This window comes from Saccostrea cucullata, unplaced genomic scaffold, assembly GCF_032062105.1.
Source record: "Saccostrea cucullata isolate Sc308-1 unplaced genomic scaffold, CSIRO_AGI_Scuc_v1 ctg6435, whole genome shotgun sequence".
NCBI classification, from domain to species: Eukaryota; Metazoa; Mollusca; class Bivalvia; order Ostreida; family Ostreidae; genus Saccostrea; species Saccostrea cuccullata.
In genome coordinates, this window is record NW_026936733.1 from 6,625 (window position 1) to 74,596 (window position 67,972).

Genomic DNA, 67,972 nt, shown 5'->3' on the forward strand with positions numbered 1-67,972 from the left:
GTGAAAAGATCAATACCAACAAATCAAAAAATTACCTAAAACAAACGTTCTATTAAATCTACCCTACATTCACTATATAAAAATCTACAAGGTTGCCAACTCCGTAAAAAGCTTATTGAACGGAAGTAATGAGGAGTGGACTAATTCCTGATGTTCCCCATATACCCAAATATGCGTGAAAAATATCAACAATAGATATATTCTTGTTTTTTTGTACGAATTCTTCATCAAAATTTTATTTTCAAACGTTTTGTAGATTTACACAAATATTTAAGGAAAAGAAGATATTTTTATAAATTGCATTTTTAAAAGGGCATAACTCTCACATGCAAATCAGTATTTGAAAAATGATTAGAGAATTTTCATTTGTATCAGCGGTTTAGAACTCTATTCTCTCAATACATTTGAAAGACATTTTTTAAAGTGTATATCAACCAAATTTCTTCAAAAGTTTACTTCAAAACAGTGTCTCAAACTTTCTGCATAACTGTGTATTTTGGTAAAAAGTCGTCTCCTTGTCACTTCCGTTCACTAAGCAAAAACACTGAATGTAGCCTGACATCCTTTCGAAAACTTGGTCATAACAACTGTTACAGTGCCTTAACCTTCATGAGAGTTAATGGTTAATGAAAAGAATATTCAATCTACAATATGAGTTGTTGATTTTAGGGCTTTGTTTAGATTTATGAGACGATTCAACCAAAATTCTCGGCAGTGCCTCCCGGTTTGCAGACGAAGTTGGCAACCTTGTTAATTCATATATAGAGAGGGTAGATATTTTTTATAAAATGTAAGTTTAAGCAAATTTTCTGAATTGATTGGATAGATTATAGCACAAATGTGTCATCCATATATAATTTATGTGAAAAAAGTCTAACAGGCCCGAGGGTCTATATAGGGGGTGGGGGGGGGTTCCTGTCCTCAAGCACCTGTGGTTTGCGTCGCCCATTATCGTTTTAGATAGCACCACTTGGCACACCTCGGTCTATTCGCACTTCATCTGATGAAGGCGACGGAATTAGCCAAGGTTTGCCGAATGAGATAGCACATGTTGATAGTGCTATATGGAGTGATATCAGTGAAATAATATACAAAAAATGAATCTTCATAACAGTGATATCTCGCCCCTTTTTAAATGCAGATTTTTACCTTTTAAAATAGGGACATTATTACCTTATTGCTAAAGTCTTCAAGTATAGTCTGTATAGATATGCATAAAAGTGTTTTTAGGAAAAAGACTTTCAATATATACAAGATATTGATAAAATAAAGTCGTATACTTCACTGAAAAATCGCGGCTTCGCCATACGGCGATGTAGGTCATGGTATTATTTTAATGAGAAGGCGGAGCGTCCATCAAAGCGTGCAATAAGAATGATTGATTGATTGATTGATCGATTGTATGTTGTTTAACGTCCCTCTCGAGAATTTTTCACTCATATGGAGACGCCACCACTTGCCAGTGGACAGCTGCACGGCACTCAGGACCATTGAGCAGGGAGGGATCTTTTTCGTGCCAGCACCTACTGCGACACGGGGCCTCGGTTTATACGGTCTCATCCGAAGGACCGGTCTCCACGTCCCGCAGTGGGATTCGAACCCGCGACGTAAGGATTGACTCCTTACTTCGCGACTCTAGAGCAGACGCTGTAACCACTGCGCCACGCGGGCGGCGATAAGAATGAATACATTAGCGTGTGTTCGAGGTGTACTAAGTTTTATGATTAACTGACACCTTAAAGTCCTCTTTTTTAGTGCCAGAGACCGACTAAATATAAACATACATACAGCAATTATTTCATTTGGCAGGTTTTTTTTCTGTGTAACTTACGATTTATATTTTAAATGACTTATTAGAAATTTAAATTATTTATATATTAAATAGACATAGAATTTGTAAACAGAACTATAACGCATGATACACCTTTTCATATTTTAAAGAAAACTAATTTTCAAAGAGATGGTCAATCCATTAAAGCTTGTATATATACTGACAAGCAAAAGAAACGCAACACCCTACTTTAGGGGGAAATAATCATTTAACAGGTCTGGACGATTTCTAAATATGGAAGTCAAGAACGATAACCGAAAGTTGCTATAAATGTACATCAGGTACACGTAATTTTTTTTCTGTCCAATCAGACAACAGCATTTTTACACACCCCAAAACATATTTTAAAAGAACAAAAAGAGAACACGTGGTTGTGTTTTTTTCCTCAAAAAGATTTTTTTTAACAAAAAATCTGTAGAAGTAAGATGAAAACTTTTGAAGAATAAGGTATTCCCCACATTTTTACCGTGAACAACCTTGACATTTATATCTCGGTAAAAAAAAAATAATGCACGATAGAATGTAAATGTTTACAGAGGTATAGATCGCATAAACAAGTTTTTATCAAGTTCAATTATAACATTTACCAGAATATATTATATGATGGTAAATATAATTTTGCTTAGCCGCCCGATTTTCATCGATAATGCTTAAATTCCATGTGTATAGATCAACTCACAAAAGTGTTTATCGTATGGACTATACACATATAGTTTTAAATTATCACGGGTTTCATGAGCGCCGAATACTTAGCTATGCAGACTTTCAATGGGCATAAGGAAAGGCGTATAACGTGGAGAAAAGAGAATCCTGTAATTATACATGAATGCGTTTTATCCCAATATCTTACCTCGCATATCAGAAACTGCATGGACTATTCTGTAATAAACATTCAAAAATGATAAAGACTGATATCTTTTCGATAAGATTTTTATGTCAGGCTCTAAAAACTGAAAATTTACCATATTTATATCAAATTTTTAACGTAAGTTAAACTTTTGGGATTGCTACCTCTTAGAGACATATTTTTTATCCCACTTAAAACGTTTTCTAAGCTTTCAAGTCGTGTTTGTTCACGGTAGAATTGTCATTATTATTATATTATTCCCAAATGCGCATAAAGTTTACTAAAATTTTGTTCTAAAAAAAACTTTTGAGCAAAAAACTTAAAAACCACGTGTTTTATTTATTTTCTCATGGGTTTGTCTAAATGCTGTAATCTGATTGGTCAGAAGGATTAGTGCCTTGTTTATTCCGTGTATTAATAGCAATTCACAGTTATCGTTCTTGACTTCCATATTTAGAAATCGTCCAGACCTGTTTGAAGTAAAAAAAAATTATCTTAAAATTATGAATATCTTCAATTTGCTAAACATCGGTAAATTTACGGTTGAACAATTTCCATACCATAACCGGAAGTCAATTTTGAGTCTGCTTAACAAAAATCAAAAAATTGCATGTTTAACAAAACATTTGGCAAAATTATGGAGTTTTAAGGGTCTTTTACAGGTGGGAAAGTAGAACGTTTTCAGGGACTTCATGGTTTCTCAAATTTGCAATGTGGACCTTTCTGAAAATTCTTTAAAACAATAGATATGTTGAATATCATTTGAACCCTGCAAAAACACTTCTAGAAATCTTCCACTGATTAGGTACTCCATTTTTCATGCATTTAATGTTTTTTTAAGAACTCATTTATTATTTTTCAGGAATATCTTATGAAATGAGTACCACTTCAGCATCATTAAGGTATTAATATTCTCCCTTTTTTTCTTTTTTCAAAATTGAGCATAAGTGAATAACATTAATAATTTTGTGAACATGCAGTGCATAGTGAAATCTAATCTTTTCCTTCGTATAATAAAATTATGCGAAATGGAAAGTATCCGTACAAAACACATGCATGGAAAATTTTTGTACGGCTGGTTTGTAAAGAATTCAACGATAGTTCTGACTGTGCAAGTCTGAAATTTAAAACGTTACTATATAGACACTTTATTTGTTCCAAAGGCACAGGATAAAGTTTTTTTGTTTGAAAACCTCACTTTAACAATAAAATAAAATGCTTATTTTTTTCAGATGTTGGACTTTTTGGAATGGAATAAAACGTATAAAAAGTATCCTTGTAATTTTTGCTGTCGGAACAATCTGTGGACTATACATCTTAGCATCCATGAACAATTCTCTTCATCCATTTGAAAAAACTGACAAATTTAAGTATGAAGGGCGTAGTTTATTGACAATGTTTTCAACTTGGCCAACGCCCGAATATCCAGAAAAATATGATGTTCGAAATAACACCGTGGCTAACTGGAATAAATTTAAGGAATATTTTACTCCAATGACGTTGCGCACGGTGTTGGTACACATTGACGTTACGTCAAAATAACGTTAAAAAGTCATATCATTGTTTTGAAGTTTTGAACCTTATACATGCATATTTTAGATTTTTAAATGAATTTTATTTTTCAAAAGTATTAATAAAAGAAAATAAATAAAAGGGCACATAATGTTCAATGTTTGAACCTTATTTTTTTAAATATTTAGATGTTTATTAATAAATCTTAATAAAATTTTGAATGCCAAAGGCATTCAGTGAATATTCCTCTTTCTATTTTTCTCACTTGTCTGACTTATAACGAGAAAATATATAAGTAGGATTCCCTTTCAATCTCCTTCAATATTTTTTTTTCAGTTAGGTCATTAAAAGTCTTTTATTTCTATATAGCGTCCGCGTGCGCTTTAGGTGTACAGATAAAAAAAAATTTTATACTTCGTACATTTCAATGGAACTGGTGTCATTTTGAAATTAAAAAAAAAGTATCAATTTAGTAAATTGAGGGGATGAAAAAAAGGAGGGATGGAGACGTTTCACCATTATTGAAAATCTGGTTTATCACGAAAACTCTAAAATCTTTTTACCATTTTTGGTGAAAGAAGGGGGGGGGGGGCTCTTATAATGCATACGTCATTTAGTAGGGTATTTTTTGTTGAAGGATATCATTTTGGGGTTTTCATAATTTTTTCCTTTGGTACATGTACACATGACAATTAAGTGTAATAAATATAATTTGTGCAAAAATCTCCAACAAGCTCCTTGGTTGAATATCGGGGACGGGTTGGGGGTGGTTCCTGCATGTCCACAAGTACCTGTAAGCTGGTACTATGGACCTGAATTAAAAAAGCCACGGCGATAATAATTTGACGCTCCCGACGTCATATGTACACGCATTGCGTAAAATGACGTTTTTCGTACCTGTGACAAAATGGCTACACTTTAATTGATGCTTGCATTTATTTCATGTAGACCATTACTGTAAAGATTGTGTAATTAGTAAATGCAGCATTAAATGTTCTTTCAAGCTACATACATGATTGCTTTATATCTTACATTAATTTATCTATTTTTGATATGTTACTGAGACATATTTAGTAACAATACAGTGACTCGTGCGTGCATAACAAAATGGCTACACTTAAGAAAGCCTTCCTAATATTTACTTTGGAAGAGTTATAAAAAATGTATCAATCCAATTAATCTAAGAAATATATGTACTAAAAGATTATTCACCAAAATTAATATTTGTCTGGGATTTATGTCTGGTACACATCTCCATTTCTGCTTATGTCAGTGAGAGGAAACGATTTCTAACTGTTAGACATTTTACTTACGCACTGTAGATCCAGTATAAATTCATGAAATTGATAAAATGATGTTAAAAACTCAACAATATCTTAAAGAATGCATATATTTTATTGTATCCCCTAAATTTCATTTAATTCGGTGAATTGTAAGAGCATTTTTTCATACCTTTTAGTTGCGTGAACAATAGTTGATGTAACGTCGGACACGGGAATTTCGCCGTAAATGACCAATATTGAGTAACGCCTCATCAAAGCCAAAATAATTTTAAATTATTTAAAAGAATATTTTAAGAATTATTCATTACTTTAGTTAACATAAATTAATTTATTTCTAATTTTAGGTAAATATGACATCGCGAAACCGCCAATTTCTTTGCGACATAAAGAGTTAGATATGATAGTACCAACACCGTGCGCAACGTCAATTTATTTCACGAATGACGAAAATTTGAAACACGCCGTTGAAAAAGGCGGCTGGAAAACGCTACCGGTGACAAAAGTGGGTAATGGTAATGATTTACCTGTTTTCAAGAACTTGTTCTTAGACGCTATGAAACACTACGACTCGTGGTTCTATGGTTTTGCGAGCGGGGACATAATGTTTACAGAAGAACTCATCGAAACACTCCTTGCTTTGGTGAAAATACCTGAATTTCGAGATCAAATTATCCTTCTTGTTGGTCAAAGAACAAACGTTGATAATGTTACAATGAAGGAAGCCACGAATTTTGAAACTCTTAAAAAGATATCAAAAGATAGGGGGCAGCTGTGGAACCCACTGGCTGAAGACTACTTTATTACCTCCAAAAATTTTCCATGGGGAGAGCTTCTTGATGTAGTTTCCGGAAGATGTGCAATGGATAACTTTATAGTAATGGAGTCGCTTGACCGTGGGGATATAGTTATTGAATCTACGCAAACCATATTATCTGTGCATCACACAAGCATAGGCGGAAATAATGAAAATTTAAGAAAAGCTAATGCACATTATAATCTCGATCTTAATATAAAGAGTTATTATGGACGAAAGCCTTATAAATACAGTAAAGGACGAACAATTTGTGCTAATTATTTTTCGCAGTTTCTAAACAAACATACAATTATCTTTAGTAAAAAAAAGTAAATCTGTCTGTTAGGAACATGTCAATTACGCATCCCTTGTTCAAAGAGTATACTTTGCTATAGTGAATTGAAGCATTAATCTCCATTTAATTTGTGTCTGTAAAGACTGTCTGGCGAATCCTTTCGTAGTTTTGTTGACTTTGGATATGTATTGTATAACGAGTGACAACAAAATTCATTGAATTATTTAAATATCACTTTTTAAGGGGGGACCTATGTCGTTCTACGTCAAAGCAGCGTTATGTGACGTCACAATAGCGACGTTTGTTTTTTCCCGCTGACTTTTGCAACTGTGATTATAGGAATAACATTGTTATTAATCAATAACGTACACAGTTTACAAAAAGAATTTTTTTTTTCAAACAGTTTTATTTGATATATGGAATTTGAAAATATTAGAATTCTTTTCCTCTGGTTGATAATTTATAGCAATTTCAGTTGTAAAGAAAGACCTACATGATATGCTAATATAAAAGTGCAAAAAATGCAAGATAAAATTCAGGAAAGAAAGCGGCTTAAATCAGGGAAATATGTTTGATTTTACGATGACCATTAATTGTATTTTCTGAATAAAACTAAGAAAAAATTAAAAATGTACTTGTACCTAAATTTTCTTATTGATTTATAGTATATGTAGATGTTATTGTATAAAGTCATTCCTAGGTTCTATTAGGTGTTGGTTGTTGACGGGGAAATGGGGGGGGGGGGGAGAATGAATAGAATGAAGAAAAAATTGGTTTATCTGCTTAAATTACTTCCAATCAAAACAAAATTATCGTTTTTTTGCAAAATAGTTGGGTGTTTTATATTCAGATGTTTGTCAGTGCTTACTTCTTTTATAGTGCAGAAAGGTCAATATTTATGACAGAAGAGCACGAAAATAAAAGAAATCGTCATATTTCTCGTTTATTTTATCATAAAGGTATACTATTTTCTTTGTTAAAATAAAGAGAAGGGTCATTTCTTTTACAAAATATGAATTACAACATTTTCACACAAAGTCTTTTCAAGATATTACATGTTATGCATGTCGGAATTGTAAAAAATACGACAAGAAAAACGGGGTGATACGCAGCACAGTTAAGGTTACAAATGGAAATATCGGCGATTTTTTAGATAAAAAATACATACTTTATTAGGATGGGCGATTCTTTTTAGGAATTCACTGATATAAAAAATATGTAATGTGGTTTAAATCTACATGTTGGGGACAGTTAGATTTTTTTTATTTAGACTTGTCATGTGATGTCGACGTCCCATGACTTTGACAATTATACTTGCAGTTTAGAGGTCATCTATAAATTTCAATATTGCAAGGGCATAACCAAGTTAAAAATCTTAGTTTATTTTGTAATCCTTTTCAACACTAAATGTAGTTTGTGAAAAGTGCTGCGAACCTATATAGATTCCCTATTTTAATTGGTAAAATTTAATTTGTTGGACGGCAGGTTGAATATTTTGCTGGTCAACCACATTAAATAAAGCTATAATTAATTTATTTGCAAGATTTCAAGAGGTTCCCAGCACTTTTCAAAAATCTTAATGCTCCTTGAATTTATGCGTAAAATATTAAAAAGAGACATAGAGGGTATGCCCTTGCAATAAATCGATTTATTAGGGCCCTTCCATTACTTTTTCAATGAATCTGCATACAAACACACGACAGTATCGCTTGTCTGGAGAATGTAAGCACAGTTTATAAATAAAATACTAAAATGGACTTCGCATCCAAGTTAAAGGCTTTTTATTTGACTGCAAATAACATTTTATTTGAGAACAAAAGACATTTTTCATTGTACAAAATGTTACTTGATCAGCCTCTCACAGTGTACAAACTGCGTCATTTTTGCGAGATGACGTCACATTGACAAGTGCATTGCGATCGATGCATCGTTTATATACTGTTGTGTGGGATTTAACAAACGACAAAACTGCATGTAATAGTAAGTTTGTATGTAGCATACAGCTATCCAGCTGTTTGAAATAGCCAAAAATTTCATTTTGTGGTACTAGTATTTTGAAGACCTTATATTATGTGTGACGTCATAGTAAACATTTCCCGTACAAATTAGGCCCCGCCTCCTTACAGTTAATTTAAGTGCTGCGTACTTATATTGTGCTCCTTTATAATTTTTCAGGCGTGATGAATTACAATGAATTTGCCTTCATTGTAAAGATACAAGTCATATAAATTAAATACCTGTTGATTTCGAATGTGATTTGACATTTTTTGTTCTTTTTAGCGCATATTTGGAGTAGAACAATAATGTCTGATAATAGTCTATTTTTAGCATTTCACACTGTTTTTGCACGTGCTCCTGTGTTAAAATAAGTATAAAAAGGTATTGTTTTTAATACCTGAAAATTAAGAGCAAATGGTCAGGAAGAAAATGTCAAAGTTTTGAAAACTTCACACAAAGACTTTTTGGACATAGGTTCCCCCTTAAGACAAAGTACAATCAAACATAAGTACCTTAAGATCGGTCCGAAGTATTGAAAAATGTTGTAATTACAAGTACATACAAATCGTATTTTATATGTACATAATGATCAGTCCAAATTATGACACAATTCAGTGAAGCTGGGTAAACATGCATTTTAAATAAAAATACAAACAACTTGACTTTAGTAAAAATACATCTTTTCTCAACATTCTAAGAATGATATTGTTTTAAGCTCCCCTACGCCTGGAATGGCTATGCTTAAGTTAGTACGCTACAAAATAACTTGCAACAATCATGTACTATAACAATGTATAATCCTTGAACATTTAGTACAAAAGAAATATAAACCTTATCTTGGTGTTTTAGTTGTATTTAAGTATAATGCAGTATTCATTCGACAGGTATAACTGCAATTGGTTAGTGGCTTCAACAGACTGCTATAAATAAGGATGGCGTGTATGTTGAAGACAAAAAAGAATAACCGAAATCATGATAGTAATTAACAGAATTTCTAGCAACCAAATGTGCTTGTGATATAGCAGGAATAACAGGTTCAGTTGAATATAAAACTAGGCCCATAATCCGTTGAAGATGATATATGGAACATAAAACAAGTAGCATGGCAATACATGTTTCAAAGTGATACAGCTAATTTAGGCACATTTAAAAATCACAGTCAACTCAAGGGCTCACTGCAAGTGTGACCGATCAACAGCGAGTGTGACAGATCAACAATGAATTCTTACTCCTGCTAGGTATTTGATCCTTGCTCTTGATTTCCCAGGGGTCCGTGGCAATAGATGTTTCAATGTGTTAGAGTTAATTCGCAGAGAACTACTAAAATAAATGCAGTTAACATTGTTAACTCAAGGGCTCACCGCGAGTGTATTAAAAGGGAATTTTATGACACGGTTAAGTTACTATATAATTAATATGGGTTGAAAAAAATTCTCGCTAGAACTTATAAGGAAGTGGAAAGGGAGACAATTCTGTACGAAGTCAGTATTTAAATGATTGAAAATCAAGTCGGAGTTGTTTCTCTGAGGCTGATGGAGAAATTCTAGTATGCTAGTAAGCTTATTTTTTCTGAAAAACTTAAAATTCAACCTCTTTTTTCCTGGAATACCGGCATACTTGAAACTACATGTACATGTATTAGACAATTCCAGATTTCGCGATCTCGAGAATGTACTCGCGCACTGACTCTGACAGTTGTTTTAAAATTTTTAGGGGCCGTGTCAAAATGTATTTATGATTTATTTACAAACAACAAAAACACTGTTTCCTAGATAAGCAACGTTATATATAGATTTTTAAAAGTTATATGTGATGTATTTTTCATAAGTTTAGACTAACTAAAGTTTAAAAATGATCTTTCTCTTTGTTTTATTACTTTATATAAAGATAGGACTTTCCTGTAAATAACACAATTTAAATCAATTGCGTTACATAGAAATCCGAGATTAAAACAATAACCGATTTATTTCCGACTCGGATTAAATTTTCATATCAAACACAGTTTAAAGTCAATTATCCTACATGTATAGAAATATGGGGATGACATTTGGGTTCAAAATTGTTGATTTTATTTGAATTTAGATAGCAAATCTTATCTTAATCTTTGTTTAATCTCGTGTTTTACTTTTTTTAGTTTAGATACACCATACTTAGTATATAGCTTTATAACCTTTTGTAACCTTTTTATAGGCCCCTTATATATCCAAGTACAGAGTACGAGTCCGAGCTCGTGGCGCTCTTAGCTGGAAATGTCTATTATGACGTGTATATATCCATGTGTTATAGCCACGCCTTATCCCCTCTAAAACATTTAAGAATACCTCCATCATTTTTATTATTTTTTGTATCTATCCTTTATATCCGTCAGATTTTGTATTACTCACTAGAAACAGGAATATTCGTTTATTTATGGCATTTTTAGACAGACCCTCTTTAAACAAGATAATAGAATTTTGTGTATCTTACATTTAAAATGAAAACTTTTAAGGGAACCGACTGGGGTTTTATTGTGTGAAAACTACAATAGGGAAACTCTTTATAATCCTGGATCTTTTAGTAAAAAAGAAAATATAAACCTCATCTTGGTGTTTTAGATTTATTTAAGTATAATGCAGTATTCATTCAACAGGTATTACTGAATTAGATAGTGGCTTCAAATGCACAGACTATTGTGTATAATGACGATAAAAGTAACCGAAATCATAACAGTAATTTACAGAGTTTATAGCATCCAATTACCGGGTATGCTTGTGATATGACAGGAATAACATGTTCAATTAAATATAGAACTAGGCCCACGAACCAATGAAGATGATGTATGGAACATAAAACAAGTCGCATGGCAATAAATGTTTCAAAGTGATAAAGCTAATTCACGCTCATTCAAAAATCGCAGTTACATGTAACTCAAGGGCTCATGTCGAGTGTGACCGGTCAACATATAATCCTCACTCCCCCTATGCATCTGATCCTTCCTCTTGATTTGCCAGGGGTCCGTGGCAACAAGTAATTGTAACTATGCTTATTAATATGTTGACGGTGCAACCGTTGATGGCGAGCGTATGCAGACGCTTATTCATTTTTTATTTAGATCGGGTTGGTCAAACATCATGTGCCATTTGTGCGCCTAGATTCTGACGTCACATGACGTTACATTACAAAACGAAGCCTGAACAGTGCTTACTTAAATAAAGAAATTTTTATTTATTATTTATCTGCAATATTGCCATAAAATCAAGGCGAGTGTTTATTTATTTTTAACCTTTGTTGATATTCTCGCGAGAACGCAGCTGTACAAATGAATCTATGCGTTGTGGGTCAAAGTTACTGCAGAAAAAAATTCTAGGCCTATAAAATGAATGTGAAGTAGTCCGAATTTTCTCTTCGCCCAGGCTTTGTCGTTAGACATCGCAGTTTGTCGTTACACCTTTGCGACGCTCGCTATTATGCTATTAAAACGTTATTATGACTCACAAATGTTTACTTCTTCAAACTCCACGGTATAAATTGAATGTGTTGAACACGTCGATCACTTATGATGTCCCTATGAAGTTGAATTGATCGCTTATGACTAAACAATCAATTTATAGTCTCATGACGAACATGTTTTATAAAGGTGTAAAAACGCCTTGTTCAGATATTGTTATATAAGGGCAAACATTTGCAATCTATGTATATATTTATCCATAAATCATTTCTAAGTCTACACATTTTTTCTAATTAAATTGAGGCCGTATTTTCACCGTATATTATGAAGATATGTCAATTCATTAAATCAAGGATTCTTTGAGAAGTTTATTCAAATAAGCACTCATATTGCATGACTTAAAATCGCAGAGAAAATAGGGCATCAGTGTACATCTCATTGAGCTGTATACAATTAAGTTGACTCTTTTGCACTTCAATTTTTTCTCTTTGGTTCATAACTTTAACCTTTATCACATTTCATAATATGTAACCATAGCAATAAATATAATCTTATTGTACTTAACATAGGTTGAATAATATTTATCATTGAACAAATATTACAAATTAATGCATGAAAATTATTGTGTTACTTTTTTGCACTGAAATAGTAACGTATTTGAGGTATTACATTTAAGTAAAGCTCTGTGTCAAAATCATGCAAAGGGTGATATATGAAGGTTCTCAGAATTTGATGATTTTTAACTCATAGTTTTCCCTTGCACTATGATCAATGTATGTAAAATTAAAAATGGTTTTGTTCATGGTAACCATGGAAACGTGTTAAGAAATTTCCATTGCAACCAGATTAAAAAATCTAAATAGGCATTAGAATATTTTCTAGTATCAAACTTTTTACGACTTAAGTGCTGATCAGTCATAAGTATCGAGTAGTTCAAAATAAGTAAAGAAAGGGTTGGGGTCATTCATGTTAATTTTGAAATATTGGTCAAAATATGCGATTTCCAAGCACAAAAAAAAGTGATTATCTTGACTTTTTTAACATATCTTCATTTCAACGCAAATTTAGTTGAGTGTAGTAGTAAAATTTGTTCTAAGAATATGAATTGAGACTTAAATTAAATATACCTAGCATATCATAACGGAAAATACTAGTATTCTTCGAGTAAAAGTATGTAAGTCTAAAGATACAAGATATTACATTTAATAAATGTGCAAATTTGCAGAATTTTCTGCCAAATATCGTTCAACAACAAGAAATAGCCCCCCGAAAATCTTGCTTCTTTGTGGATTTATTTTCATTGAACGTTAACTTACGTTATAGAATTAAAAATTGAAGTAGAATAAATAGTTTTGAAGTAAGAGGTTCTGAGTGAGCTTTTCTAAAAAGCTGACAAAGCTGAAAAGAGTGACATACCTTAAATACAAGAAATAGAAGTTATACATACCTATTAACTGTATTTCATTGATATATAAGAATGGAATGTTTTGATGAACGATCACTCTGTAGTGTTTGCCGTAAAAAAGATATCGTCATACGCTGGCATTTAATATATATTCCAATTGCTGAATTGTTCTGAATGCTTAATGGCCAGAAAATCACCAATATAAATAGACATAGATCAACAATAATGCATTAATTGATACATACACTAACTTCCAACAACTTCCAATCTTATCTTCATTCAGATGTCCTGTTGTGTCTTAGTTTAAGTGCATTTTTTTTTCAAGTACTCAAATAACATGCAGTCAACTGAAGCAAGGCTCATTTTTGGAACGATATTGTTTTTAATGCATTTAAGAATATTTTTTATTTACATGTATTTGAAGTCAATCTAAGGTGTGAAAAAAAGGGATAGGTAAGAGTGTTTGGGAAGATGTAATGAATTTCTGATTCTTACTTTGCTAATGAAATAAATATTCCATCTCTTAATTATATATGCAAACATTTTCTCTTTTTAGTTTTAGTAAATAGAATAAAGACTTGTAAAGATGTATTTGCACAAACAAGCCCTGTGTGCTACCAACCTGAAAAAAAAAGAAATTAGGAATCGAAACTGAACAGTACTTTAAATCCGTAAACACGCAAGCCCTAGAGTGGCATTGAAGTACTTTTTATCATTTATTTGTATTATTATTTGTTTTGACTTACTAGTATTTGTTGTGAAGTTTTGTTGATAGTTATAACATGTATAACTAAGTTAAATAAAGTTATTTAGAATTTGTTGTTTAGTCTACTTTTATAATGAAACATGTTACAGTTATTTAACAGTTATTTTCGGTATCACTAGATATTCTGATGGGCGGTGACGATTAATGCACAGCTATCTTCAAAAGAAAAACACCGCAACCATGATACAAATCGAGATAATAAACAGTATTCAATCTCAAAGTCCATAAAACAATACAAACTAGGAGCAGAGCAAACGCAGACTTCCAACACATCAGAGGTTGGATAAGGTGCCATGCTTGGAGGAGTGAGCATCTCCTGCCGACCGGTTACACCCGGCCCGTGCTCCTTGTCATTATCTGGAAATAAAGGAAAAATCCGTAAATTCAGTGTGGACTGACAATTAGTAATTTTATAAAATCTATGGGTCAGTAAGCATTTGACTCAATGATAAATAATTTATGTATTTCCTGACAATGTTATTGTTTCGACTCTTCTTGCTTTGGTGAAAGTACCTGAATTTCAAGATACACTGTAATGTAATCCTTCTTATTGTGCAAATGACAAACGTTGTTAATGTAACTAGGGTCGAAGCCACACAATTTGAAACTCTAGAGAAGATATCTATAGAGAGGGGTTTGTTTAACCCATATCCCGTAGATTACTATACATAGCATCCAGGAACTTCCATTGGAAAAAGATGCCTGAGTTGTTTTTTAGTAGACGTGGAATGGACACGTTTGTAGTCATGGAATCGCTTTATTGAAATTATATTGTAATTAAAACTACCCAAACGATATTAGCAGTGCATCACACAAGCATAGGCGGAAATTATAAAAAAAAAAAAATCGGGAAAACTAACAAAGATTACAACATACCACTCAAACAAAAGAATTACGGGTGTAAAAGTTATGATTTTCGGAAAGAAAGAACATTATGTAGAAATTATTTTTAGCATACTCTCAACATCAGCACTTTAATTTTTAACAGAAGGTTGAGGTGTGAATATTTCAGCGTTCTTTAAAAACTAAATATGCCTCTTTCGAAAGAACGTTGTTCACGCATTTTTTCGTTGAAAAATTAAATTTATTGTTAATTGAGAATGTTTGCAAATTGCGTACTTGAAATTCATAATTCTACTTGCTGTTGATATTAGAATGTTTCAAGTAAAAAGAGGTCAAAGAGCATTAATTGTTTTGATTTAGCACGTATTCAACTCCAGTAAATCGTACGCGTGGCACAATGGTTATCTAGACTCTAGAGCGTCGGCTCTTGAGTCACGAAGTAAGGAGTTTATCCTTTAGTCAAGGGTTCAAATCCCAGTGTTGGGCATGGAGACCGGTCCTTCGGATGAGAACGTATAAACCGTGGTCCCATGTAGTTCTTGGCACGAAAAATATATCTCACTGCTTAATGGCCCTATGTGACGAGTATAAGGAGTTATGTCCAAGACACGATGTAGTTACGATATCGACACATTACTTTTTAGATCACCTGAGCCGAAGGCTCAAGTGAGCTTTTCTGATCAAAATTTGTCCGTCGTCTGTCGTCGTCGTTGTCGTCGTAAACTTTTCACATTTTCATCTTCTTCTCAAGAACCACTGAGCCGATTTCAACCAAACTTGCCACAAAGTATCCTTGGGTGAAGGGGATTCAAGTTTGTTCAAATGAAGGGCCACGCCCTTTTCAAAGGGGAGATAATAATGAATTAGAGAAAAATTAATGGCATTTTTTAAAATCTTCTTCTCCAGAACCACTGGGCCAGGAAACATGAAACTCATATGGAATCATCCTCAAGTAGTGTAGATTCAAGTTTATTCAAATCATGACCCCCGGGGGTAGGGTGGGGCCAAAATGGCCGATCATAGATTTACATAGGAATATACAGTAAAAATCTTCAAAAATCTTCTTCTCCAGAACCACTTGGCCAGGAAAGATGAAATTCATGTGGAATCAACCTTAGGTAGTGTAGATTCAGGTTTGTTCAATCATGACCCTCGGGGATAGGGTGGGGCAAAAATGGCCGATCAAAGTTTTACATGGGAATATATAGGAAAAATCTTTAAAAATCTTTTTTTTTCCTGAATCCCTGGGCCAGGAAAGATGAAACTCATATGGAATCATCCTCAGGTAGTGTAGATTCAAGTTTGTTCAAATCATGACCCCCGGGGGTAGGGTGGGGCCAAAATGGCTGATCAAAATTTAACATAGGAATATATAGGGCAACCTTTTAAAATTTTCTTTTCAAGTTTTTCAAAGCCATGATTAGTAATATTTATATGGAAACATCCTCAGGTAGTGTAGATTCTAGTTCGTTCAAATTATGATCCCCTGGGGGGTTAAAATTCAAGCCCCCCCCCACCTTAGTCAACTTTCATTTCTGATCTGATATGTGCTTTTTCCTAGCCGATGTGCTCAGGTGAGCGCTGTGGCCCCTGGGCCTCTTGCTTATAGTTTTCTATAATATTTCTCTATTCACTTGTGTTTATTACAAAACTTCCTGTTTAAGACTATTTCCTTACTGTCAATATCCTCGATATCGTGCTGATATCGAATAATGGTTGTTCCAAGAATTGTGGTTTCCATCCTTAATATTGTGTTTCAACAACTGTTACTTAAAACTTTCTTTAAAAACTTTCACTGTAGTGTCGATATCGTCGATATCGACGATATCGCTTCGATATCGAATCATGTTTGCTCAGCCCTTGGTAATTACCTTCCCTGTTACATTGAATGGGTTTATGTTTAATTACTTTATTTTTACCTGCCATCGATATCGTCGATATGGACGATATCGTATCGATATTGAATCATGATTGTTAAAAGCATATTACTTTACCAACCTTCACCCTAATACAAAAACTTTATTTTTACATCACTTCTCTGTTTAATAAGTTTACCTTACTGTCGATATCGTCGATATCGACGATATCGTATCGATATCGAATCATGATTGTTAAAACATTTTCAAGAATTGTCACCCTAACCCAACATCTTACTCTAAATCTAATCTAAAACAATAACAACCCTAATACTTTCTTAATCATAATTTATTTTCATATTCATGCCAATAATGAATCAATTTTGACTTCACTTGTGACTTTGTAAAATTATGTTATACCTCATTGTGAAAATAAATTGTGCAAATAGGATCGATATCGATATCGTCATGATATTGTCGATATCGACGACATCGACATAATATAGAATCTCAAATATCGTACTAGGTATTTTCAATTAATAGTGCTGATCACAATCGATATCGATACGATATCGACATAATATTGTCGATATCGTCGATATCAACATCGAATTCGTTCTTGGACATGTATGAGTATAAGGACAAAATTTGCAGCTCGTCATCGGCAAGTGGTGAAGGGGCGTTTATCAACGAAAAACAAACGCATCAAAAACTCCAGAAAATGAACAAAACCAGTAATTTTCAATGAGATTGAAAAAACTTTTAATTTTCTGCCAGACTTTTGTCAAAATAGAATCCTGTACATGTATATTATTTAAAAATTTGAGTTGAATAGAACATTTTTACATTTTCTTTGCCTTGGTTCGACATTTATATGTAAAAAAAAGACTTGCAAACAGCTTCTTCTCACTAACAGACGAGAGGTAGTAAGAGATGGTATTTAAATCTTTAGTCTGAATTCTGGATCTAAAGAAGACCGAATGGATCACAAACAAAAGACAACGTTAATCATTTAAGTCTATGCTGTCTTTGTTGATATGTTTTAATATTATAGAAGATATTATATATTTATCCAACAGTGAGTGTAGATTCTCTTGTAGCTAGGTGAAAGAACCCCTTTCTTACTACATCCTTGTATGTAGAAAAATAAATATGACGTCACGCTAGGACACTACGAATGTTTCCGGAAGTTAAAAGTTTAATAAATTTGGCGAACTTCTACCAGAATCGAGGCTTGGACTTCAACTTGGCATAAAAATTAGTGTTGGTTTTAAAACAAACACTTTTTAAGCCCTTAACTATTAACTAGAACATTTTTATGTGTGTTCTGTATTTACATCAAACAAGGGGTCGTTATTACATCTTGTCCTCTATCCAGTAAAATTAACCCAAACTCCAAAGTGACATGCTCTCTAAACCTAAGAACAAAATTAAGTGGTAACAATTCAACAGGCATAGTTTATTAAAAGAAGCACTGTTTTTTTTTCCATTTATCTCAATAGATATTATATTTGTCCAATTGGTCTGAATTTCGGACGTTTAAATTTCATATCGTCGGTTGTAATTTAAATTTACATAATGCGTGTCAGCTCACTATCTAGTTTGTCGTACATGTAGTATAACCATGAATCTTACGAATAATCTCCTGACAGACACCTATTTTTTATTTATAGTGTTCATACCCTTGCTTTCGTCTCTGCGGGTCACACTTGTGGCATCTGTAAGATCATCACTTGGGAATTTCTTGTTTGAAGTCAAAGAGACAGGTGTATCATATTATTAGTACCTGTCTTTGTACGCTTCTCCTCCGAATAAAACTTTGTTAGACCTGTACAGAATGGCCATATAAGTAAAAAAAAAAATTTCGAAGATTTATTGAAGTAGTACATTATTATTACATGAACTTAATATAACTTGACTTAGGTTTTGGAATCTCAGCACACAAGACAATAAAAAAGTACTTTTTATATCCATACTAGAATTATAATGATGTATTACAAATACAGCTCAAAAATTCAAATTTAAATTCCCATGGTTTTTTGCACAAATTAACGTAACACTTTTTCTTGCAATAAAACTTCAAATTATCGAGCCTTAGTGTGAGACATAACCCTTGTATTATTAAAATGTCATATTAAAGGTTCAAAATCTTTACAAGCATACTCTTAACTTTTAAAACTCGATAATTTCAAAGGGATCTTGTTTGTACAAATGTATGATGTTACATGTGTTTGAGTCTACCATAGGTATTCACAAATTAATCAATCGAGCTTTCTCTGATACTATTTAGTTGAAATATTTAAGTTGACTTCTTACAGATGAGTATTTTTCTAAGTACTTTGCACTTTGCCGTTCTTGTCTTGGTTTTGTCGAAATGCAAAATGACAAAACTGCATAAAGAAATCTTGTCAAATGATAATTAAGTATTGTATATTTCTTTAAACATAATAAATTGTTACTATTGAAAATATTTTTTTTTTTACATTTATGATCTTAAACTTTGAAATTTTATATTGGAAGGTATCTTTTATGATAATAGATTTCAGAAAGTTAACATGAAATAAATACCATCTTTTAAACATGGAAAGCAGTTGAACAGATGAGAAATACTTACATCATCTTGCGCCTAAGTGTTATTAATGTACTGAAATACAGAAGTTAAATGAACTGTACTGTTTCTGTATTTAAGCAAGGCAAAAATATGCTTTAAAATGAACGGTTACAAAGACGGCTGCATTTGACGAAAAACCGTAAAAAAATCGTCTTGGAACTGTCATAATCTATCATCCAAGAGCATATATTAAAAGTCTACCAATTATTACGTGTGGATTATAATTAAAGTATAGGAATATGACCAAAATAATGTTATAAATCACTTTTAAAATATATTTTGTTGTCACGTTACACAAATTTGCTGTATAACGATGTGACCCAAAGTGCGAAAAACCATTTGTGATTAAAAAGTCCGTTGAGCATTATATGTCCTTCATTTGTTTGGGGTACTGTCTATGAATAAAAATAACCACATTTTGAAAAAGAATGGAACTCTCCATATTCTAGCCAATAATATACTACGTAATGAAAATCCAGTAGATTTTATATCTATAAATTTTAATTCCCTTCCCGCAGAACATCTTTTTTGATATGAGATGATATACCTTATTATCATTCCTTATGTAGAAATAATTTTGTACACATTATTTATTTTATTCATAATCAAAGAATTAAGATGAAAAGTATTTTTTGAAGCACTATTATAAATGAAAAATCTCCTGAGCTGCTGTTTTTGGCAAGTTACCATCCTCCTTCCATACCGATCCATACTTTGCTCTGACAATGTTGACGTGACCAAGATCATTTTCCTTCACAATAAAATTTCTGTTAGATAGATGCGTGTAACTGGCAACAACATTTTCTTTAAAACCTTCCTCTTTATTCCTAGGAAACACGCTAACAGTAACAGGACCGTGTACTGTTGGGATGGTGGAGTAATCTTTGGTGGGGATAACTTGTGTCGTCTCTCTGCCGTCATTATCAAACAACACAATTTTGATGATGTCATCAGTATCGTTAGCAATGGTGGTATTGTGTTGACCACATACTTGGCCCATACTGAAACGATTTGAAGAAAGAGATTACAGTAGGATATCAATGTTTTATTTCATGTTTTACAGTATTTTCTGTTTGTAGATAATCTTTCTTTTCAAACGCCAAATATGACTCATTTGTTTTCATACAAACATTCACATTCATAGATATCTTCATGCAATGATAATTATTTGTTGCAAAACAACATATGCATTAGTAATCGACAAGCGTATTCTATTTAAAAGAAATTATCTTGTTAAAAATTATTGAAGCAAAACGTAGATACTGTAGAAGCACAAATTTCCGTGGGCATTTAATTTCGTTGTTTTAAAAGTAATCCTATTCAATATATAGTCATATAAAATTTCGTGTGGGAATTAATTTCGTTGAGTGTTCTTTTAATTTAATTTAATTTAAAATTTAATCCCCCATGAGTATTTGGGCTTTTACAGTATCTTCTAAATCATCCAATGTAACAAACCGAATTTTAAATAATCTAATTATGATAGTGCAAACATTATAAAAAAAGGCCCGGAAAAGTAAGTCGGATTGACTCATACATGCATAAAATAAAGAAGCAAAATTACAAATGGCTCAATGATAATTACAATACTACGAAAAAATATATCATCTCATCTTGTTTTACAGTATGTGGAATATAAGCCCCTAAAATTAAAAATTACCTTTTGAAAGGATTGTTCGATTTTCCTCAGCTACCTTCTTTATTAGGAAAGTATTAGTTTGTTTGCTAGTTAATATGAAATTATAAGTTTACCTTGTACTTTAACGTTGAAGTATCAGTGCGGAAGTGAACTTTTTTTGGAGACTTCCTCGTTTGAGCTGATTACATAGTTTTAAAAGTGAGCATATCAAACTATAAGATTTGACCCACATTTGGATTCAGTACTGAAATAAGTCTTCATGTTTCCCGAACATTCATGCAATGAATTGTTTATTATACCGAAACAAGCAAAACCTTTGAAATAAACATAAACTTTTCAATTCGGCACCTCTCTCAAATTCATTTTCATTTTTTACATAAAGTTACTAATAAAACCCTTTGCTCAACACATTATCATCAGTTTTGTGACGTAAACCAGGCAATTGCGACGTCTACTTCTCTAGGGAGTTTTCGTTCAACGAACAGGAACTATATTGCGGGAAAATACACTAGGAATTCCGAAGAGGTTGAATATGATGAAAAGCGTACCGACGGCCGGGAAATATGAAATTTTTACCACCCGATCACGTGATAACTTAGAACCAATCAGATAACGCGTTGTTTAGAATATCTATAATGAGGTATAATAATATATAAACTCCGTATTACCATTAACATTTTTTAAAACTAAAATATCGAAATATGTAACAGATATGTCAGACTCTGTCGTACCTTTTATCTCAAGCTCATAAGAATATATCATATCGACATGAACGTCTACATCCCGACTATATTTTAACCGGTTACTATTGATCTTACAAAGTACTCGGTTAACCGAATATAAATTAGCATCTCAAATAATAGTACATATTCTGATATATACGAGGGTTGTCCAGTAAAAACGTGGACAAGTTGTCTAGATTAAAACCTAATCAACTCTGCGTTACGAAATGTTTACTATAATGTAGTATATATTTTTTTCTAAATTTATAGCAAATTTGAAATAGATATGTGGTCAAATAAAAAAAAATATGACATTTAATGTCATAGATGGTATTGCCTTACGGCGCACGGATAATAACGTCCTCGTATTTGTTCGCACGTCACGAACTTTCTACACCTTCTCAAAATAATCTACCCCGTTGTCAATGCATTTCTGTTGCCTGCACATCCATTTGTTAAAAGCATCTTTAAATCACTGACAATTTAAGGTCTTGTTGTATGTTCTTATTTCATTCTTTATTTCATCGCGACTCTCAAAACGATGACCTCCTTAGTAGTCTTTTAACTTTGGGAAGTATGCGAAATCCAATGGGGCCAGATCTGGTGTGTACGGAGGATTCTCTATTCTTTGAAACCTTAACATGTCCAGCTCAAATTCTGTGCGTTCCGACCGATGACTTGGGGCATTATCTTGGTGAAATACATGTTTTCAAGATTCTCTGCAAGATGTGGGCGCTTCTTGCATACAGCTTGCAACAAATCCTGGCGAACTACCTGAAAATTGAAAAAAAATCATTTAAGCATTTTAAAAGAACAAATAATTAATTTGATTTTTAAATTATTAGTGCCAAGATACTATACAATTATTGCTGATTTTTCGGTCAATACAATGATTTAGCCAGCTGAGGAGTACAATACTCACCGAGCCCGAAAGGCGAGGTGAATATTGTACTTCGAAGATGTCTAAATCATTGTATTGACCGAAAAAAACAGTAATAATTGTTTTATTATATGATTCACTGATAAAAGGATAAAGCCCATTGCTTGTTTGCATTTAATAAAGTCTTAGCCGAATACAAAAGAGAAGCAGAATTAAAATGTAAATAAGACTTACAAGTCGTATCAATTTGAAGGTTTTTTTTTTATCATTTGTAGTTATCATGAAAAAATATGTAAGTATTTTTATAGGATATATTTTGAAAGGAAGGAGTATTATCAGGGAAAACTGACAGCCAAAAAGTAAAAATTGTTGTTAAGTAAAAGTGTTGAAGGGGTGTCCCTGCATCCCCTCTTACCGCTCTCACCCAAAAATAAATATTCCGCTATGTTTTGTTCGCACGTAAAAAAGTCATAGTCGTTTAAATAGCTTTCCTAAACAATTTGTATCAAGTTGGAATTTCCCGATCTATTTTTAGATCAATGTAGTGGAAATACATCCTTGTATTCACCTGGAATGTCACGTGCAGGTCAAAACAACGTAATATTTTTCTAACATAGTTGGATCTCAGCCAATAAGAGAGATGGAAATTATTCAATCATATAATAATTAGGTATACATAACGGAATGAGGTAGTTATGATTTATTATAATATATATACAAATGTTTTATTTTAATCATTATGATTAAATAGGCCCTTATGAAATTTTAAATTTTTAATTTTTTTTTACATGTACCAAATATACACATACCTTGCAGTAGTAATTTGTATTCAACGTACAGCCATTTTTCACCATATGAACCAAAATAACACCTGATATATCCATAAAGACCATGCACATCACTTTTCCCATAGTCTTGACAACTTTCGCTTTCGGGGGACTGTCCTGATTCTTCCAGACCATGGATATTCGCTTAGTTTCAGGTTCATAATAATGGACCCATGTATCATCTGTTGTGATTAATCTGCTAAGAAAAGTTGGATCGGTCCTACAAAGGTCCAGGAATTGGACTGATGTTCGAACACGAGTTGCTAACTGATCCTGAGTAAGCAAGCGAGGGACCCATCTCGCACATACGTAGGACATACTCAAGTTCTGTGTTAATATTCTATGGACGGTGCTCTTACACCAACTAAACATCCAACTAAACTTACTCTCCCGAACTGTTCTTTGACGGTCAGTGTTGATGGTATTTTTTACAGCATCCAGTAGTTGTTTGTCTATATGTTTCGGTCTCCAACGGGACTCAGTACCTGAAATTCCACTCAAAAATCGCCCATGCCACTTGTAAACTAAAGATCTTGAGACGTTCATATATTTCTTCAGTCGTCTTAAATTGTTTTAAAGTATGTACAGGCGTCATTCCTAAATCTACACAAAATTGAATAGCATTCCGGTGCGCCGTAGCGTCCACTATTGCATTTCAAATGCTCGGGAAACTGTTTAAAATGACGCAATCAACATGAAACTTTTAAAATGACGTCATAATAGACTAGGAATTGAAATAAGATAATTTTTGTCACAATTAGATTCGATTAATAATTTTTAATTTGAAATATTGCGTTAAACATTCTCGGGGGAAATTCTCAGTTTTTAGTGGTGCGCCGTAGGACCATGCCTTGCGCATATTAAGGCATAATAAAATGCTTATTCTTGTTTATTTTGTACCAAAAAGTACATTATACTCATATATGATAATTAAACATTTGCTGAAATGATATCACATCAATTAAGAGCGAGGTATTATGTAATTTGCTGAAAATTTCAGCCCAGTGCGTCCATTGTTTTCCGAGAAAAACGCTTTGTCCATTATTTTACGAGACAACCCTCGAACATATAGCAAAATAAAAAAAGACAGATTAATTAATTCTCTCTCACAAATTTCATCGGACAAAATTACACTCGGTTCAACTTAAAAATAATTTTCAGACACAATGCTCATATACATGCTTTGGCATCATACGAGTACATGAAGATTAAATAAAAAAAACAATTACTTTTTTTCATTTTCATGAAGTTAAGTACAAAGGAGAGCGTCATTACGCTGTGCACTGCTAGAAATTGGTTCTGTAATACTAGTATTCTGATTTCTTTTGGCTCTGTTATTATTTCATCGAAAATAGAAAATGAAAATATTTTAACATTTAAATACACAATGAATCACTGTATTTTTTGTAAAGAAAAATTAAAGCGGATTATTTATTGTATTGCGTTCAGAAAAAGATATTTTTTTAATAACAAAATAATTTTTTGAAAATGATTAATAATGCAAGTTAAAATAATATTAGAAACACTTGTCTTATTTGCGTAATGAAAAATAAGTTCTATCATATTTTCTAGGTGTCATCTTCAATCCAAATGTATCCATACTTTGCTTTACTAATTGTCACATTACCACCACGGTGGCCCTTTACTATAAAACTTTGATCAGATCTATCCGTACAACTGGCAGCAGCATTTTCGTCGAAGCCCCCCATTTCCGTCTGGACAAAGACACTGAGGGTGACGGAACCATGCACTGTAGGGATAACGATATAGTCTCCACCACGGATTTCTTGTGTTGTCTTTCTGCCCTCGTTATCAGACAAAACAATTCTAATGAAATAATCACAAGCGTTGGCAATATGGGTATTGTGTTGTTGACAACTTGAACATAACTGGCCCATTCTGAAAAGATTTAATAAACAAACCTTATCAATAGAACAGGTAGGGATTTTTTTAAATTTTTTCATTTGCCACTGTAGGTTTTCTTGTTATTATTGAATCTTTATCATCCCTCAAAGCATGAAAACAATATGACTTGAATGTCGACGAATCGAATTTATAATACATACCTTACACTGAATAGTTATCACCAATCTTTGTCCCTCCAGTTGACAAGGTCTAAAAAAATAAAAAGCTCTTTCACCAGTTTATAATTCATCTTTGTAGATAAAAACCCACTATGTTCTGATTCGACTAAAAAAAATCTTATACTTCTGTTGATATGTAATCTTTTCCGGTTAATAAAACAGGAAATGCTTAGCATCTCTTTTCATCTGTACAAAATGAAAAAGGGGATATTTGACTTCTTAAAAGTGAGGATAGAACACATGAATTTTTTTTTTTTTGCAGTTGTTACCAAAAAAAAAAAAGAAAATTAAAAAAAAAATTAAGATTGAAAGTAAAGCTTACTCTAAAAGTACATTAGTACATTACGTACATGTAAGCTCTAGGTACTGGTCAGGTAGACGGGAAAATTCGCAGTCTAATTCATTTTATGTTAAAACTTTACTGGTAGACCAAGGCAACATAGCAGCTCAGTTTGTTTCCAAAATTCATAGCAGAAGACATGTTAAGTGTAAAAATCTTGTCATTTATTTACATGACGAAAAACGAAATCCATTTATAAAAACAATTACCAAAGAATTTGGCTGGGAGACATAACAGAATCATGTAAAGCTTGACCAGAAATGCAATTCAATAAATGATTACAAAACAGTGGTTTCCCAGCCACAATATTGTTACAAAATACAGATGTGATAATGCGGTGAAATACAACATCAAACTTTATTGAAAACAAAAGTGGTGCAACCCAACGGGTTGAAGCACCACTCAAGATGTTGCCTTGGTAAAACCTCACGTATGATATAAAATGTTAAATTGTTTTAAAAAAATCTTTGGTATTTAAAGCTAATGAACATCATGCACAGACGAACATACATGTATTATTTACTCAAAACGCTCGTGGGCAAAATTCGATCTGTAAGAAAAAATGAAGGATTTCAATGTACCTAACATATAAGAGTCTTTTTGCTTGTAAACACTATTAGTTTTACTCATACACTGAACCAAACTTCTAAGTGTTCACCTAACATTTTTGAACATTTAAAGAGCAAATGCAAACAATAAATAATTTCTTTCATTCTTGGTTAATGATGCATATTTGAGTTTGATGTTGCGTAAATTTCATGTAAGTATCTCTTCAGAATGTTAAGCAAAGTGTCAAGGAAATGATGAACCCTCAAAATGAAAATTCACACAAAAAAATCTCGATGGAGTAAGACTCACTACTTGCTCTAATTACTACAAGTCAGTCTTTATTGTTGGATACCATGTACCCCTGAATAGGAGATTGACCCATCTGCTGCCCCATCTACATGTACTGCATAGATCTTTTCAAACAATTGAAATTGTGAGTAAAGGGGGGGGGGTGTTGACATTTCTATTAAAATCCCAAATTTGTTCAAAGAGATTCACTTCCGGGAATTTGAAAGTGGATCGTCACACAAATGCCTTTTGGTCAATATCCTTGGCTGTTAAGCATATACGTGCGCCGCTTTAAGGATAATTCAGAGTGCTTGAGCTGATAAAAGACTGTCACGAGCACTTTCTTATCATTTTCGTACGATTGAAATAGTTTGTTTCAATGTTTCTAAGATTTTTTCAGAACACTTTAACACTCTTTTAACCTGATCCCAGAATCATGAAACTAACTTAGACTTAAGTCAAATTTTCTATCACTTATAAAATACTCATTAATTGAGGAATTTAATTAGAAATTTGCAGATAACAACTCTTTTGAGAAGCAATATTGAAAAATATTTCAATTTTGGTCTTCTTGACCTTAACAACATTTTATAATAAAATAAAGATTTTGACTTAAGCTTAAGAAGTTTCATGATCCCGGGGCCTGATGTGACGCGAAATTTTCTCCTCAGAAGAAGATCAAAGTCACTTCCGATGTGGTTTAATTTTGTCAAAAACTTTCAAATTGTGATAAATTGGTGATGAAAAATGAGCACAGCCTATAGAAAAATGTGTTTAAATGGGTTTTGATACTGTTTCATAATTTTTTTAAAGTAAGAACAAGTACAATTAAGCACGAAAATGAAAGTAGTAAAACGTGGTGCAAAGATAACCCAGATATCAACATTCCGAAGGCTCTCCCTTCTATCTCAATGGTTATTTTGCCAATGTTTTGTGTTTTTTAGTGAAACAATTTGATAATGATGACAAAAGATGCTTATTACACAAAACACGTGCATCAAAGTACAGATTTATTGTTTTTAAGCTTCGTCACGGAACATTGGTTTTCATCGATGATATTGAATTTTCTCTCTACAATTGTTGAGAAGACTCATTTGTTGTAATAGTGTGAAAATATCATATCATTCTATAAAGTAGTTTTTAAATAAATACATTTATTAAAGTGAACACTTAGAAGTTTTGTTAAGTGTATATCATGGCCTTACATAAGAAGGCCAATACAAAATTCTGAACAGGAAGAAACAAGTGATGGCAATCAGCAACTAAATTATAAATGATGGTGAAACTTGCCCTAATGTATATAAAATTAAATAAACAATTCTGAAAGATAACAGGGCATACAAATTGTGAATCATTTAAAACTAACCTTGATACATTTACATAATTGAGAGTCCAAGGAAAGGAGTCCAGCTGAAAATCAAGGGAATCTATAAAATTAGATGGAAACAGGCTGACAACTTCTATGCCTACTAAGATTTAAGATGAAAAATATGTACAAAGAATGCAAAATTTGAATGCATTGCAAATACATCAAATTTTTGGGACATAGACAACCAATTCTGACCCAAATTAGAAATATACAGTGTAACCTTCCCACATTATTTGACAGACTACACCCCAAATAATACAACACTCCTCAAATAATACAACACTGCTGTAAACCAGGCTAGCTTAGTGGGATCAGCTGGCATTTCTTTAATAACAAATTATGTAACCAACAGGCATACATTAATGTGTATGTGATCAATGAAGTGATATAATTTTTGTTAACTATATATGTTATATGCTATGCAATATATCCCTATCAAAGACATTAAAAACCTCCCAGGAAAAAACCATATATATGAGTAACTATGGAAAACCTGTGTCCGTTGCTATGTAAATAATGTCTCAAGGGAGAATGCCGGACGTGCATTCAGTGCAGTGCTTGGTATGAATAACACATAGATGTACATGTACAATAAAACAAAATCAAAAATTACAATATTGTCGTTTATATCATATATTACAATATTATTGTTTATATTACATATGTAAACATATTCATTCAAATATAGATATAAACAAAACACGAGCGTGTTCTGCGGAGCACTGGCTTAGAATGCTCCAACACCTCACAAATTACTCTTTCTCATTGACCTTCCTTTGGCCATGCCTACCATAAACAGGTATTTCCAAAAAATATGTTTCTATCATACAATGTTTTCCCGCTATTCTACCACATGCAGGAAAGTTCTAATATGGAAATGGTAACAGGCAGACAAATTCTGACCCTGTTAGAGAATATACAATACAGAAATGGTAGCAGGCACACAAATTCTGATCCTGTTAGAATATATACAATACAGAAATGGTAACAGGCATACAGATTCTGACCCTGTTAGAGAATATAAAATACAGAAATTGTAACAGGCAGACAAATTCTGACCCTGTAAGAGTAGATACAATACCGAAATGGTAACGGGCAGACAAATTCTGACCCTGTTAGAAAATATACAATACAGAAATAGTAACAGGCATACAGATTCTGACCCTGTTAGAAAATATACAATACAGAAATAGTAACAGACATACAGATTCTGACCCTGTTAGAAAATATACAATACAGAAATGGTAACAGGCAGACAAATTCTGACCCTGTTTAAAATATACGAAACAGAAATGATAACAGGCAGACAAAATTTTGAACCTGATAAAGTGAAGTCATTTAACTCTGGTTAGACAATAAATGTAAAATTTGGGATGGTGAGTCAGCAGCAGCTTTGAGAGTCTGTAAACTGGCATTTTGTAGTCTTGCTGGAACCATAAAGAATTACACAATTTCGGGTAGGGGTTGTTGCCAAGACAAAGGAGCAGACTGATGCAATTTTCAAAATTCTTTGTCACCTCCAAATAAAGTGTTAAGGACTGACGGAATATTTAAGTTGTCTGCAGGATTAGCTGCTGCATGTGTTTGTGAGGCTGAATCGCTGTTTGAATTATGGATGTCGGCAGATAGCTGGACTTGCCTGTGCTGGTGACTTTCTCCATTTAGGCAGCATTTTCTGAAAAGAGAGGAACACAGCCAACTCGCAGTGTGTAGTGGTAAGCAACCATTTTCTTTATAAGCAAAAAGTAAGCACATATTCCCAATATAAGCAGAATGTAGTTATTAAATAACATACTAATGCGAGCACAAACTCGCAAAGATGTAATGGCAAAGCAAGCACAAACGTACATGAATTGAGCACAAACATAACAATAACAATAACATAACAATAACAATAATAAAATCTGCCATACCAATACAAGCACAAATTCCCAAAGATGTAATGGAAAAGCAAGGGCATACTTACATGAATTGAGCACAAACATAACAATAAATTCTGCCATACCAATACAAGCACAAACTCGCAAAGATGTAATGATAAAGCATGCACATACATGAATTGAGCACAAACTCAATAATGGAATCTGCCATACCAATGCGAGCACAAACTCGCAAAGATGAAATGGCAAAGCAAGCACAAACTTGCATAAATTGAGCACAAACTCAAAATAGATTCTGCCATACTAATGCGAGCACAAACTCGCAAAAATGTAATGGCAAAGCCAGCACAAACTTGCATGAATCGAGCACAAACTCAACAATATATTCTGCCATATTAATGCGAGCACAATCTCGCTATGAATATCATGGCAAACTAAGCAAGCACAAACTTGCATGAATTGAGCACAAACTCAACAATAGATTCTGCCATATTAATGCGAGCACAAACTCACTATGAATATCATGGAAAAGCAAGCACAAACTTGCATGAATTGAGCACAAACTCAACAATAGATTCTGCCATACTTATGCGAGCACAAACTCGCTAAGATGTAATAGCAAAGCAAGCACAAACTTGCACGAATTGAGCACAAACTCAACAAAAATTTTATTCAAATGAATTCATATCACACATAGTAGCGACCTGAGATGATCACCGTGTGCAATTAAGAATTGAAACAAAATTCATTTTAGCATCTTAAAACAAAAAAAAATTATATTATTGTGTAAAACAAAATCTTACATTTTTGGAAAGCGGATAAACTAAACTTAACTTTTCATCTTTGTGCATATTCTTATGTTTATTTATTCATACAAGTGTGTTGAAGATTCACGAGATCTAAAATGCGACAGGTTTAAAAAAAATGAATGAACATTTCCAAACAATCAAATCCTAATATCTTTCTACAACATGGGAGTTGTAAATAAACGTGAAAGTTCAATTGATATAAATTTCAACCTTGTGCTTTAACCTTTAGCCAGCCGCACTTTGACCTAACGGTAAAACTCATTGGTAAATTTTCAGGCCTCACCGGGTGTGATCATGTTATTTAACATTTCATAAATGATTGCGCCTGTAAGAAAAGGGTCCTTATGGCATTTTTATCAAAACAGAGAAATAACGTCATAAAGACGTGACGTTGCAGATCGACGGCGAGTGTCAACGCAGATTTTTTAGCTCTACTGGTCAGAGACCAGAAGAGCTTATGCGATAGTAATGCGTCCGGCGTCCGTCCGTCTGTCCGTCTGTCCGTCTGTCTGTCTGTAAACAATTTTTCAAAATGCTACTCCTCCTACAGTTTTGGTCTAATTTCAATATAACTTGGCACACAAGTAGACTACGCTAAGATACATAATTCTGTGTATCGGTTTTTGATTTTGATGAACGGTGTTGCCGTGGTTACTAAAAATAGAAATTTCTGTGAAATTCTTTCAAAATGCTACTCCTCCTACAGTTTTGGTTTGATTTCATTATAACTTGGCACACAAGTAGACTACACTAAGATACATAATTCTGTGTATCGGTTTTTGATTTCAATGAACGGTGTTGCCGTGGTTACTAAAAATAGAAATTTCTGTTAAATTCTTTCAAAATGCTACTCCTCCTACAGTTTTGGTCTGATTTCAGTATTACTTGGCAAACAAGTAGAATACACTAAGATACATAATTCTGTATATCGGTGTTTGATTTTGATGAACGGTGTTGCCGTGGTTATTAAAAATAGAAATTTCTGTGAAATTCTTTCAAAATGCTACCCCTCCTACAGATTTGGTTTGATTTCACTATAACTTGGCACACAAGTAGAATACACTAAGATACATAATTCTGTTTATCGGTTTTTGATTTCGATGAACGGTGTTGCTGTGGTTACTAAAAATAGAAATATCTGTAAAATTGTTTCAAAATGCTACTCCTCCTACAGTTTATGTCTGATTTCAATATAACTTGGCACATAAGTAGAATACACTAAGATACATAATTCTGTGTATCGAATTTTAATTTTGATGAACGGTGTTGCCGTGGTTACTAAAAATGGAAATGTCTGTAAAATTGTTTCAAAATGCTTCTCCTCCTACAGTTTTGGTCTGATTTCAGTATAACTTGGCACACAAGTAGACTACACTAAGAACATAAACTTAAAGAGACTTTATCAACGATCATTATTCTATTTAGTTTCAAATCCCAGCTGCTTAAGTACTTTTCTCTTCCTTTGCTATAAGTTCAAACCAGTAGTGTAACGATAAGTGTTAACTAAATCTACCATGTCTTAATTATGATCGGGTTCGATGTTCAATATAGTATGTTGATGTTTACTGAATAAACGTTACATGGTGTCAGAAGTACACGTGCACCATTGATTTTGGTGAATGCTATCCCTCCTATTCGGCATGAGTAACGGAGATGGTGAAAATCAGGCAGATGGTGTTGCAGCGGCACCGCAGAGAGTGTATGTCCCGACAAATATACCGTTTCCAGCGAAATTGGACATTCGAGGAAACTTGGCTACGAATTGGCGCCATTTTAAACGGGTATGGGAGAACTATGAAATTGCAACCGGACTGAAAGATAAGAATAATGAATTGCGTGTAGCAACTTTATTAACATGCTTAGGTGCAGAGGCATTATCTGTTTACGATGGCCTCAAGTTCAACAACGATGAAGATCGTAAAGATATCATCAAAGTACTACAAGTACTAGAAGACTTCTGCATAGGTCAGACGAATGTGATATACGAACGATACACGTTCAACAAAAGAGAACAAGAGTTAAATGAAACTATTGACAGTTATGTTGCTTCATTACGCACACTTGTGAAAACCTGTAGATTCGGTGCTTTAGAAGAAGAAATGATTCGAGATAGGATCGTGCTCGGGATTAGGGACAATCACACAAGAAAGAAACTGTTACAGGAGAAAGGTTTAGACTTACAACGTTGTGTTGACATTTGTAGAGCTAGTGAGAAGTCAAGTTCACAACTTCGAGCGATAGAAGAAGTGCAGTTTGTGAAGAAAACTAAACCAGTGTCAGATAAACAGAAGAAGGGTCCTAGAGACAAACAAGAAGTAAGCTGTGAGTACTGTGGTTTACGACACCGTAAGGATAAAGCAGATTGTCCGGCTTATGGCAAAGAGTGTTCTTCATGCAGACGCAAGAATCACTTTGCTCGTGTGTGTAAACAAGGGAACACTAAGCAGCAGAAAAAGTTCCGACCTGGCAGAAGGCCACAGTCAAAGAAATCGGTACATGATGTGAATGACTATTCATCATCCAGTGAATGTGAATATGTTCTCACTGTCGAAGAGGTACACAATGTCAACAAGAAAAAGAAGATTACAGCCCAGATGCTTATCAATGACAAAACAGTACATTTTCAGTTGGATTGTGGATCTAGTGTGAATATTCTACCTGACACATTGTACAAGAAGCTGTGTAATGACCACGAGAACCTGACAGAAACTAATATGACATTAGTGATGTACAACAAGAGTGAGACGAAGCCATTGGGGAAAAGAAGGCTGACTGTTCGCAATCCTAGAAACAGAAAAAAGTACAGCGTTGAATTTGTGATAGTGTCAGGAACAGAACTTAACCCTATTCTTGGAGTATCGGCGATACAATCGATGAAACTTATCACTGTGAATGAGCAGAACTTTGTCGCACAGATTGGTGGAAAGTGTAGTGACACTACAGAGCCTCTTACCAAAGAACATTTGAAACAACAGTATCCAACATTATTTGATGGACTTGGAAAACTTGAAGGGGAGTTACACCTCAGGATTGACACTACTGTGCAGCCAACAAAGATACCTACCAGGAAAGTGCCACTATCGCTCAAGTCGGATCTAAAGAAAGAACTTGATCGGCTACAGAATCTAGGAGTTATCTCTCCAGTAACGACTCCAACTGACTGGATATCATCCATGGTTGTAGCGAGGAAGTCAAATGGGGCAATTAGACTTTGTATTGATCCGAAACCCCTAAATGTAGCACTTCAGAGGAATCATTACCCCACTCCAACAATAGAAGACATCCTACCAGATTTGACAAAGGCCAGGATTTTCTCAGTGGTGGACGCGAAGGACGGATTTTGGCATGTCCTGCTCGACAAAACCAGTAGTTTCCTAACAACATTTGGAACACCCTGGGGACGTTACCGTTGGTTGAGGATGCCTTTTGGCATAGCACCAGCACCTGAAGAATTTCAGAGGAGGATGGATGAAGCACTTGAGGGTTTGAATGGAACCAAAGCAATTCACGATGATATACTTGTCTACGGTTGTGGAGACACAGATGAAGAGGCGATTAGAGACCATAATCGAAAGCTAATTGAGTTGATGGACCGATGTAAGCAGAAGAACATTAAACTGAACCTTGACAAACTGAAATTAGGACTTACATCAGTGTCTTACCTTGGACATGTTATTTCAAAGCAGGGACTGAGTGCTGATCCAAGTAAAGTACAAGCAATTAGAGAGATGCCTACTCCTACAGACAGACAAGCAGTACAGCGTTTGTTAGGAATGGTCAATTTTGTGCAGAAATTTGTACCCAATCTTTCAGAAGTTACTTCTACGCTTCGGGACTTGTTGAAAAGTGACACTTATTTTCATTGGGATGAGCAAGTCCATGGAAATGCCTTCAGCACTATTAAGAAGATTTTGTCAGAAGCACCAGTCTTGAGTTTCTTTGATCCAAATAAAGAGACAATACTACAGTGTGATGCATCGCAGAATGGATTAGGGGCTTGTTTGATGCAGGATGGACATCCGGTTGTGTATGCTTCGAGAGCATTGACCCAGACAGAGTGCAATTATGCACAAATTGAGAAAGAATTGCTAGCCGTAGTTTTTGGACTCGAGCGTTTTGAGAATTACACGTATGGTCGTCACGTCAAGATAGAGTCAGATCATAAGCCGCTTGAAATCATTCAAAGGAAGAGTCTTGTGATGGCACCTAGGAGACTTCAGAGGATGCTATTGCGACTCCAGAAGTTTGATTACGAGATAGTCTATAAGAAAGGTGCAGAGATGTACTTAGCAGATACGCTAAGCAGAGCTTATCTACCAGCATCAGAAGAAGATATGGAGAAAGCAAGCATATTCGATATTGATCAGAGGAGCTACATATCAATATCCGAAGCAAAGATCATGAAAATAAAAGAAGCGTCTGAGGAGGATGAAACAATGAAGTTGTTGAAACATGTCATCAAGTCGGGATGGCCAGACTGCAAGGATGAACTTCCAGATAAAGTTCAGTGTTACTTCCCATTCAGAGATGAACTTGTCATCCAGGACGGCCTAGTATTCAAAGGGGAGAGAGTTGTGATTCCTGATAGAGTTCGCAGAGACATTATTGAGAGGGTTCACGAAACACATATTGGAATACAAGGATGCCTAAGAAGGGCACGAGAGACAGTGTATTGGCCCAATATGAACAATGACATTGAGAATTATATACAGTGTTGTGAAATTTGTAGTTCATGTCAGCCTGACCAGCCAAAGGAACCAATGATTTCACATGATATCCCAAAGAGAGCCTGGGAAAAAGTTGGTTGTGACTTATTTGAGTTTGACGGAAATGACTACCTTATATGTGCAGACTATTTCTCAGATTTCTTCGAAATAGACAGATTACATGGAAAGACTGGCAAGGAAGTCATTACAAAGATGAAAGCTCAGATAGCGCGTCATGGCATTCCGGATGTTATTATATCTGATAATGGGCCACCATTCAACAGTAGAGAATTTCAGAATTTTGCTGAAAAGTACGAGTTCGAGCACAGGACTTCATCTCCTCGTTACCCTCAGTCAAATGGAAAAGCAGAAAACGCAGTCAAGATTGCTAAGGCTCTAATGCGCAAATGTGTCCTTGACCAGAAAGATCCTTTCTTAGCACTTTTGGACTGGAGAAATACACCAAGTGAGACCATTGGATTTTCAGCTGCAGAAAGACTGTTTGGCAGGAGAACCAGGACTAGACTCACACTTTCCTCAAAGCAGTTGAAAACTCATAATTCCAGTGGGATCTCCAGGAAGCTGTACAAGAGGAAAGGAAAAGAAGCTAGCTACTATAACTGCGGCACAAAGGAATTGCAGAAATTACATGCGGGAGACACTGTACGAATTCGTCCATTCGGGAGAGAGAAGTCGTGGACAAAAGCACAAGTAAGAGATCAAGTGGATATTCGCTCCTATGAAGTTCGTACAGAAGATGGACGCGTATATAGGAGAAATCGAAAACATCTACGACTTAGCAGGGAACCGTTTTCTAAGGAAGACTTACCCAGAAACACCAGTTTGTTCCCTGATGTAAATAAAGACAATTTGGAGACTAGTGTTTCTACTAACAGAGACATGGACAGAGTGGAAACCCCAGTTCAGAGTACATTACAAGCACGGAACACACCGATAGTTGACAAGAGTATCATACCAGCCAAAACATGTCCTTTACCAAATCCAACATCTGAAGTATCGGGCAAACGTCATACAAGGAGTGGCCGCGAAATCAAACCTCCACAGAAGTATCAGGATTTCGTGTGTAATGATGAGTGTTTTGTGTAGGAGAGGTAGATAGTGATAAGGTCATAATAATACCTTGTCTACCTCAGGTTTCCAAAGAAATCTAGTCATTTTGTTTTATATGTTGCTACAAGTAGTTGCATAACAGTTTAGTTTGTTTGTATGTTATTGGAACCCAGTAATTATTTTTAATACTCTGACATTCAAATTCTGGACAATATAGACTATCATGGGACTTTGATGAATTAAGCTTTATGTATAATTTACATTTGAAAAATGCTCGGTTTGTGAATTCATAATTTTTAAGAAAAATCTTGAGAAAGGGGATGTAACGATAAGTGTTAACTAAATCTACCATGTCTTAATTATGATCGGGTTCGATGTTCAATATAGTATGTTGATGTTTACTGAATAAACGTTACAAGTAGAGCTTCAGTCTCGACAGAGACTTCTGGTTTTTTACCACGTGTTTACGTTTTTGACACTAACTTTATCGTAGGTCTGAATATTGATAATAGAATTTCATTCGCATATTTGTCCTGTGTCCAAATCCTTTTGTCCACTAGTTCTACTTTTTAAAAAAGACAGAATTTTATCCCAGATCGGTTCCTTTACTAGTACAGTTGTAGCTAATATTTATACCTCGAAGACAGTAATAATAAAATAACTATTTATGCCAAAAGCTTCAGACAATGTGATTGTGATGTATTCCGGATCTTTAATATCTTTCATTAACAGTTTTTATATTAGAATGTACTGCGCATGAATATTGAATAAAGTAGTTCTGTTATGGCTGACCCACGTGTTGAATGGTGAATTTTGCAACACAACATTTTGGCGACGAGGATGGTAGTTTAGAGTCGACAAACATACAGATTGATACGGTATGGGTGAAGAAGAAAACGCTGCACAAATAATACAGGTCAGATCAATCGGTAAGATTGGATCATTCGACGAATCACTCGAGACATGGGATGTTTACACAGAACGGGTCGACCTCTATTTTAAGGCAAACGGGGTTTCTGAAGATTTATTAGTGCCGTCATTCTTAGCTGTTATAGGACCTAAAACGTACGGGCTATTAAAGAACATTGTTGCACCTACTAAGCCTGCAAATCTCACTTACCAACAGATTCTTGAACATTTGAATAGACATCTGTGTCCAAAGCCCTCCGTTATTGCGGAGCGATTCAGATTCCACAAACGAGAACAACGGTCAAGTGAAACTGTGTTGTCATATGTGGCGGAACTCAGAAAACTGTCCATACATTGCAATTTTGGAGAGACTCTCAATGACACTATAAGAGACCGGTTTGTGTGTGGTATTAACAGCGAATCTGTCCAGAAAAAGTTACTTGCTGAGCCAGCACTAACACTAGATACTGCAGTGAAAATTGCGCACGCAATGGAGACCGCAGGACGAGACGCGACAGAGCTTCGAGAGCAAAGAAACACTGGTACAGTTCACAAGGTAAATCTTAATGGTAGGCCTAGCCAGAAATCAAAATCTCAGCAAAACCTCAGTCACAGAAGATGCCAGCCCCAGCACAACGTACACACAAGGACTGCTGGAGATGTGGTGGCGAACACAGCGTCATGAACTGTAAACATGTAAACAGTATTTGTCGTTACTGTTCGAAGAAAGGTCACATAGAGAGAGCATGTTTAAAGAAAAAGAAGGATGCAGAGAGAAGGACTGGGAAAAAGGTGAACTTCCTAAATGACAATGATGAGCATGATGAACATCAGTTTGAACCTATGTTACATGTGCATACTGTTAACAATATGAACAAAGTTGACCCAATTATCCTAAAGCTGAGGATCAAAGGACAACCTATTAACATGGAGCTAGATACTGGATCGTCTGTATCTATCATACCTGAGACGTTCTATAAACAAAATCTCAGTGACGTACCACTTCAGGGGACCAAAATAAAACTCAAGACTTTTACGGGTGAGAATATTAGTCCTCTAGGCACAGTACATGTACCAGTGACGTTGAATCAGCAACAGGGAAACATGGATCTAGTAGTAGTGAGACAAAATGGACCCGCACTCTTTGGTCGTGATGGACTATCACAGTTTAAAGTGAACTGGCATGAAGTGAAAGTATTAAAGCTACAACAGACTACACAGAAAACTGACACTATGTTAAAGGAAATTCTCGACAAACATCGAGCCATTTTCAGATCCGAGATTGGAAAACTGGAAGGAATTACAGCTTCATTGTACCTGGAAGATAGTGCTCAACCAAAATTCTGTAAGGCTAGACCCGTACCTTATTCCCTAAAGCCAAAAGTCGAGGAAGAACTTAAACGCTTGGAAAAAGAGGGCATAATCAAGTCGGTTACTCACAGTAAATGGGCATCACCTGTTGTTCCTGTAGTGAAGAAAAATGGTCAAGTACGCCTGTGTGGAGACTACAAGGTAACCATCAATCCAGTGATGAAGGTGGACCAGTATCCGTTACCTCGAATTCAGGATATATTTGCATCACTAGCAGGAGGAAGGAAGTTTTCTAAGATAGAATTGACACAAGCCTACAACCAGATGCAAGTAGATGAGTCGTCCAGAGAACTAATGACAATGAATACACACAAGGGCTTATTCCAGTACACACGTCTACAGTTTGGTGTGGCTGCTGCCCCAGCTATATGGCAACGTGCCATGGACCAAGTGTTACAAGGGATACCGTTTACATCATGTGTCTTAGATGACATGATCATAACCGGGAAAACAGATGAAGAGCACCTTCCGAACCTTGATGCAGTTTTAGAACGATTAGAAAAGTTTGGTCTACGAGCTAACATGGACAAGTGCGACTTCTTTAAAGAACAAGTGTCATACTGTGGTCACATGATATCAGAAGAAGGACTGAAGAAGTCACCAGACAAGGTCAACGCTGTACTTAATGCACCAAGACCAGAGAACTTACAGCAAATCCGATCATTCTTAGGCTTAGTTAATTACTACCGTTCATTCTTACCAAACCTGTCAACAGTCCTGGGTCCACTGAATGAACTTCTGCAGGGAGATAAAACATTGAAATGGACAAAACAGTGTGAGCAGGCCTTCACAGAAGTTAAGGAAATGATGACGTCAGAACAAGTTCTTTGTCATTATGACCCAAACAAGCCAGTCAAGCTAGCCTGCGATGCTTCTCCGTATGGAATTGGTAGTGTTCTTTCCCATGTAATGGATGATGGAACTGAACGACCAATAGCATTTGCTTCCAGATCACTTAACAAGGCTGAAAAAGCATACTCTCAAATTGACAAGGAAGCCTTAGCTTTGTATTGGGGAGTAGTTAAATTTCATACTTACCTGTATGGACGTCGTTTCACATTAGTCACAGACCACAAGCCGTTGGTTAGCATCCTGAACCCTAGTGCTGGAATACCTGCCATGACAGCTGCACGACTGCAGAGATATGCGCTATATCTGGCTGGACATACTTACGACATAGAATACAGAAACACCAAATCTCATTGTAATGCTGATGGACTTAGCAGACTACCACTTTCAGTGACAGCATCAGATTATGAAGACACAGCAACAGTATTTTACAATACTCAAATGGATCAACTACCTGTTACTAGTGCACAAGTCAAGCTTGGAACTCAAAGAGATAATGTCTTATCACATGTATTGGACTGTGTTTCAAAGGGGCACAATGACTTACCTGCAGATGACGAGAGATTTCGTCTTTACAGTTACAGATTTAAGGAACTTACCTGTCACCAGAATTGCTTGATGTGGGGAAATCGTGTTGTTGTACCAGAAAAACTAAGAGACAGAGTTTTACAAGATTTACATGAGGGTCACATTGGGATTGTCAAAATGAAGTCTATCGCAAGATCATATGTGTGGTGGCCTAAAATTGATCAAGATATCGAAAACTTGTGTTCCGGTTGCGGTGGTTGCCAGCAACATAGCAACATGCCAAAAGCTGCTCCAGTGCATCCCTGGGATTGGCCGAAGGAACCCTGGGACCGCCTACATATAGACTTTGCCGGGCCATTCATGAACTCTATGTTCTTACTCATCGTAGATGCACATTCTAAATGGCTGGAGATCTTTCCAATGAAATCAACAACAGCAACACTTACCATTGAGAAATTGAGAATTTTATTTTCACAACTTGGACTTCCTAAGGTGATAGTGTCAGATAACGGACCCCAGTTCATTTCGGAGGAATTTCAGTTATTTCTTGCACAAAATGGCATCAAGCATATTACCTCTGCCCCGTATCACCCTCGTACGAATGGGCAAGCAGAGCGACTTGTTCAGGTATTCAAACAAGCAATGAAGAGCGCTAAGGGAGACCAAACATCCATGCAACATAAGCTGAGCACATTTTTATTCAAATACCGCACTACACCACATTCGTTAACGAACGAAACACCTGCGAAATTGCTGTTGGGAAGAAACTTGCGAACGAGGTTGGACATCATTAAACCAAACTTAAATGATACAGTTTTGTCAGGACAAGACCAGATGAAACTTTCCATACGCTCTAATGTTAGAGAATTTAAGGAAGGAGAGAAGGTTATGGCCAGAGATTACAGGAAAGCAGACACTCACGTACCGGACCGCTTTCTTACACAGTTGACACAGGACTTGGCACTCTATGGCGACGTCATGCTGATCAGCTTCGTAGTGGAACTAGTGACACCAATTCGGAACCAAATATTGAAATTCCTGATGTCAGACCGACCGTTCCAACAACAATGCGTACTCCGAAAGGAAAAGATGCGATTTCACAAGCTGTCTCGAAAACTCCTGTAGTGTCCAAGGAACCGTCCGTGACAGAGCCGACTCCAGATGTTAGACGCTATCCGCAAAGAGAGAGACGAGCTCCAAAGAAACTGAATTTGTGAATATTATGCTGATTACACAGTGTTTGGAGCATAATAATCTCCATGTAATCAGTAAGAACCAGAGGTTCTTTCCTATTATCAGTATTTGTTGTTAAAGTGCAAATGTGTTCATTAGTTCTAGTCATATGGTCATTCTAGTCATTTTATGATATTGTTTTCTTTAAGCTAAATAGCTTTTCATAATATTAAAAGCCAGGAACATTATCAGTGACTATCAAAAAGAAATTGACTCTTGAAAAAGTAAAAATATGTTACAATTTTATTACTGAATAGTGACGGTAAAATTTTAAAAAATGTGTACATCTTAAATGAAGGGGAGGAATGTGATGTATTCCGGATCTTTAATATCTTTCATTAACAGTTTTTATATTAGAATGTACTGCGCATGAATATTGAATAAAGTAGTTCCGTTATGGCTGACCCACGTGTTGAATGGTGAATTTTGCAACACAACAGTGATTAATTGGCTTGTTGAATACATGGACGAATGAATTCGAATTTGATATATGTGGACCAGTTTGAGATTTCATGCATGTGTTGTACTACACACGGAAATAAATATAATATCGTAAAAGGATTTTGATCCGCTCCACCATTCACAACATGTAAACATTGAATCACCGGTGCAGGCTAACTTTCGTATATTTTGTTTTTATGCGATGTACATATATTTGGTATAAAAATGAAGCTCTGTTAAATTCTTCTCAAGAAAGAAATTAAACTTTAAAGTATAATTCTTCTAAAGGCTTCACAATTCGAAAAGAGTAGGATAGATTTTCTATGAATAAAAATAAGAGAGATAACTCGAGGTACAAGAGAGGTACCAGATAGGGAATTTCGATGCAAGTGTACGTTTTTTTCCTCATTCGATAAAGTTTAATTTCTTAACAATCGTCTTGCATGGCTTTGCTACCGGATTTAATATTTAAAGAATACATTGTATATTAATTAACAGCAGCTTAAACACGTTTTAATCATCATCATTTTAAAATAAAATGCTTGTACAATCCTCTAAAAAAAATTGAACCAATCTTCATATTTTTTTTTTAAATTTATTTTTAATAATATATTAAATATGACAACAACAAAAAAATAGAAAAAAATATATAAATCTATAAATTTATAAAATAGAAAATAGCAAGATTTTAATAGTTTACATTGCACTGATCATTCAGTAATTTCAGCACATTTAAAATATTTTTTTCTTTATTTGTTAGATAGCCAGGTTTTAAAACTTATGAGAGAGGGGGAGAGAGAGAGAGTACATTGAAATCAATTTATATCCAAGTTTTTTTTTTGTTGTTTTTTTTTTTTTTTGCTTTGAAAAATAATTCTTTATGAATTAATTTATTTCGGGTTTTATTTTTACCAGCAATAAAATAGAAAAAAAAAATACACTGCACAAAACATGAACATTATGCTTGCACGATTCTTATTTTGGCTGTGGACAAGGGCCGGGGGTTGAGGCATTTGAATTACTTAAACCTAACTCTTACAGATGTAAAACTTTCTTCGAAATTTAGGGTGATCATTACCGCCGATACATATTATCAATAAATCTATGGGCAATTACAGATCAATACAGTTACGTATTAGAATCTGCCAGTAATGACATATTATATGAGTTCTTTTCAGACCTGAAGGAGAATTACAACAAAAGTCAGAGAAAAATGAAAGTGGAATGTAAAATTGGCGAGATTTCCAGACAGCATTACCTCAAGCGAAAGGCCTTCAAAGCAGTGTTGCCATACATGTATCAATTCTGTGAAGACTTTTTTGTTTTATCCGTAAAATAATGGTTTAAACTTTTTTGAAAGATTTTATTCAATAAAATAGGTTGAAAATAAAAAAAAAAGTAAAAAAAAAAAATACTGCCTAAAGTCCTAACCCACCCCCCTCCCCCCGATAGGACCCGTTATACATGTTGTAATTTATGCTAAAGCCGCTGGTTAACGAAAGGTGTAATGTAGATTTTTTGTCTACTTCTAAATGTAGCAGTAATATAACCTTTTTGTAGCAGTAGTTTTGTGTGTAGCGGTATTGACAATTTTGAAAATGTAGCGGTAATGATACACACCCAATGCAAAGCATATTCATGTCTTTTTTATGGGACCAGATTGAAATTCATAAAAAGCAAATCATTTGGAATACTTTCAACATAGGTAAGTATTTTTTATTAAACCTCGACACAGCTTACATATTAGAATTTCGTACACAAAAGAAAGTTCAAGGGGGGATGGTAAGTGTTGAAGTAAAAAAAAAAATGACATCATAACTAAACAACAGTATACCTAGCTATACGTATGTACCACTTTGTCATTTCAGAATTCGGCCAATCAGAAGATATTACGTATATGAAACAGAACGCATAACTGGACATAAACCACAGGCACTTGTTTCGGAAATTGATTTTAACCCATAGTTTATATTATACTATGGTTCAATAATTGATTTCCGAAACAATTGTCTGTGACATTAAGATAAAAGTCTGATTTCCAATTGAATTAATCTTTTACTATAAATTAAACAGCGCGATTGATTAAAACAACACATAAAACTAGAGCAAAGCTCGTTGCAAAGCAACGAGTAGGTCTTCCGTCCTGTTTGACCGGAAGTAACTTTTATTCTTTAAAGAAAGAGAAATGACGTCTCTAATGATTTAAATCTTCCAAATCTATGTTGAAAATTGCAAAAGTAAGCCATTTTTTGCTACTTCCTGTTTGACCGGAAGTGACGTCGACGGACGGAAAATTAAGTTTTATGCTTCCAGTGACAAATATTTCCCCAAAACATTTCAAAAACGGCAAAAATATGCAGTTTCGGACTACTTCCGGTTTGGCCGGAAGTGACGTCACAGGACGTATTTTGATGATATCAGTAGATTTTATAAGAGATTTTCAACAACTTTGCTTCTTTGATGTATAAAAAATTGTCAATACTTTTTGAGATATCTGGAAAAAACTTTTGGCCCCTCTAGATCCCTTAATTTAGGGGTCAGCCCTTTTTCCGAAAATTTATTTGAAAGATCTTCTAATTCTGCACAAATCAGGTTCTATATATTTTAACAAAATATTTTTAGTTTAGAAGATAAAAAGCAAAATATGAGTAATTTTTGGCTCTTTTAAGCGTTCTAATTTTTGACCCCTATATAGCGCCATTTTGAATAGAGAAATCGAAAAACAAAAACAGATGTGCACAACTTCAATCCTTCTATTATCTAAAATCAGTAAAATTTTGGCTCCAGCTTTAGCCGTCTCTGAGCCTTTGTCTGGAAACGAAAGCCTACAAATTTTCGTTTAAAGGGAAATAACTCAAAACGGGAAGTGACTTTTTGAAATTTTAGACAACATTCTGATAGAGTTAAGTAACTTCTAGTATCTCTGAAAATTTGAGCAAAATCAATTGAGAAATGAGTGAGATATGAGGTTTCAAAGTTGGCGTCTAGGAAGTAGAAGAAAAAAAAAGAATAATAATCTTTACCAACAGAATCAGTAGAAGGTCTTCCGTTGGAAACGGAAGACCTCAATTATTTCTTATCACGCGCGATTTATTTATTTGATTAAAATAAATGAATAGGTCGAAAATCCATTTCACAATTTAACGAAATTCGGATTGAAATGGTTTTTTTTTATCATAACCAATATGCCAGAAAATTTACAAAATTTACAAAAAATTACACTATATTATAGGTTACGCTTCGGTGCCATTTCACTCGTTGATAGTGGTAAGTCAAGTTTCTAGTTCCGGGCATGTGTTGCCAAATAATTGATCGCTGATTGTTTATAAAAAACGACATTGTTTAAAATTACTATTTGAAAAATAAATTAAAGAATAATTTTCCAATATTATTATGTAACTGGGTTGTTGTGTGTGTGTGTTGGGGGTGGGGGGTTAAGCTCATATTAACTACTCGTACATGTATTTGTGTGTCATTTACCTATTTAACGCCTACCTCAACTCAACTGACATCATCCCGAATTAATTATCATTCTTGTTAAAAATTTCTTGGAATTGACCCTGCCTTATTTCATGCATGTGAGTTTTATCTTATTTAAACAGCATTTTTTTTGAGTTAATGATAAATAAAAAAAACGTTCAATATTGGCATTAAAAAAAGGGTGTATTGTTTCAATTAAAATTATAAAGATTTTATTACCAATGCAAGACAGAGTTCCTTCCAAATGTTTTTACAACATTCTATGGAGTATTGCTTAATGTGCAATCTATCACAGTGTATCAAATTATTGTCCTTAAAATTATTGTATTTTCGTAAATAATTGCATTTCAAATGTTTGTCTTCATCTCGTTTATATATAGAAAAAGAAAAAAAAATCTACATCACTGGGTAGATTCTGGTTTATTGTCGTTCCCGGGGACATTTTTTTTTATTTTCACATTTGGAAAGACGTATCAGATTTATACAATCAAACAACAAAATTGTTGCTTTATTTAAAATGAATTTAAAATTTAAAATAAATGACTTTTGAACTCATCCTGTATACTTGCAAAACAATTCTTGCCCGGAAGTTGCACCTTCTGAGGTGTAAATTTTCTGTCGTCCAACATGAGAGAAGTGTAAAACAAACAACTCATATACCATGCATTGATAGATAATATTTATAACAATTAACTATTCAAAAAAAAAAGTGAGAGAAAAAGGTTCTATACCTTTGATCGATACAACTTATAGCAACTATTTTAAAATATGATTCTTTACAGTCATATTAGGAACATTACAAAAAAAAAATATAGTCAATGTTTGACGTAACGTTAACCTGACGTCATGATTCCACTGTTAGAAAATAGAAGTATCACTGATATTAAGGAAGAAAAATCATACTTAGAGATGGATTAGAACCATAAAAATTCATGTTTGGCAACTCCTAACCTTGTTCTATCAAATTCATGAAGAACTCAAAATGTGTAGAAATTGCTATAAGGACCCTTTTGTCATGGGCGCAATCAAATAGTAAGGCTTTCAAAAACACGATTTACCTAAAAATTCTGCATATTTGGCCATACCATCATTGAATACTTAAAACACATATTAGAGAGATTTTTAAGAATAAGCTTATTCATTAATTTAACGAGAGATTTTCATAATTAGTATATTTCTCAGATGTTAAAAGATAACAATAACAATAATAATAATAAATTTATGTTTCGATTGTATTAAATTTTAATATCAAATAAACAAAAATGCGAAATATATAATTTTAACTATTTGAATGCCTCTAAAATACAAAGCATGCATGTGAACAAGGAATCTGTTTTTTCTAAAAAAAATTTAAATGAAGGATATGGAGATAACGAACAGTATTCAATCTCAAAGTCCATTGAACAATATACAAAATCAGAGCGGAGCAAACACGGACCTCCGAAACATCAGAGGTGGGATCAGGTGCCATGGAGGAGTGAGCATCCCCTGCCGACCGGTTACACCCGCCGTGTGCTCGTTGTCATGATCAGGAAATAACGGAAAAAATCCATCGTCAATTCAGTGTATGAATAATGGACTAACAATTGGAATGAAAAACGTCAGTCAGCATTTGACTCAATGATAAATATTTGCTGACGTCATGTTGTATTGACCATAGATATGATGACTTTAAACGAGACTGCTGATATTCTTGTTTCATCAACTTGCTTGTCAATAATTTACCTCGTTTAAGAAATTGTTCATACGTAGAGCATGCTCTTGCGTATCGAATCAACTGAGATATATATACTCCGTATGCAGGTGATGAAGGTATATTGCTGCATAGGTAAGGGAAGTTGACGATTGAAAAGTTATAGTCATCACGTTTATCATATAGCTTGGTTGTTAGATTACCATTAGTGTCTTTTTCAAGTAAACTATCCTAGTATGAAGCAGAAGTGTCGGACGGTGGTATCTTTTATCTCAAGCTCACCAGGATATATCGTATCGACGTAGGAATGGAAATTATCATTATTAATTGACAATACGTCGTCGATATATCTAAATGTCGAGTTGAAGGCCACAGCAAGTGTTTTCTTCTTTTCACGCATAAGATTTTGTATAAATTCTGCTTCATATGAATATAAAAATAAGTTTGCTAATAACGGAGCGCAATTTGTACCCATGGGAATTCCAATAGATTGTTGGAATACCTGGTCTCCAAAAACCACATAGATATTGTCAATCAGAAACTCAAGCATCTTCTTGATGTCAACTTCAGAGTACTTATGTGTGCAATCAGAATCTGTTTTAACAAAATAATTTTGCAAATGACCAATGACGAGGTAAGTAAATTTACGAGTTCCATTTTTTATTGAAGAAGCAGCTGTCAATGATATCAAAAAGCCAGGATTTTAATTTGTCGTGGGGAATTGTTGTGTATAAAGTTGAAAAGTCGTAAGTTTTTAAGCTGTTGATTTTTGTAAAGTGCCAAGTGCGTGGGGCATATTTCAAGCATTTATTTGTCCTCCATTTCTGGGAACCTGAACCATCTTTCACTGGGGATGGGTTAAGGGTCTTAGGGGGTATATCCTGTCAAAGTTTCAAAGGGTCCCAGGGGTTGGGAAAGGCCGGTCAGCTAACCTGAACTTTGATGTTTTTTTCATCATTGCATATTGTGAAACGGGAAAAGGTCAGCTATCATACGCCTTATCTTTGAAGTGTTCACCAAATGATTATTGGGGCAAGGTAGAGGGGCCCTAGGGCTATCATTTCAGATTTTCAGAATGGGGCTGTAGTGGCACCACTTGGTGGTGCCAAGTGCCTGGGGCATATTTCCAGCATTCATATTTTTATTCATTGTCGGCCTCCAGAACAAACTAACACTGGGGATGGGTAAGGGGCCTTAGGGGGTATCCCTTGACAGATTTCTGCAGGGTCCTAGGGGCTGGAAGGGTCCAGTTAGCTAACCTGAACTTTGATGTTTTTCATCATTGTACATTGGGAAACGGGAAAATGGCAGCTATTATACGCCTTATCCTTGAAGTGTTCATCAAATGATTATTGGGACAAGGTAGAGGGGCCCTAGGGCTATCATTTCCCACTTTCAGAATGGGGCTGTAAAAAGAAGACAAAAAAACGAAATAAGTATAAAATTCATGACAATTTCTCTAAATGCCTGGATACCTATTGGTTTTTAACCTTAAATATATTTGTTGATCAATTTGCAATTAGAAAATGCATTGCTGATGTTCTAATTCGCTTTTTCTGCAAAAATATTGGAGATTTGACGATTTTCCCTATATAATATGATTAACTTTAATCTTTAACTTTGACGAAATAATGTGGACAAATTTACATAACTTTGTGAATTCAGACATACTTTTATGAATATTTTTGATTACTTAACTGCTAATTTCATAAACCTGAGGATCGGACTACCTTAATCATGTAAAATTCGTCTGAATGCAGACTAAAATGTTAACTATTATTAATTTACCGGAGAGTTAAGATATTTTGATTCTGAGAATTGCTTTTACCTGATATTCCATTATAATTGTAAACCCTACATTGTATGCACGTGCCATTTTAGAACTCACGTGTTACAAGTAAACAGATCTAAGTTGTACAACCCTTGATTTTCCGGCAGATTCTAATTACGTTAATTTTGTATGAGGAGAGAATATTTATTTTTCTCAAAATGCTTACTTCAACTTTTTACCTTATTCCTTAATGATATATTGGGTAAATTTGAATGAAAAAGCACACGATTTGCAGTCGTATTGCCGCTTTAAGTTTATTTTTTTTTTAATTAGATGGAAATTAATGATGTTAGAACTGCGCAGCTACAGCATTCACGAGTTGAAAAATGCATTGAAAATGATGTTAGTTCGGTTCATTGATAACATGGTTACAACCATTTTTTTCGCTTCTTCCTTGTCATTATCCATAACTCTTGAAAATTTGATTTTTCATATGGGGGTCTTCCTGAGGCCATGTGTTCCTTACGTCCACCATTCCTCTGTCACACAGAGTTTCGAATAACATTGATTTTAGAATAAATGCGACTATAACAACACCAAGACAAGAAATTACTAGAAGTAATAATCCTTAGGTTATACAACTTACTACTTTGATTTGTTGCATAGCATCGTCTGATAAATGAAAAAAATGCAATTTTAACCCCACTCCAGCAAATCGGGAAAACCTGTTCTGTTTATCGCTCGAATGTCCTCGTTCATATCATTCCACTGAGCACGTGGTTGGCATGTGCATATATATGTTGTGGATAGATGCATTTATTACCATGATTATATTTAATTTTTCATGGAACAAGTCTTCATAATATAATTTCTTGATTTCTTTAAAACTCAAGAAAAAAGAAAAACAATGTCCTTAACATATGTGTTTACGGCTGGTCTCTTTTCTGTGGCGATAGAAGTTATTTTCAAATGGGGCTCTGCAAGGAGTTTGCTTAGCTTTTAATTTGAAAATGTTAAACAATGTGCGGTGCATGAAAACCAAATTGTAATTACATGTATTACATTCGAAAAGTTGGTATATATGTCTTTTTTGTTTAGCAGTTAGATAGAAAAAATAGTCAGTTATAGGATTTCCTTCAGGCACCTCACATAACTTAGCTAGATTGTTTGCGATGGCCCACACATTGTATGGAGTAATGTTTGGACATAAAAACACACCATGTCTCATTATGTTGAGAAAGTTGTAAGCTCTCACCAACATACGAAGTTTGATGAAATATATTGTTGTTTCTTTGAAATTTAGAAGAGAGCACAATGTTTGCAAAGAAAGGTCCATTGCCTATGCTATATCTATCTTCGCAAAAAAGTGGGGACCCCCCCCCCCCCCCCCCGCCGAAAATCCTATGTTTGTTAATTTTTCAAAATAGTGCCAAAGCTTTAGAAATTTTGCATGACTAAGTATGCGATGGAACATGTACAGTGAACTAGCCTTATATTGTTAAGACCACTTTTTATAAAAATATTTGATTGCCCTCTCTCCCGACCTACATGTACTGCCTAGAAATGGCCCGACTCATTTTTTTTTTTTACATCCCATTACACGTATTTTTTCTTTTTATTCCGTCAAGAAATATGTTTAAATTTTAAGGAAAAAAATTTTCTCACCAATAAATACGGATCCAATAATTTTTCCCTGAGTTGGGAGGACCACCAAACGTCATTTTAAAGATGGTCTTAAATATTTAATTACTGTAGAAGTACTTTTTTCCGCGTGGTATTATTTTACGCTATGTACGCGGTCACAAATTTTCCGCGGAAATTTGTCCAAGCGTACTTAATATTAATGTAAGGCATATAGTGACAGTTTAAAGCAATATGAGCTGCATGTTTGACATCGGAAAATTTTATTGAAAATTTGTAATCAACTAATTTAATGAAGAAAGATAAATTATTTATAAACTTCTGCTGCTCATATTTGCAATGGATTTTTTTTATTAGCTTTGATTGAAGCAAAATTGAATTATTGTCATCCTGTACAATAATGATTTCTGGTATAAAACTGTATATTCATTTGTACAGAAATATTTCTTCTGAAACATTTTTAAACTTTATTTTGGGCTTATTGATCATAAAAGTTTAAATTACATACAAATTGATCATAAAAATAAAATTCTCTCAGATACAGCTCCTATTGCTTTAAGAAATCCGCGTAATTTTCTACCCGCGGATTAAACAGAAATTGTGATTCCGCGGAATTATGTACGTCTACAGTATGTTGATGTTTATCTTTACTCTGTAAAATTGTAATTTTGACAACATGGGCAAATATACTGAAACATGTGAAAGGGAAAAAAAAAACGCATAAGAGCATAATATGCGAAAAATATTTAACTATGGTCCAAAAATTATGAAAATTTGTCAGATGTGTATTTTGTTTACTGTGCACTAAAATCGCTGGTCAAAATTACTCAACCATGAAATGTATGGCGTCAAGTAGGGGAACTGATAAAAAGGCAAAAACACGTGCATGTTGATGATGACAATTTTGTGATCACATTTTGTAGTGCCAAGAGATGCATTAGAGTTATAGACATCGTTTTCCGATATTTGCATTCAGTATAAATTTCTTGCAATCATGGTATGGCCGACGGAAGTTACATAGGGTCTAGTAATTGAATTGCATAAGTGAATAAAAAGGCAACAACATGTTGCTGTGCAGTTTGTTTTTAACTTTTCAACCAAAAAAGTTTTTTCGGTTGTCAGAGAGTTAATTTAAAATGTTTCCAACCCACCATGACGGTGACGTTGGCGCGTAACAACGTCATATACAGATAGGGCTTTTCATCATGCTACTTCGGTTATTATCAATGCTTTATCAATGAAACCGATATTTTTACAGCATACAATCATTCTGATATTTTCACCCTAATACTGACAGAAACTATATGCTCTAAATTGGTGCGCAAGCTTGGCAACTTTACGTCGATTTTACTCTCACATGCGCACGTACGCGTCGTATGCGTAATGTTTTTAGCATGTTCACGCTGAGAAAATGTAGCCAGTGTTTGTCGAGACTTTCTAACAAACATTCACGTGTAGCAAACCAGCTGGATTCTGTAAATTCTATTCTAAATCGAAAATTCGTGGGATTTTATGTGTCTAATTTTCTTTGTGTTTCATTGGTGATAATTAAAATTTTGGTAGATAAAATTACACATGTAGTTATCTTTGTCATACTTACAAACTCTTAATTCTTAACTTTGTTGGTGCTCATTAGCCGGGCTTATTGCTCAAAGAACAATTGCCGGCTTATGTCAACCTGTTCAAGGCAGGAAGTCAACCCCATAGTGGCCATTTTAAAGTTACGAGTAAAAATATAGTTCTTGCTCTCAACCGCTTTTGAGATAATACAAAAGCTAAATAAAGCAACAAAAATAAAACGAAGTTTTATCTTTATAAAACATAAGTAGTAATGATTTTGAAACTTCAGTTCTAAGTCAAAGAACAAAGTTCATTAGCGTAAGGATTTTTGATAATCAGTGTTATCTAATTCTTTACACATACGAGGTAAAGCAGGAGAGGGAACCAGACTGGCCTGTTTGTTTAAATTCAGCTGCGGTACCAGATTAATTCTGATTCTGACAAAATCGGACCGTGGTATTAGGATCGAAAAACTCACTGTCAGTGTCATTTATATTGATAGTTTTAAAATAATTCTTTTCCTCAGAATATAAACGTATGATTCATGTAAGAAATTCACTCTACTCTGTTAATGAGCCCGGCTCTCTGTACTTCTGAGTACTTTGATTTTTCCTTACCTGGAATCAAAGAGTTTAAGTTTATATCAACACGTACACTATTTAACAACTGTTCGATAATAATACTAATTACTTTAAGCCACATTTTAACACAATTCCTCTTTTAAAAGTGTTCATATTATTTGAAACATTTTGCAACTGTAATTCTCTTCTACTTTTTAAGATCATTATGTACCTCCATATTAAGAAGAGGTCTGAAAAAAAATCCTGTGCTAAAAATAGACCACATGCTGCTATCCATGAACTACCTTCATGGTTCTTTACACTCATTCTGGAGACAACAAAACCTTGTTTTGAACTTGAAATTACCATTTAAAAGTACAAAATGTAGACATTTTCTCAACAAATGGTTGTAGAGAGAACATTAATGCACACTTTGCATATTTCTTTGGATTTTTTAAGGCTCTGCTGAATTCTGTAGCTGCGCAGTTCTAAGGAGCATATCAAAAGCAATTTTCTGCAAAAGTATAGATTATATATGCACAACATGCATTCAATTATGCATATTTATTGTATCTTAATCATAAGGACTTAAAATTTGATCAAAATATAATATATATTTTAGCCATTTCATGAAATGTTTACATTTTGTTCTGATTGCACTAAAGGTGGCCGAACATCCCCCTTAAAGATAGCAACAACTTATGCGATAAATTACAATGAATGATTTAATGGAATTGTCCTCAAACCTATTGTTTACGTCCTCAGTACACATGACTTTGTATATAACGTCATACTTGCGTCATTCAACGACTCGGGTATTTCCGAATTTATCGGGAAATGCCGAGAAGTTAGCAATCTCAATCCCGATGCTTTGGGAGTTTGCAGCGTTAGAAAACACTTTCTTAATATCGTTTTCGGACAAAAAATGTACAATATGAGTTAAAAACACGTTATAGGAGTTCGCGAAAAAATGAAGCCGTTCAATGTCCAATCTAATTTGAATTAGATGTAAGATCCGCTCGAATACTCGCTATACTAGCTAGATCTAACATCTAATTTTAATTAGATTGTTTAATGTCATAAGCATAGTTCACAAAACGACATTTGAGAAGGTGTGTATAGAATTTCAAAAATGAACTGCGCTCACCTAAACGTTTCACCGTCGGACATTTGATTTTAAAAAGCATATTTATTCGTTACCTTCGTTAAAGTGAAATACTGTAACCATGCTCCCTTAAAGAAGTTTGGGAATATATTGCTTTTTATTGAGGTCTTTAACGGAAGACCTTGTTTTTTTCACAATTCTTAACCTAGGTCGTTCCGTCGTCTTCAGCAGTAAGATTGTCCACTGTCTATTACATGTATAATTAAGGTCTTCAATCAATCCTCGCGGAAGACCTTTATTGGGATACCACTGTTTCTTTGTTTTGCTTACCGATTTTTCGAAGATGGTTACTTGGATTCCATGAAACTTTCAGGACTTCCGATGCGGGGATTTTTAATTAATATTTTGATCTGATTTGATTCGTATACTGTGAAATTTCTAATTTTCGTGAGGGAATTTTCGTTGTTTTCGAGATATGAAAAGACCCACGAATTCATGACCATCACGAAATGTGAAATTTCATATGCATTACTACTTAACATTTTCCAACCACGAATTCAAATACACACAAACCAAAAACTTTTCTTCAAACCTCGAAAATTTGACCCACGAAAATATGATTTTACAGTACTTCATAATTTTTGAAGGGTCGGATTGTCCGCTTTTTTTTTACATAAACACGTACACTTTAAGAATAATTAAACTTTCAGGTATAATACATAGTGTGTGAATTATTTCATTTTTATCGTGAATGCCTAACGTCGACGTCGGTGCTTTGGTCCGAAAACCGGATTTCGAAAAGAACTACGAACGATAGTATTGTTCTCCCGCCTACCTCCAGGTCAATTTTCAAAAGTTAATATATTTGAATAATTTTCCATATTTATATTCATATTTACATGAATTTCCATAAAACATTACTTATTTGGGAAAACAAAGAGAGATAACCCTATAATTTTGGTAAAACTCGCGTTTTTCACTATAGAAATCAACGGAAAACGGAAAATATTTTTAAAACATCTTTTCCCCCCCCGTGAAACAAAAATTCCTTTATACAGGTAAAATAGACTGTCATTTCACAAATTCATACGAAAGCTTTTTGTGTTTCACAGGGGGAACATATGTTTACTGACAAGAAAATATCAAAAGTTTTAATTTTTCACCAATTTCAAAGGGGTTAACAACAAAAACATAGAATTTTATTAATGATATATGTTTAATTTCATTTGCTTAAAACATAAGAAAAGAGGTAATGAACATTTATTCACATTCAAAAATATTTTAAAATACGTTGATGGTGTAAAGCCGGTTTCAACGGAAAATATCGTCTAAACCCCTTTTTTAAAGAGCTAGAATAAGGGATAATTAACTATTTTACACTGGTATTAAAATTATTAATCAATTATAATTGAACAGATCTTTTCATTCAACAAAGATTTTATGGCCAAATTGTCATTAATATTGAATTAAATAGGTGTAAAATGTAGGCGGGAATCAAGAGTTAGCGTACGTAGTTCTTTTAACTTTTCATCGCCTCAGCAATAATATACGTATCTTTACCTGTAATATAAAATAAAATTTGTGCAAAACAACAAGATCTTTCATCCAATTGAAAGTGAAGATGTAATCTAAAGGGGCCGGCTAAAAGGTTTCCGGTTGCAAGTTATAGGCAATTTGCTGACTTTTAAATAGTATTTTGTTCGTGGCAGATCTAAAAGAAAACGATCAAAAGCATAAACTAGAGACTTATTGTTCTTCAATATTTTTAGGTGACATTAATAGGACTAACTGACATGTTTTCAAAATACTAAACTAAAGAAACGAGCTAAATAATCTGTTTGAAACATAATATATCTAAGCATGAGATATTTTATTGGATTGAAATACTTTTTAGAAGAAAAATTCAATGCAATGTTTTCTCAGACGTCCTTATCAAAGTTATCGTGATATTAAATACCGGTAATCAAAGCTAAAATCCTTCTTTGTTGTAACTGTGCACTCAATTAGGTGTAACGACGAAAAATGACCCCCGTAGAAAGGTGCATAAAAACGACACTGGATCATTTTTTCATGAGGTCATTTTTCTACAATCCACACGGAGAAAAATGATCCCCAAGGCCATACTGTCATGTAATTTCTACAAAATATATTCTACATTGAATACTGCACAAGGGGTCAAATTTCTGCGTAGAAAAAAATAACCTCCAGGTCAATATTTTTGGGGCCACTTTTCGTCATTACGCCAGCTTAGGAGGGATTTCTTTGATTGAAAATGACCCTAATTTTTGTAGAATATTTACTGCAGTTTCATTTTTCTTCGTAGAAATTTGTTCCTGGCAAATATTTTACGATGGCAACTTTCCGTCGTTACTTCGACCATGTTCATGATATGAATAAAGCTTAATATGTATGAAAACCAAATTCATAACCATGTACATAGGTGCAGACATGTCGGATTCCACAAAGGACTAGTTGCAGTATATTGCATAATTTTGCCTCCACAAAAGTCATATTTTGAGAATTTCATGAAATGTGCTGAATCGTATATATTGTATGAGAAATCTAAACTAACAAAACATATTATAGTTTCAAAGCAGGGTATTGACAATTTTCGATTTTATGATATCACAAACTATTCGGATATTGTTGAATTAAATATGGCTCATGAAAATATTCAGTGTTTTGAAGTCTGCAGAAATCCACCTGTTTTAGAATATAACTATATATTTCTCCGTCAAAGTTTGATTTTGGGGACTAATATTGGTCAATACCAACTAAAGTCCATTGTTTGGAGAACAAAATGCTACGAGGCACATGATTTGTCATTCAGAGAAAAGATTTGTTAGGTATATGATAAGTGAAAAAAATCATATGATTACTTAGGCTTTTTTGAGAAACAAAGGACTAACTGATAAAAAATTGAAAGGAGGGGTGTATGGTTAGAGATTTTCACTAGGTGCTGAGTACACCTAGCTGTAAACAAATTGAAACTGACAGAAGTACCACTGCACGGTATATACGAGGGTTGTCCCGTAAAATCGTGGACAAGTTGTCTAGTTTGAAAAATAATCATCACTGCGTTCTGAAATTTTCACCACTTTTTAGTAGATAAATTATAAATATACAAAGCAAATTTCAAATAGATATATGCATAGGTAAGCAAATTGTGATATTTTATATTATATACTGTATCGCCCTACGGCGCACGGATGTTAACGTCAAAGTGTCAAAAACAGCGTCACATTTCATCTTTGCTAAACTTAAAGTTGGATACGCCCCACTTAAATTCAGAAATTTTATTGATTTTTATATGTGAGTATCTATAACCAGTTAAGAAACCAATGTGGAACACTCATGCGATCTTCTGAATATTTATTAGCAAGTTACAGACAGTATTCTCACCATCATTCAACTAAAAGAGAATCTCACATCGACGGTCGACAGTGACAGCGTCCTTTGCTATAACAAATGGCAGTCTGTCCATATGTTTTGTACTATCTGGGGACTCGACCACGAAGACTTCACTAAGAAAACTTTCAGTTCATTTATATACTAAAGATCTGGTGATATTTTTCATATTTTCTTTCTTCTGTATTCATTTAAAGTCTCTTAAGGCGTCATTACAACATCCTAATCTATCTGAACTGCTCTCCGGTGCGCCGTAACGTCATAAAAAGTCGCCATTTTTCGTGTATTGTGTTTATTACTTTCCCATTTCAAATGCTTGGGAAACTGCCAAAAATTAACCAAATGCCTTGCATTTTTTAAAAAGACGACAGAATTGATTAAGGAATCGAATTAGTCTAATTTTCATCCTAATCTTATGTATTGAAAACTTTTATTATGAATTAATTCTTATGTCTTCTCTAATATAACCTTGCTATTTTTACCGTGCGCCATAAGACCGTACCTTGTGCACATTCAAGCAGAATAAAATCTTTATTTTTGAATATATATTATCAAAAACGATATGATTCACTGAAATATGGTGAATAAACATTTACTGAAAATTTCAGCTTAGTGCGCCCATTACTTTTCGAGAAAAACGCTTTGTCCACGATTTTATGGGACAACCCTCGTAGAGGATGGGGGGATAAGGCGGAGGAAGTGCCTATAGTGCGACAGACATGAATTGAAAAATTAAATCCCAATTATATCAAAATTTTATTTAATATTCCTCTAATATTAAAGTATATGAAAAAAACATACGCACACTGAAAAGAACACAAAAGATCATTTTGAAATTCTCATACTTTAACAAAATTTTTCCATATGAGTGGGTCTTCGCTCCATTTTTTTAAAAGATAATCCTGAAATTTACAATGAAATATACATTTTTTGGATCACAAAAACATGGAGCGAAGACTTACTATACCCTAAAAGTACACTTTTATGACAAAACATTTGCATCTTTCCGAAAAATACATCAAATCCCTTAAGTCAAGGAATAATATCACAAACATGATTTAAATGCCCCAATTCATCATGAGCCATGTAGCATAGTGGTTAGCGCGTTAGTCTCAGAGCAGTATGATGTTTCGTATTTTTATTGCTAGGGGGTTCGATTCCCACGAATACCATTTAATATTTTTATAAATGAAAAAAATACGCGATTTTAATTTTTCTCTAAGAAAGGGTTATTTTCTAATAATTGCAAATATTTCAATAATGAGAAGTTAATTTAAATACTGAATTCAAAAACTGAATATGATTTCATAATATCTGACGCTATAGGCATTCTGTCCGCCTAGCTTGTTCCCCCATCTTCTTTCTTGCAGTAGCAAGATCTTAAACTCAACTTTGTATGGCAAAATATTTGGTGGTGTCTTCCTATAAATGCAATTATGCAAACGTCATCATATGTGTATCAATGTCTATAACGAAAATCCCATTACACGAATGTTCTAAAACGTGCACTTTATGGATAGGGTCACGAATTAATATCCGCACAACGAACTTCAAAATTTTTAGCTTTATTTTTTATTTAATAACTTCTTTATTTCATTTTAAAATTTCTTTTCATTAAGGTTTGGTTTGTACTTTTGGACTTTCGTATCTAAACCTGAACGTATATGGCTAGGACAACGCCATACAGACCTTTTAGCTATGATCAAGTAGAAGCACAACCGCAGTTGCTACATTCACAACTAGTCCAATACATGGGATAAATTCCTAGGTCCCTTGCCTGGGGCATACCTATCGGTAAAAATCGACATACAGTCTGTGACAGTGTAAACAACAAATCGACTGATTCTAGATAGAGAGGTTAACATACCACAAATCTTTATATTTTCCCTATCTTTTTCAGCTTTTCTGGCCCTTTTTTTCAAAATGGAGAGGAAGGTGAGATAGACAGATGCTTAAAAAATCTTGAGTATTAAGTTCAGGGCGCGCATGGCATTGCTTATCCAAAGTTAAACTGTGTCCTGATGAAAAGAGCCCATGATCTTAAGATGCGCTCTTGTGAGTTCAAGGCAAAGAATTTGATTACTGGCGCTGCAATGCGGAAAAGAAAGTTGAATCAATATGGAGCTGTCCGGATATTGTAATAGATTGCAAAAACGTGCAGTTTTCTGGGGAAAACGCAGACCGAGACAGTGAAACATCTCCTGTGCGTGATGGAACTATCTAGGGACACTTCGTTGAGGTATAAGTTCGAAGAAAAGTCCTAAGGACCAGGGGAGTTAGCAAAAACTAACGCACAATTATACCCGAAACCAGCCGGACAATCAAGCCCTTACATTGAAATAATGGAATCAGGTGAGGGAAAGACCGAATAAGCCTTGGTACCTGAAGCTCATAAGACATCTGGATCTACTACAGGGACTAAGACTAAGTTATATGTAGTATTGTGTTTTAAGACTAATACTACAGGACTAATCGTAAAAAAGCGAATGTTACAGGGACAGATTTCAAGTCCATTATTCAGTACGCATGTCCCCAAGTGTAGCCCAGTCAATATCAATATACACTAATGAAGGGGGTTCGGGTCCCGCAAGGAAACAGAGCAATGAATGTGCAACTTAAGCTTCATATACTGTTCACATTAATTTTACTCCGGAAGAAGCAGGTCTTTTACCTAAACAGGGTTACACAACCTGATCTAAAGATAACCATGATATCAAGATCTGGTATTGTATTTTTCTATTTGATTTCTTCATTCGTGCTGTCTACACTAAGAGATTCCTAGGGAGAGAATAGGCAGAGCTTACCTTTTCCCAAAAAGAACGTTTGCTACGTAGTCGTTGGCCTGATGTCACATTTGACATCATGTCTGTCCTAGTTTGTTGTGTTAATGTCTGGCTGTGAGAATGATGGATAATGTCATGGGACCGCATGGTGAGACGGAAACAGCGGCGGCCCTCATCATGGATTACGAGGACTGGGAAGGGGTGCGGGTGCCAAGGGCTAGAGACTTACGTTAAGGACTGTTATAGGATATGTAGTATTAACTATTCATTTTAGAAACGTTTATTACGGACATTTGGGTATTTTGCAATGTGTGTGTAAATGTGTATGATAGGTCCTGCTAGGAAATCATTTTATCATTATGGGCAAATAATACTAGTACTTTGGCCTATTGCATTACAGACTGGTAGACGCATTCTCAAATTTAGGAGGAGTTAGTTGTCCAAGAGGTGCTAGACACAAATTGCACCGTCACATTCGGATAAGTAGTATAAAAGTCATGCACCCACTGTGAGGCGTACAGTTTCTCTCTCTCTCTCTCTCTCTCTCTCTCTCTCTCTCTCTCTCTCTCTCTCTCTCTCTCTCTCTCTCTATTTTTCCATTATCTGTTATCTACGACATACGTGTTTCTGTCACCTACGTTTTTGTGTAATATAATTGTATTATACGAATATATTGTAAAAACGGATACTTTAATTAAATGTCGATTATTGTACCATTTGCAAATGTTTTCTCTTTCCTCAGTCGCTACATTTAGTTATAAGTAAATGTAGGGAAACGCTATATAATCTTGATCACAGTCGGAAGAACAAAGTTGACTGTGTATAAAGAATTTCTTTTTTAGAATTTTCTTTTAAACAATAGTTTAATTATGTTCCCCAAACGAAGTTGGGGAACATATTGTTTTTACTCTGTTTCTTATTAAGGTCTTCCGTTTCAGACGGAAGACCTTATAGTGATTCTACTGTTTTTTCTTTTTAAGGTCTTCCGTCTTCACGGAAGACCTTCTAGTGATTCTACTGTTTCTTATTATTATTCTTATTTTTTTCCCCAAAATTTTGTGCAGGCGATTTCTCGAAAACTATTCGGTAGTTTTCAATGAAACTTTTAGGAATTATGCGTCATTATATGAACTTTGTTCATCAGAAGGAAAATTTGCAATACTCCCCTTCGGTTCCAAGTTATTGACAGTTTTCTGATTTTAAAATGGATTTTTGTCGCCCCTTTTTTACGAAAATGGTCTAAGATATTAACTGGAGACTTGTTAGAGATGATAGATGATGACTTTTAGATATGTGAAATCACCTTTTTGTGTGTCGTCAGTACTTCCGGTCGCTAGCGGAAGCGAATTTAAAAAGTCTGTATTTTCTAACTTTTTTGTTTTTCAATATTTTTCATTTATTTTTGGAATGTTAAAAGAAACCATTCTTATAATGCTTACTATATAATTTGTTTGAACATTGATAAATCCTAACTCTAGATATTAACATTTAAAAATTTGAAGCGGGTCCAATATGGCGGCTCTCTATGTCAACTCCGACATTTCGCAATAGGGGTTTTCAGAGGCAGCCAAGCGTTTGCTTGAACGAAAGTAAATAAGGATAAATGAAATGTGAAGGAATACGGGGATCGTCACGATGTAGTTACGTTGCAATTCTGTGTCAAACTAAGTTTGAATCCATAGTCGTCTCAAACGTCTTCTATAATTGGTTTTGGCTGGTTCTCAAAGTAGAAAAAGAAAAGACTAAATGTGCAAATGAAATACATACCTACTATCATTTGTTTTGCGGAAAAACAGATCTTAAATCATAGTTACAAATAATAGTTTAAGAAACAATAAAGATGTATATAGTAAGTATTAAACGTATCCACTGTTTTCCTCATGCACACTTGAGTCACATTAAACTAATAGGAAAGACAAACATAAGAAAACCATTTTTTAGATGATTGAGTTCATATTAATATTCTTGTCTCAAAGAATTGATTTAAGTTATTGAACATAAATGGTATCTGATTCCTTGATCGTCTTAGGGCGACACATGTTTTTCGGCAAAACATTTCAACCTTTTCGTGAAACTTTAACTAATCGGGATAGTTCAGTATGGGGATAAACAGAAAATTTTAAAAAGTAAAAAATTATAGCAGTTTCGCTGATTTAGTCTCACTTATCTATTTACGTCATAGAATTTGTAAATGTGTTAAAAACAATTTCTTTGCCTTGAAATTTTAGCTATAAGAACGTTCTTTTTTATTTCCATTGAAGCTATCACACCTATATTTAATGGAATATTCCAAAGAAAAGGCGCGAAGATTTACTTGTGGCGTTTGACGCAAAATTATGAATAGTGACTGCCTTTCATGATTCTAAGACAGATGTACTGTTTCAGAAGTATATACAAGTAGATTTAGAGCTGTGGTAACAATAGCGTAATAATAAGCGCTTTGGATTATCATGCTGGCGACCCGGGTTCAATCCCCTTTGTTTCCATAAAAAGTTTTATCGCTTTTTCAGCTCGATTTTGCGGAGTTTTTTTTTCAGAATCGGACGGAAGACCTCTCGTTGCTCGCAACGAGTTTCTTATCTAGTTATTATTATTATTATTTTTTTCCCTTTTTGTTTTGACGATTTCTCGGAGATGAGTGGACGGATTCAGATGAAATTTTCAGAGATGATAGAGAGTTAAAATATCTTTCAAATGCAGTTTTCAGTTTTTCAAAATTCACTTCCGGTCGTCAGTTATGTCTGATTTCCGCTTTTTTCAAAAAAGTTTTGTCCCAGTCATATCTCAGAAACGGTAAGAGATTAAGACACCAAACTTATATGAGTAATAGATCTTGATAAGTAGGCAAAACCAATTGGGTTAACATTGTCCGCCGTCACTTCCGGTCGTCACAGGAAGTGATCAAAGAAATCGAAAATTTCAACTTTTCTTTTATGAAACTTTTTTTGCATCAAATTATAGTATCTTATTTGTAGTTTCGAAATATATCAGTCCCACCGGAAACAAAAACGACAACTTCCGGTTTAAGAGAAAAACTGCATATTTTCAGTATTTTTCTCTCCCATAAATATTTTTTATACGTAATGTATTTGAAATGATTTTTGGATATATTATTCAGACTGCAAATGACTACAGTAACGTCAAATTTTTTTGTAAAATTCACTTCCGGTCGCGTGATTTCCTGTCCTCAAAATGAGAAGTTATCATAGCTAGATCTCGTAAACGATAAGAGATTAAAGCACCACACTTATATAAGTGGTAGATCCTGATAAGTAGGCAAATTCAGTTGGGATAAGATCGTCCACCGTCACTTCCGGTCGTCACAGAAAGTGATCCAAAAATCAAATATTTTTACTTTTCTTGCATGAAACATTTTTTGCATCACATTATAATATCTTATTTGTATTTTTGAAATATATCAGTCCCACCGGAAACTAAAACGACAACTTCCGGTTATAAGAGAAAAAAACTACATAATTTGTGTAATTTTCTTTCCCATAAATATTTTTTATACATAAAGTATTTGTAGTGATTTTTGGATATGTTATTCAGACTGCAAATGTCTACAGTAATGACTAATATCTTAGTAAAATTCACTTCCGGTCGCGTGACTTCCTGTCCTCAAAATCAGAAGTTATCATTGCTAGATTTCATTAACGGTAAGAGATTAAGACACCAGACTAATAGGGATGGTAGACCTTGCTGAGTAGACAAATCCTTTGAGTTTAAGATTGTCCGCCGTCACTTCCGGTTGTCACAGGAAGTGATCAAATAAATCAAAAATTTAAACTTTTCTTTAAGGAATTTTTCTTAGTATTACCTTATAGCATCTTACTAGTAGTTTCGAAATAAGTCAGTCCCATTGGAAACAAAAACGACGATTTCCGGTTATGAGAGAAAAACTGCATAAATTGAGTTTCTTACTATCCCATAAATATCTTTTATAAAAAGAGTATTTGAAATGATTTTGGGACATGTTATTCAGACTGCAAATGTCTAGAGAAACCTCAAAATGAGACCTTTGACCCTTACGCAAAAAGTAATAAAGAAACATTCATTACCTTTATCTAGATTCAGCTTCAAGTGTTTATCTCAAGTTTCAAGTTTACCTCTCTCTCTCTGTGTCTCTCTCTCTCTGATGACCTTGACCTTTGACCTTGATAAATGACCTTGTACTTTGGCCCCAAAGGTCACGATCAAGAAGGTCGTGGAGGTATTTCATTTACCTTTATCTAACAAATGCTTATAAAATATACCTCTCTCTCTCTCTCTGACCTTCTGACCTTGATAAATGACCTTGACCTTTGAAAAAAAAAACAAAACAAGAGAAAACGTCTTCAAGCCAAACGGCACGAAAAATTGACATAAGATTCGGAATAAAAGCTAGAAGAGACCTGAAAGAAAGTGTCCAGAGAGTGTTACGGTGAGTCTCTAAACTATAATGAAATTGTAGTGAATATCGGCAAAATCTGCATTTTTTTCTGTCTGAAGTTTAGTTATTGCTGAGCATAAACATTAATTAAAGCTTGCATCGGCTATTTCTACAATTGTTGTTAATATCATTCGATTCTTCTGCTCTATTACGACATTTTAATACCAAGTATTCTTGCTTTCTTGTGTGTATGGAATTTATTTCAATTTTATTTAGATTAAAATATGAATCGATCGAATCTTGGTAATGGCGATTTTCAGATCAATTAAATTTCCACGCAATTTAGATAGGTTAAATCAATTGCAGTTACCCCGCTTGATACGATATGGTGTTGAAAAAATGCCCATGACTCACTGACTGTTTTTCCGGAATTTTGAATTTCCTCTGCAACTGACCACGTGTATTACTTTCGCTTTTACAACTCTGTATATGCTAAGTGTCATTGCTGCACTGCAAGTGTCCCATAATTATTCTAATCATTTTCCTATATACAATATCACATCAAACAGCCAATATCTCAATTTTTAAAGAAATTTGACCGGGACTTTACTACGAAACTATTTCTTTCACTTCGAAACTATTTCCTTCAACCTTAAAATAATAAGTTTACAAAATATCTTAAATGTTGTGGAATTTGGTGGCTCAGTGGTTAACGTGTCCGACTTTCATACTAATGGTTTTGGGATCGAGCCCAGCTGGAGAATTTTTTTTTTTTTTTTTTTTTTTTTTGCATTTTGTCTATTTTTTATTTGTCTGCTTTTTTTTCTTAAATAGAAAAATATCCTTCTTACAGATCAATAGAGAAGAACGGAAGACCTTATTTGTTGCTGTAGCAACAAGAGTTTCTAGTTATTATTATTATTATTTTTTTTTTTTTCCCCTTTTGTTTTTGACGATTTCTCAGAGATGACTGGACGGATTCAGGTGAAATTTTCAGAGATGATAGACAGTCAAAATATCTTTCAAATGCAGTTTTCAATTTTTCAAAATTCACTTCCGGTCGTCAGATATGTCCGATTTCCGGTTTTTTCGAAAAAAGTTTATCCGAGTCATATCTCAGAAACGGTAAGAGATGAAGACACCAAACTTATATGAGTAATAGATCTTGATAAGTAGGCAAAACCAATCGGGTTAAGATTGTCCGTCGTCACTTCCGGTCGTCACAGGAAGTGATCAAAGAAATGGAAAATTTCAACTTTTCTTTTATGAAATTTTTTTTGCCTCATATTCTAGCATCTTATTTGTAGTTTTGAAATATATCAGTCCCACCGGAAACAAAAACGACAACTTCCGGTTATAAGAGAAAAACTGCATATTTTCAGTGTTTTTCTTTCCCAAAAATATTTTTCATAGATAAAGTATTTGTAATGATTTTTGGACGTGTTATTCAGACTGCAAATGTCTACAGTAACGTCAAATATCTTTGTAAAATTCACTTCCGGTCGCGTGATTTCCTTTCCTCAAAATGAGAACTTATCATAGCTAGATCTCGTAAACGGAAAAAGATTAAGACACCAAACTTATACAAATGGTAGATCTTGATGAGTAGGCAAATTCAGTTTTGATAAGATTGTCCGCCGTCACTTCCGGTCGTCACAGGAAGTGTTCTAGAAAATCAAAATTTTCAAATTTTCTTTTATTAAACTTTTTGGGCATGACGTTATACTATCTTATTTGTATTTTTAAAATATATCAGTCCAACCGGAAACAAAAACGTCAACTTCCGGTTTTAAGAGAAAAACTGCATTATTTTAGTATTTTTCTTTCTCCTAAATAATTCTTACACATGACATATTTGTTACAATTTTTGGATATGTAATTCAGACTGCAAATATCTACAGGAAGGTCAAATATCTTTGTTAAATTCACTTCCGGTTGCGTGATTTTCTGTCCTCAAATTGAGAAGTTATCATAGCTAGATCTCGTAAACAATAAGAGATTAAGACACCAAACTATTTCAAGTGGTAGACCTTGAGGAGTAGGCAAAACCAGTTGGGATAACATTGTCCGCCGTCACTTCCGGTTGTCACAGGAAGTGATCAAAGAAATCGAAAAATTCAACTTTTCTTATAGAAATTTTTTGCATCACATTATAGCATCTTATTTGTAGGTTTGAAATATGATAGTATCACCGGAAACAAAATCGACAACTTCCGGTTAAAAGAGAAAAACTACATTATTTGAATATTTTTCTTTCCCATAAATACTTTTTATAGTTAAAGTATTTGTAATGATTTTTGGATATGTTATTCAGACTGCAAATGTCTACAGTAATGTCTAATTTCTCAGTAAAATTCACTTCCTGTCGCGAAAATTCCTGTCCTCAAAATCAGAAGTTATCATTACAACATCTCGTTAACGGTAAGAGATTGAGAAAGCAAACTACTAGGGGTGGTAGACCTTGATGAGTAGACAAATCCTTTGAGTTTAAGATCATCCACCGTCACTTCCGGTTGTCACAGGAAGTGATCAAAGAAATCAAAATTTTAAACTTTTCTTTATGGAATCTTTCTTAGTATTACCTTAATAGCTTTTTACTAGTAGTTTCGAAATATGTCAGTCCCATTGGAAACAAAAACGACGACTTCTGGTTATGAGAGAAAAACTGCATAAACTGAGTTTCTTACTCTCCCATAAATATCTTTTATGAAAATATCCATCTTACAGATAAATAGAGGAGAACGGAAGACCTTCTTTGTTGCTGTAGCAACAAGAGTTTCTAGTTATGTTCCCCAAACGAAGTTGGGGAACATATTGTTTTTACTCTGTTTCTTATTAAGGTCTTCCGTCTTCACGGAAGACCTTCTAGTGATTCTACTGTTTCTTATTATTATTATTATTATTATTTTTCATTTTTATTTTTTTTACCTTTTCAAATCGCGTTTTCTCGAAAACTACTCAATGAATTTCAGCCAAATTTTCAGGAATTATGTGTTCTGCCATGCCATTTTGAAATATAAAAAGAATTTGGAAAAATTCACTTCCGGTCAGGAATTATTGCAAATTTTCATTTTTTCCACTAAAAATCTATTCCGTGAATGTTCTCAGAAACTATAAAAGGTAGGATTCTCAATCTTTCAGATATGATAGAGGTTGGTTTGTAGATGTGTGATAAGAACATTTCGTGTGTCGTCGCCACTTCCGGTCGTCACAGGAAGTGATTGAAAAAGGGCAATTTTTTGAACTTTTTTGTTTTTTGATATTTTTCATTGATATTAAAAAGATTAATAGAGCCTTATTTGAGAATGACAAATATGTAATTTGAATTAGAATCGAAAATACCAACCTTAAAATATTCGCATTTAAAACTTTGATGCGGTGGTCCCCAATGGCGTAATGGTTAGCGCATTGGATTTTCACGCTGGCGACCCGGGTTCCATCCCCCATATGTCCGAATTTTTTTTTATCACTTTTTCATTTCGATTTTACATTTTTCTTTCAGAATCGGACGGAAGACCTCTCGTTGCTCGCAACGAGTTTCTTTTCTAGTTATTATTATTATTATTATTTTTCTTCTCGGGAAAATTTTGTCCGCGAATGATCTCGTAAAGTACAAATCCGATTAAGGGGAAACCTT

The 67,972-nt window shown here is 34.2% G+C and overlaps 2 protein-coding genes and 1 long non-coding RNA gene across 3 annotated transcripts; 2 read left to right on the plus strand and 1 right to left on the minus strand.

The window, feature by feature from the left end:
• Positions 1–24,952: 24,952 nt before the first annotated feature.
• LOC134246400 (uncharacterized) lies at positions 24,953–25,745 on the minus strand. Its single transcript, XR_009987624.1, has 2 exons — positions 25,602–25,745; positions 24,953–25,434 (listed from the first exon to the last, which is right to left on the minus strand). It is a non-coding gene; the product is annotated as an uncharacterized LOC134246400 (long non-coding RNA).
• A 6,749-nt stretch (positions 25,746–32,494) lies between these two features.
• Positions 32,495–36,667, plus strand: LOC134246401 (uncharacterized protein K02A2.6-like). Its single transcript, XM_062728764.1, has one exon. The coding sequence runs from the start codon at positions 32,495–32,497 to the stop codon at positions 36,665–36,667; it is 4,173 nt and encodes a 1,390-aa protein (XP_062584748.1).
• A 1,554-nt stretch (positions 36,668–38,221) lies between these two features.
• Positions 38,222–41,413, plus strand: LOC134246402 (uncharacterized protein K02A2.6-like). Its single transcript, XM_062728765.1, has one exon. The coding sequence runs from the start codon at positions 38,222–38,224 to the stop codon at positions 41,411–41,413; it is 3,192 nt and encodes a 1,063-aa protein (XP_062584749.1).
• Positions 41,414–67,972: the final 26,559 nt, after the last annotated feature.

Bases quoted from the DNA above. Each gene is read 5' to 3' on its own strand.
- LOC134246401 (XM_062728764.1), top strand. From the start codon at position 32,495: ATGAGTAACGGAGATGGTGAAAATCAGGCAGATGGTGTTGCAGCGGCA.
- LOC134246402 (XM_062728765.1), top strand. From the start codon at position 38,222: ATGAACTGTAAACATGTAAACAGTATTTGTCGTTACTGTTCGAAGAAA.